Source organism: Megalops cyprinoides, chromosome 5 (assembly GCF_013368585.1).
Source record: "Megalops cyprinoides isolate fMegCyp1 chromosome 5, fMegCyp1.pri, whole genome shotgun sequence".
Lineage (NCBI taxonomy): Eukaryota > Metazoa > Chordata > Actinopteri > Elopiformes > Megalopidae > Megalops > Megalops cyprinoides.
This window is the reverse complement of record NC_050587.1, coordinates 10,622,107-10,694,195: the sequence shown is the minus strand read 5'-3', so window position 1 is coordinate 10,694,195 and position 72,089 is coordinate 10,622,107. Positions and strand designations below refer to the sequence as shown.

Below are 72,089 nucleotides of genomic sequence, written 5' to 3'. Positions count from 1 at the left end.
TCTGCAAATTGAACAATGTATGGTGTATGCATGGTAAGTGAAACTGAAATGTATCTTGGCTGTGTAAGAGTATGTTGTAACACATTTCTTTGTAAGGAAATCTGACAAACAACAGCACAGTGCTTAAGAATTTGTTCCAGTGATCAAGGTATGAATCTTGAGTGCTTAGCAGGAAATGTAACCTACAGTAATATGCAATATTTTCTGTTAATGCATTCAGTGTTTTTTTTTTATTTTATCCAAAAATCCCACTATATGGAATATGTGACCAATAATCACCATTTAAACTCTGACCCGACATTTAGAGACAAACAAAACACAATGATGAGCTTTTGTCAAAAGGAGTAGGCTGTGCAGTTTTTGAAAAAAAAAACAAAAAAACAATGAAATTGTTGTTGGGAATCGCACCAACAGTTAAATGGAGTGTTTCGTTCCACAAGAAAACGTGTCTTAAGTTACAAAGTTCAGAAAGACGGTGCGTGCTTCGGATTTTCGGGCGGCTGGATGGGGTCTTCGGAAACAATCTGCGCCGACGAACGCGGAGCCGTTTTCGCCCTATCGATTCGCGCCCGCGCCCCTGCCCGCTCGGCTACACCGCCACCCTTTTACCTCCCCGAGCCACGTGCGACTCCACCCGAGCACACATCCATCTCTCCCGCGTACAGCCAGGCAATTAAGACCTGGGCCACGAGAACCGCCGCCGCTACAGCACCCGACACGGGGACGTATTGATCCGCGCTCTTTGCCACATTAAGGGGGAAGGTGAATTAGGGCGGATGGCCGAGGGTGTTTAAAGTTGTAATTGTGTGTGTGAGGTTCCTCCCGGAGAGGCCGGGGCCCTGCTTGTAGGGGGGCCCTGCCCCTGACTGCCGGGAGGCCAGAGGCACTGGGGTTTCATCTCAGAGCTGTTGGCTAGCGGTTAAAGTGTAATTCGGGAGAGCTCACAGGCTACATGCAGTTGAAATAGTACTGGAGGGAGCCAGTGTTTTGTAGGGCTGCTAAATTGTTGCGTTTGTTTTGGGCTAAAAATGCAACACACTCTGCAGTTACGGCAGTCACGTCAGCTTCCGTGATCTGCTTCCACGATCAGCCTCTATAATCAGCTTCCCTGATCACCTTTCACAATACAAAGCGAAAGGGAAGTCCATACTATCCAACAGCTCTAACCATGCAAAATGCTGGGACAATTACAACCATGGCTAGGAATCTGTTTTTTTTTTCATTGTGCAACATGTGACATTGTGGCAACATTTTTCCAAGTTTTACTGTGGAATGTTCAGTTTTCTCTTTTTTATAATGTGGATGTGAAGGCGACACACCAGCTGAAAAAGGTGCTCATTCGCGGTACGACCCCCTCCTCTCCACACCCACCCGCCCCTCCCATGCCCATCAGAGTCGACCTCGCCGACAGTCCATTGTGTCGACCTTCGCACAGACAGTTTGTTTTTGAGTCTTTCCTGCCACCGTGCCCTGCACTGAATCAAAGTGGACGTTTTTATGGTGCTTACAACAGCAGGGACACATGAGTGATACCTCCTGGCCTCCTCGTGGCGAAGTAGAAATTACTCTTAAAACTGATCCCGGGATCAATATAGCCTTCCTATGAACCGAGGGGGGGGGGCTGGAAAACCATCCAACAATGTCAACAAAAAGCAGAAATTCTCTGATTACTCTCCACCGGCATGAGGCTTTTTCTGTTGTTATTAATAGTTGAAGCGGAAGAGCAGCTGGATGGATCTTCATGGGAATGGCACTGGCAAAAATGTCAGGCACAGAGCAGCTCACAGCTGCAGGTGATAAATGAACACCTGCATATCTGATTTGCGGTTCGTTATGTTTTAGATGATTAGCACAATTAAGGAAAGCTCTGACCCAAGCGGTACAGGTCCTCACTGGACACTTGACCTTTGGCTGTCATAAATGCTTGTCAGATACCTCTGCAAATGTATTATATTTAGTTTTGATTATAATAACTTTGATAGCAGGGATCTTGGTTGACTAGAATAACCAACTTAGGGCACCTTCAGCCAGGAGAGAGCAGAGGGGCTTATTTGAGTCTATACTGGAGTGCTCCATTCCAACCCAGTGCATTCTGGGCCTGCGAGGATTTGCAATCCATTGTATCTGGAAAATGAGGGCACATGAACAAGCATCACCACGTTGACACCGCAGACATCATTTGTACCCCAGTCAGCCACGAGGCCTACCAAAGTGGCTGGATCTTTCTCACCTCACTGCGTTCAAGGTCATTACCCATCATGCACCAAGTGTTGAGCGGATGTCATCCTTTCAAGGAAGCAAACGGGAAACTTAAGGCTAACCTAGTTTTACCTGTGTGGGGGATTTCATTAAAGAAAGGATAGAAAGGGGAAAATAGCTGAAAGCCTTTTTTCTACCTCATACATTTAATATTAACAGCTGGTTATATAGCAATGCCAAAAACTATGCGCAAAATAAAATTAAGATATATGTAAACATGTAATCTGTACCCTTAAATCTTGAGTAAACTGTACCCTCAACTATTCTAAGAACTGTAGAATCCATGTTATTTTAGAATTATATCATTATATTAATAACTGTAAAATAATTGTAGAAAATAATTAAGCATTTTATTCCCAAATATTTACTTTTGAGGAACCCCCCCATGCATAATGTATAAGTTCCGAATTCGTTTATGATTTATGTCAGACTTCCTTTGATATAGCAGAAAAAAAGACCCAACAATGGCTTGGGGAATGTTGCCAGGGACCATATTTTAGTTGCAGAGATATACAAAAAGACCGCCTTGAAATATCTGTAAAATCTGAACTTTATATATGGGGCCTCATTGGCACCTAATTTTCCTTGTAAGTGCATCCAGGTATTAGTCACCGCGAAGGGTTGCAAAATATGATTTGCTCCGGGGATGAAGCCATATTTCACGCGGGATTGGCCAGCTTCCTGTCACGGCTGAAAACTTAGAGATAGTTTACAGTAATATACGGCCTCCTTAACAACCGGGCCGACGATCGCGCAAACAATGTTCCGGCGAAAAATTGTGGGGAGCGGACAGGAGGTTAATAGAGGCCTGGTCCTTTTTTTAATTGAAAAAGGGAGTCAGGGACTCGCCGATGATGGGGGGGTGGGGGGTTTGCGGGGTAGGAGCCACGTTATTACTGGCCGTAAGTAAAGGCTCCTGGAGATGTACTGTTCACCGGCGAGGAGGTTAACGAAGATTCTGCCTCCACGGCAGGGACGCGGACATGGGGGTTAACTATTTCCCCGCTCCCTTTGGCCTCGTCCCCCCCACCCCCGCCCAGACACGTGATCTGTGGAGGGCGGGATCCATTCATCTCCCATCCTGGGAGAAGGACACTGACGGTCAGCGTCAGCTGGAACCCCCCCCCCTTTTGTGTGGCCAGCCCTCTGTGCTGCTGTAGCTTATGTTGCACGTATGGCAAAGCTAAGAAGCGGTGGCATGTGAGGCCCTGTGTATCACTGCTGAGGTTGCAGGTGGCAAAGCACTTTCAGTGGTTACATCACTCCCTGACACTGGAACCACTGCCTCTGGATCTACAGGCACATTGCCTTTAGCTCAGCTGGTACCACCCTGGTTTTTAAAGTGGGTTGTGTGGCAAGATGAGAACCTCTTTCACGGTCATTACAGAGTGTTGGATGGGCCTGAAAAAAGCCACCCAAGCAATGGCACACGTGTACATGAGCGTGCTGGGACATGCTAAAATGCCCATAGAGCACTGCCAATCACAGGGCACATTTTATCACATATATACATGTTGACCTGGCCATTTGGAAACTACAATCCTATCTAGTATGTCTAATGTAAAGCTTTGGCTAACATTGTTTGTGGCTGACATTCCCTCCCCCTCCACAAGAAGGAGGAAACAACAAAACCGCAGTGCAAGTTTGGAACACCCATACACTCACAGTCTCATAGGAACCCTGTAGCCTCAAAACACAGGAAGGCAGAAGCTACCACAACAACATTTAAACCCAGCACATGAAGGACAATAGGACATAGAGACTCATACTTAGCATAGTTAGCTATAGTAGCATAGTTCTGTGGAGGTGACACTCAAACAGGCAGAGTCCAAAGTCCCATTGCTTTTGCTCACAGGAACAGTGAGGTGAAACTCCCACGTGTGTACCACCAGCACCTCCCATTCTTTATTAATGATATGAAGAACGCTTAAAGCATTAATAATTCCGTTTTCACTCCAGCAAGAGAGCAGAGCGTTCCCCTAATTTCCGTTGAAAGGAAGAAAAAAAACTCTCCAGCGCAATCACTTCCTCACGGTTTATTAGCACCCCCGTTCATTAATCTCCCTCTCGGAACACCACAGACGCAATTATGTATTAATGAAATTCCCATATCCTCTCTGAAAGTTCATAAACGAGTCACAGTAGTGCAAACATTAACATTAGTGGAGGCGCGTTGCCCGCAGCATCTCGGAGAATACCCCCGCGGCATGGGGATCTCCACATGTCAACAGAGACCCATTCAGAGCGAGCGGGTCCAGGCATCCTACACAGATGCACAGAGGACACTTTACATTACATTATGATTCCCTGGGCCGGCACAGAGTCCTGCCAATTAAAACACATTACGAACACCTCAGTGATGAATTCTCGATGCGGTGACAGGGATAAACAAGGCAACAGCCATCAAGCACCTTCCAGCCATCAGCCATCTTTCACCATAAATGAATGTGGGACAAAAGACCATCCGCGTTTCACCATTAAAATACTAGGAAAGTGTTTATGAATTTTTGAAAATACAGAGCACCTACAACATTGTGTTCTCAAATTGAGGAATCCCAGTACAGCAGCATGTCGACAAGTGTAATCAAAGCAGGGTTAATAGCCAATCCTGTTAGTGTTACTTCGGGGCCCCCTAGAATGGAACACTGGATTGGATTCACCTTTCAGTTCTTCATTGAAAGGGCAAATATTTTTCTCCTCAACTGCAAAGAAAGTTTTCAGATGGACTTTGCAGGCATAATCAGAACTGTAAAAGCCATGGTACTACCATGTGCTGTCTGTCCCTGACTCCCAAGAACCAATCAGACTTGCACCATTGATAATTACTCAGGGACTTACCTGTGATGCTCTTAAAAGTTGTGCAACATTTCATTTGCTTAAACTGGAAATAAAATTCTTTGACGAAAACTGCCTGTTGCTTTGGTTGAATCATCTGCATTGTCAAATAATGTTTTCTTAATTGAATATTGACTTTCAGGGATTCTTGACCATGTGCCTAGTTAGGCGGAGGGTTGTTACATGAGAATGACATTTGTAAACTTGTAACCTAGTTAAGAATGTAAAGACACTGCCCAGTATTGCAGCGCCACATACACGGTGAAGCCCAGTAAGGCAATTGGCCTTCAATGACCTTTTAGGGCTTCAGGGCTGGGATTGTTAGAAGGCCTTTGAGCTCACTGACTCACCATAGACGGCTTAGCAAAAAGCAATAATATTTACATAGACAGATAAGCACCTTAAATCTGGAAAAAAACATGAACTCTGTAATACCTTTTCTTTTAGATGCTAAGCTATGTCACAAAGCCAGTGACAGCTGTCATTCCCTCTGTCACTGAACCACAGGAATCAGACATTTTAAGGTAGCTCAGACAGGTCACATTGAATGTCCACTCTCCAATATGGAAGACTCATGCTGAATAGATGTCAAATTTTGACATCACAAATTTGTGTTTCTACAGGAAAAACCAGAAGTTGTCCTACTCCAGTGTCCAGTGTCCTACTCCAGGATTAAATCCCATGACCCTCAGGTCCAGGTAAACACTCAGTAGAAACACTAACGTTTTTCAAGCAGAGAATAAATGTTTGCTACGCTATAGTAGTGAGGTCATACTCACATGCGACCATTGTGGTCACTGTAGTTCCATGTCAGCAGCTTTACAGTGTGAGCCATTGATCTGTTCAGTGGACATTTAGCAAATATGTAACTACATCAAAGATATGCCTATCTAAATCTACAATGGAGGGTTGATATCAAACAGTAGTTACTCATCTGCTAGAATTAAGATTAGGATTTTGAAAAGTCAAAGTTTATGTAACAAAAAGTTCCCCCACGCATTCCTTATCTTGACTCCAGTGTAGGTTTGCCTCTTCAGTGCCACCTGTACAGTGCATCAGATCCGCAAACATGTCCGCTCTTGTAGAAACCCAATAAATGGAGATAAAGGTCACTTATCTGCGTGCGTCTTCATTGACTCACAGTTAAATGTCTACACAAATGAGATAGTAAGGACTACTGTTGTGCTTCGAGTGGTAGTTCTGGTGTAATTGCATTAAGGAATTCTGGAGGTTTTATATTTAATCAATAAGCATTATGTTTAAAGGGCATTTTGGGTTGTCTGCTAACACTACATATGCTGCATGTATATACATTACTATTATAATATTACTATTATAGAACCACAAAGATACCTTTTGCCAGGTATCATCTAGCATACAGCAGGATGTAATTGGGGCTTCAGATTTAAGTGCTCTTAGATAATTCCATAGGCCATAGAAATAAAAAATCCAGCAAAAGTATTTACCTACCAGGGCCACTTGCAGTCTTGCTCTCTAAATTGCCCACTTGTTATCTACTGCCCTCAACAACTCTCATCTGAGGATATTGCTGAAAAGAGTGGGATAGAGGAAGCAGTTCGGAACACAACCAGCTGATACAAAAATGCTTTTCATGTCCAACCAAACACTGTCTTTGGATGTGTATTTTTTTTCAGTCTGGGAAATGTGCTTCGGTTCACCAGTTTTAGATTCATTATGTCTCTCCCAGCAGAGCTCTCCCAGGTTTATGGAAAGCATAGATCATTTAAGGGCGTACATGGCGCTATTTTTTGACGTGCATATTGTCATTCCAATGCGCTGAAAAAGAACATTATCAAACATCAACAGCCCGCTCCGGGGCCCCTGTTTTGACTCCCACATTAACTGCTTATGGATTTCAATTTTGAAAGATCTGAGAGAGCCTTTTCCCATTCTTTGCATTCCGAAAGGAAAATTGATTTCGGAGGCTACGGAGAAAAAATGAGTGGAAGTAGAAAGAGGGGCCCCATCTTTCAAACGAGGGGGGGGGGAGAAAAGGCTGTTCCTCTCGGAGGGGGAATATTTGATCAGATATGAATGAGGCGGTGCTCCGCCGCCGCTCCTCGCGGGTTAATAGGATCGCCAACCTTCATCAGCGGGGCACGCTCGGAATTGGGCCGCTAGGGTTCGCGTATAATTCAGTCGCTAATTACCGCGGCCAAGATTACAATTTCTGCGGGTGACAGGCAGTGTCTACTTGTCAAATATTCCGCGAAGAGAAATCAATATTTTATCATCTCTCCACATTACTCCTCATCAGGTCAGTGCGGGACGTAGGGGCCGGGGGGTAAGGAGGAGTGACTGCATTTCGGGGACTTATTGGCGCGGTGCTCTCGGCAGGTCACGTGCCACACACAAACACACAAGTACATACACATGTATGCACACACACACACACACACACACACACATACACACAGCCACAAACACACTCATGTACACACACGTCCTCATATGCATGTGTGTTAGTCTGTCCTGTCCATATTCCCCTCGATTTCTCCTTTAAAGCATCAACAGCCAAATGTGCGTTATCCAAATATGTGTAATCCTGATCAATAGGTTTTGGTATGCTTAGCCATATGGCGGAACATACACGACATTACCCTTTCCGTTTCATATTTCTGAACCTTGTCAAGGAGATCGCCCATCTGTCGTGTTTTCTGCAGCCTCCTCTGATTATCAAACTCACCAAGCAAAGCAACCCATCGAAGCAATCGAAAGAATTAGTGAGCTTTCTTTTTGCTTTGCCTGCCAGTTAGAGTTTATATTCAGAGCATCTCAGTAACCTCCCGGCTCAATCACCTCAACTCTCATAACCACGTGACTGGCTCGCTCAACAGTGACCAACCACAGGCCCTCCTCCCCTAGAAAACGTACACTCAGTGGGACCCATATAGAGTACCGAGGTCGGTACGTCATCACTGGTTCTTCGCTGGTGTTGGAAGTAAATTCCCTATGGGAAATTACAATGGGCTTCGCACACTATCCATCTTTTCTCAAGTTCGGATTCATTTCAGGAGCTGGGAATTTCCTGAATTAACCTGTTCGGTGTGAGGATATATTTGGACTCATCAGATGTTTCAATATTATCTTAAATGTTAAGATTTAAGACTTGTAGTTTGAGTTGTAGTCCACTTTGCGAACGACATATCCAATAGAGCAATGTGGGGGGAACGTCCTGACAAATCAGATACCATCATCTCATCTGGGCATTCTGGGATGTTCCCTGATACGCCCAAAAAGCATGCTGCAAAGACACATCGCCCAGGAATAACCTGAGATGTCAGACATCTCGCCCTATGTATAACCCTCCCCCAGCACCATTGCAGAACTCTTTTGGCAAACGTCTGCCTCTTTGATCGGTGGACAATCAGTGCTGAGATTGCTTGCTGCAGTGCTGGCACCGCAGAACATGGTCAGGCTTATCTGGTGATTCATACAGGTCACACAGGTGTTGGATAACAGAGAGTCGGTCAGATTGTTGCATGCGCCAACTGACTGAGTCATAGACACTGAGTGGGAGAGATTGTGTCAGTCTTATCAGCTCTGGTGGCGACACAGGTGGCTTTGTTGAGAAAGGATTCTATGCATTTTTGTGCCACACAGAGCTCTTCTCACCTGAGTGGGCCAGTATTCCATCGAATTTTATGGTTTCAAGCATATATTAAGTGAGTTCATGATTCAGGATAACGTTTCCAAGCCCCTCCTGTAATGGACTTATAAGAGGGATACCACTCAAAAGAGATTGTAATCTCTTAGAACCAAAGGTGAAACTTTAATGTAAATTGAACATAAAGTTGCCCTGCCAGACAGTGGCATGGTTTTGATTGGTTTTAGTTTGATGAAACAGGAGCTCCACTGAAAGCAGGGGTGTCGTCTTATCAGCTGGACCATTGTGTGAGAGGGTCTGCTGTCTGAAAAAGTGATCTCATCCCCTTTGTGAAGCGCTTTTGCAGGGGTGGTGTGGGCGGGGCTTCACACAAGGAGCCCTGGTGCAAGTTTCCCGATGACCAGAAGCAGGTGGCACAAAGCGTCCCCTCCCCTTCCAAAGGTGCCGTGTCCTCCCTCCATTTGTCAGAGGGAGGGAGGGGGAGCTCATTTATTTTCTGGGCTTTTTCAGGGCTAAGCCCTCTCGCAAGCTTCCTGCCACAGACTACCTCTTTGCCGTTCAGATAAGAACCCTCCAGCGAGGACTCCCGTCCCTGTTACCTGTTTACTCTGGGACGTGCCGTGAGTCTCAGACTTGCTGGCGAAGAAATAACACCATAATGTTATCAGCGTGCCATTAACTCGGAGACAACTAGTGGGCCTTATCGGGCCAGGAGACCTCCGATGGAATGTGGGTGGCGATAACAGGTCGCCAGAAAGAACTGAAAGGCACACAGAGCCGCCGTCAATAAATCACTGATTGTCCATTGTAAACTAATGACGAAGATGCCAGCGAGGTGATGCAAATGGTCACTGTGTAAATGTATAAACTATAGCGGGCTGGCCAGCTCTTGAGTGCGTGGTTTGCGGACGACCCCTCTGTTTGCACGGCTGGCGATAACCCCTTTGCGGGGTTCTGCTGCTGTGTGTGGGTGCTGATACAAGACCGGTGACCGAGGTAAACAGTGACTCATTCTCCTGGGTGCCTCTCTCTCAGTTCTTCTTCTTCAAATAGGACGTGCGTCTGACAGTCATGTGAAAAACGGTCTCCGTTTCTGTTATGTTAAGCCTCAACTAGGATGTCAGGCCTTTAATAACATGATGATAGAATGTTTAAACTGGGATTAAATATTTCTCGAGTCGTCGCTGGCACGCACTGTAACTAATGGTTTCCTGTTTCAACACCATTAATTGTGTTTAAAAAAATCGCAAAGTCAAACCGAAGTTTGGGGGCCCAGGAAAGGCGTCACTTGCGATCGTGTCAGCGACGATTCCTTGACCTGTTGCCATGGCCCTGAATTCAAAAAAGCAGACCCGGAACACCGTGCCCCGGGGTCCACACGTATTAATAATTACCTCCTGACTGACTGCCCTGTCGCAAAGATGAAATGCAGATTTTAAAACACAATTACCTTTTGACACAGTGATTCATCGAGGGAGGTGAATCATGGGAGCTGTGCTTTAATGAGTTTTCTAATGGGGAGTCCTCGGTTTCCGAGGGGGGGGAAACGAAGTTCTCTTCTAATTGGGAAGCTAACCCGCACTGACAAAGTGTCGGAGGTCTCAGTTCATTTCGGGATGATGAGTGTTTGCAATGTCCTTCTGGATCTAATGTCATGTTCCCAAGATTTTTTTCATTACCACCCAGGTTACACAATTTTAGTATTAAATTAGGGCTACAGCTATGATAAAATAGCTGCTAGAGCTACGACAGTGTCACAAAAGTTAACATTATTTTCATGCTACATAAACAGTTCTATCCTGAAGGCCCACAGTACAGTCCAGTTAGTGCAAATGTACAATGAACTTTTTTTGGAATGAAATGATTCAGTGATTCATCTTTTATATTTCTGCAAAAGCAATCAGTTATGGAAATAGCAGCACATCTGTTCCTTTAGCCCGCTGAAAACGATTTCCAGCAGGAAGCATTCATGTTCTGGTTGGTATCAACGCCATCTGTGATGTCTGTGTAAATAATTATTCAAATGTACCACGATGTGCAAAACAAAGAATGAGAAGGGATGTACACAGAAACTGTTAGCCATCCTTATTAATGACCAAACACATGAATCATTGTACAGAACTGCCAAAATGTTCCTGTTTCTAAAGAAGTTTGATCCTGTCGTATGTCACCATTCTACAGTATACACCCCAACTGCTGCAGAAACGCCTGAGAATCTTTGCCTTAAGTAAGTGTCCGGCTCCTTTTCATGCATGTTTAGTGTATTTCATTTTTATGTTATTCTCATGGTTGTTCATGAAACCCTGTAAACTGTGATAAACTGTGGTAAAACATTCACGCCGCACAATGAAATCCGCTACTCAACACCTTCCTGCTGTTCAGAGCCTTGATTGGTCCAGTTCAGCAGGGGGGGCCAGCCCATCGTCAACACAGACACTACTGTACATCAGGGCCTTTTCTCGCTATCTGAAAAGTCATAAAAAAAAACTAGATTGCGTTTTTGAAATGAAGAGAAAAAGTAGTCAATGCGACGTAATTTCTCATTTCATTTCGGTCCCCTGGTCTGAATTCAGCTCTTATTAATTTTAATTGATGAGCTGGGTCCATTTCTGCGGATGAAAATGTCTGCTCAATACCGATCGGCCTTCGCCGTGATTGGAGGTACACTCCCCAGCCCCGTCTCGCGCTTAATATAAAATGACGCCTATCAGAGTTAAAGCCTGGGAGAATGGAAGTGGGGAGACCTGATTTCGAAATGGAAATTCACATGTTCTGTGTCTCATGTGTGATCATTTGTGTGAAAGTTCATGCATTGCAGTCGTAAGTCAACGTAAATATGTTTTTCGCATGGGCTTGGTTACAGGGGTTGTCTTTTTCCAGCAGTTATCAGTACGTACATGCACTCAACATTACCACTGGATCAAAACAGAATATATAGTGCAACGATTCAAGGCACACATTTCGCAAAGGTGTTGATGGTCTCACCAACACCAAATCTGGTCTCCCAAAAAATTGTACAGCTTTTGCTTGTGTTCACGTGCTTTCTGATACAGTGAACTCACTTTTGGCTTTTTCAGGGCATTCCTTTAACAGATTTGTTTTTCCCTCTAAGTCAGAGTGATTGATACTGGTCAGCTCGACACGTGTGGAAATTGATCTGGACTGGACTCGCCCCCCCCACCCCCACCCCCCACCCCACTCCCTGGTCAGCCCGTTGCCTAGCAACAGCAGACCTCGGTGGCCAGCCAGCACATCCAATGTCCCCTGTCCCCATGCTGGTCTCACAGTCACTGACCCTGGGGCCATATATCAAAACAGAGAGGGGGAGGGTATATGTGTGTGTGTGTGTGCGTGTGTGTGTGTGTGTGTGTGTGTGTGTGTGTGTGTGTGTGCGTGTGTGTGTGTGCATGTGTATGTGTGTGCACATTTGTGGGTGGGTGGGTGGGTGCAGGGATGCACACACCTAATGTCCCCATTCATCTTTTACACCCACCATCAGGACCCAATCTTTAACGGTGGGCTCTGTCCAAGGGCCTTCCTGCCTATGCCCAATGCTGTTTGGCCTGTCTCCCAAGACATCGTCCTCGCCACCTCCTGACACATATCTGTCTTTTTCACTGTTTCACACTTTGTTCTTTTCTTGTGTAATTGGGTGGGGGTGGTAACTAACTGTTGATTGAAGCAGACATTTCTGTAAATGCAATGCGTACTATGTTTGCAAGACATTTGCAAGTTGAGGAAAAAAATAAAAAGGTACGTTATACAGGCAAAACATTCAATCCCAGTTGAAATGATTTCAATTCAGTATACCTGATAAAAAGGAAAGTGATGTTTGGTTGTGATTCAGAGTAGCCATTGTTTAATGTCACTTTGCAGCAGTGCAGCATCCCCATAAGAGAACCCGGGCTTGTAATCAGACAGTTGTAGGTTTGCTTCCAGGGTGGAGCATTTGCTGTTGCACTCTTAAGCAAGGAACTGATGTTCAACAGCTTCAGTAAATATATAGTGGTACAAATGCATTACACATAAAAATCTAAGATACATATTTCCCCCAGATGAGGTTTCTGCTAAGCAAACAAAAATGTAATTTAACCTTTGTTACAGCAAGTAAATGAATACAAAATCTCTACTCTTAATGACCTGCCACTGCTACAACATGACAATATTATAACAATATTATAATTAAAAGAAAATATGTACGTGATTCTGTACAATGAGCTTGCTGTTTGATCTAGCACAAGCCAGCCATTGATTGCATTTATCTGCACTGCCTCAATTGAAAGGCATGTTAGGGAAATACATAAGCATATTGCAATTGCTTACTAGGTGACTTAACTTATCTACTGAAGGCCACAAAAACAGATCTATCAATATAGGCCTTTTTCTTCGGTCTTTAGCTGGTAGTGCTCAGATGACCGAATTCATGCATAAACTATATACTTTTCATAAATAAATTATAGATATCATATAAATAAAGGTGTGCATTTTCACAAATAGACATTAATTTTCGAATATGTTATTTCAGAATCAACTTTAATAACATTGTTTTGATATTATTATTTTTATATATAAGCTACCAGTGTGAAATTCATACACGTTTGTTCTTACAGTGTACCGGTGCAAGGTGGCCACACGATACCTCAGCGTTGCTATATTTGGTGCATACTGAGTATTACGTTACTTCGTGTTAACAAAACTCATGCAAACCTGTGAATTTTCGCTCACACACAATGTCAATTTGCTACGTAGCTATAACTTTGCCGTAGTAAATTGCTACAGTATGTGAAAGACCCGTCGACAGCGTTATTTTACAGCATTGTGACAAGTACTTGACAGTTCCTCAAAACTCCGTATTCAGCGTCAAGCTACTTCACATGGCTCGAATGTCGCTACAGCAGAAAATCTGCGCTACGGCCAGAACGCAACCAATCTGCACGTTTGTGGTTAAGTAGTTTGTTGCGCGGGGTATTCGTTTTTTCCCCCCGTCAAGTAAACAGTTTCCACCGTAAAGCAATTAAAACATGCAAAACAGCCTCTATTTTTGGAAGGCATCTTTCAGTCGGACAGGCAATTCCCCGAGAGTGAACCGGGCTCTTAATTTGCGGAGAGGCGCTGAGTGCGCGGCTGGGTCGCGCACAGCTTACTATGAGAAGTGTAATTTCACGCTCCTTTGATTGAGATCCGGGCTCCGCTTCCTCACTGCACAATTATGAAGTAAACCAGTACACTGCTCATCTCCCGCTGGCCTCCCATCGACAGCCTCTTAATTGCAATTGATTATTAATTGCCTTTTATGAGAAGTGTGCCGATTTAAACCAGGTTTATTTTTTACAGATGCAACTGAATCTAGTGAATCATTACCAAAATATGATGATTAATGTACTTTTGTGCACGTCGGCCTCACGTCACTGGGGTTTAGAAAGAATCTTTTTAGGTGAGCACTCGATGACAGATGATATATTTCAACATTTTTTTTTTCTCAAAAAAAAAAAAAAAAAAACCTAAAAACTAAACATACGAGCAGTTGGACCAGTTCCGATTTGCACTGACTACATTTCATGCTGATAAACACATTAGAGCAATTGTTGCATTTTTGTTTTGTTTTATACTTATTTTTATTTGTTTCAGTGTGTGGCAGGCAAGAAGCGAAAAACATAACGCTAGCTAACTCTACCCAAGATTATTAAAGAATACATTAAAATTTAATGTGATAAAGACCTGAATATATCACATGTGCGCGCACATCGTGTTCTTGTTGATTCAAAACTTTTTAAACCTACAAACTCTATTTGAAATTGCGCTTGTATTGCTGAGAACAGAGGATATTCGAAAATCGCCGCATTCACCTTGGGTCTGACTCCCGCGGCAAGGAGAGGTAGCCTACGCAGAGTGGCGAAAACAAATCGTGATTTCGCGTGTTGCCGATTCGGCTTGAAAGCTGTTTGGCCTGGTCATTAACCCAAATCGGCTAATGGACGATTCATGGCGATTTGATTGCCCCCTGTTCTTCCAGCCCATTGACCACTGAGTCCATCTGACAGACGCGTCAGAGCGTGGGCTGCCCCTTAATGCGGCTTCTGGCCCTCGCAGAGGACTCATCTGTTCAGGACTCAGTGGGAAAAAAACAGACGAGGTCCGAAATGCTGATCCCAGGCGCATAGGTTCAGTCAGTTACCACACATTCGATCAGGTCATTCTGTAGTGCTCTAGGTACAGGTTCCACACGTGCCTTTGAGAGCAGACCTCTTTTAAAACCACTGTTTCCTACGCACCTGATTAGAATGACATTTCTCTAGAGATAAGGCAGCCATATTATATTGATCATTACACCATTTGTACTGGTATACATAATGATTCCGGTTTAAACAATTTCACACACACACACACACACACACACACATGCACGCACACACACACTCACATATATATATATATATATATATATATATATATATATATATATATATATATATATATATATGTGTGTGTGTGTGTGTGTTTAACTGGAATTTCATCCTGCATATGGCGCTAAATTGACTCTCCTTGTCAATTATCTATTCAAGATGTGTTTCCACTGTCTTCTTCTATAATTTTCTATGGTTTCTATGGCTACGTGGATAAAGACATTATAAATTGTGCTAAATTAATGTCTTTCACCGAGGCTTTTTTGAGATTGTGGCTCTGCTTCAGATCATGGGAAGAATATCTCTAAGATGAAGCATATGCTCTCTGATCCTTGGATGTAGGCTATGGTCAGAGTGCTCTAGGGTTTCACTCAAGTTGCCCAGTCTGAAACCCATTTCTTCGGCCTAAGGAAATTGCATATGTTGTCCTTGTGATTGCTCACCTCTGTCCTTGAACCCCATCTCTGCAGTCTTTCAGAAGAAGTCACGTAAAAAATGGATGAGGTTGCTGCTGCGAAGTTACGTGTGAAAGAGGGTTACTTTGGTAGCCTCTGACTGTCTCTTTCAAATATTATGTATTTCGACAGCACAGGTTTCAGCTCTCTTTAACCCGGATCTTTAGCTTCAGTGACAGGTGACTCTATCCACAGGGTGCTGTTCGGACACCATAGCTGGGGATTGGCATGGTACTACCTTATTTAAATGCTGTCTGTCGTTTCTTGTTCAGGCAGACCTACTGAAGATTTGTGAAAAGAAAACAAACTGAGGAGTTTGCCTGGACATGCTAAGTATTTATGAAAGTGTCCACCGATGGTCAATGATTTGGAAGTCGCTGATTTTGATGCATTTTATGGTCATTGCTGACAAGGTAACCAGTGTGTATACCACAGGTAAAGTGCTACAGTGAGGGAACAGAGTTACCTGTAATCCAACACTATTTGCATACTGACAGTTCTGTCTGTTTTATTGCTGTAATTCCGGCCTTTGAACTGTTGTATTTATGTACAGCTTATTTTTGTTCATTCTCAGCTGTTTGTGAAGGTCTTGTTCAAATCCTTTAAGTAATGCATTTGGAAGGAATGGACATGGTGTTTGCCAAGAATAAGACCTGACGTTAGTGAGCCTTTTTGCTTCTCTGACAGAATAATGCTGTATCTGAGTGCAAACTGGCAATGGTCAGTAAAAGACAATGTGATGCCATTTTATGCCAGATAAGAAATGGATCTTTTTTGGCAGCCATTGTTTGCATAGACTACCGGTGAGGACTCAAATTCAACCACCTCTGTATATAAAAATTCTCAATCCTTTTTATAGGTTACTATGAACATGCACCGCAAAGTGGCCAGAATATGGTCATATAAATGCAACGTAAGCTCTTCCACTAGTTCACAATGTTTCAAACTGGGAGAAGCCCTGAGGAACTGAGTCAGCAGTATCTCTGTTCTGGACTCTTTTACCTGGCTTGTTGATATTGCAGTAGCACTACATCATTTTTCAGTTCTAGTTTATATCAGTTTAAGATCCATCCAGACAAACTCTCCTGTTTGTGTCCAGGAAGCATGCCATTTCAATTTAACTCTAAATTTTTGAAGCAGCTTCTGACTGTATTCCACATCTATTAATGCTAAGATGTTGACTACAGTCAAATCTCTGTGTGTCTGTAGCCAGAAAATCTGGCAACTCTTGAAGTGATGATTAAAGCACTACAAGACTACATTAAAAAGACTCTCTCAATAAATTAATGGAGTATTTTTATGCTTCCTTTGCACCTCTGGGAGCTGCTCAAATTTTCCAGAGCCCAGAATGCGGCTCATGCATTTTGGTGGCCTTGAGAGGAACAACCCAACAATCCATGACTGGAAAAGGAGTTGTGAGATCCAGAAGTGGAACTGAATTTCACCAATCACTTCTGTGTGCAAAAATAAGACTGAACTGGACTAGTCTGTGTCAGGTGTAGCAGCAGACCATATATACGACTAGGAATGAAGTGGGACTGAGGAAGAGCCGAAGAACAGGCCTGGGGGACACAGGAGCTGATATCACTTTGAACCTCTTAGCACATGACCTGTGTAGAAGAACAGGGATTGGGAAATATAACTGATGATGCCTGGGCCTTCCTATATGGGGGTGTGTGGGGGGGGGGGCGACATGACCTCTGGGACGGACAGACCAGGAAAGGTCATCTCTGAAATGTCACTGCCCATTACGCCGGGAGATCGGGCGCCACTTTCCCTGTATGCCATTTATCCATGGAAACAGATGCTGGACTGTGCGAGATAATGCCCAGAGGGGCTTTCCCCATCCTCTGTATTCACAACACGCAGGAAGCAGAGAGAGACCTGAATGAGCACCTAACAGACCCCTGTGAAATATTCTCACACCTGACTGAGAGCTGAAAAGAGAAAGATTTTGAAGGGACAGATGGACACACAAATAAAACAGTTACGAATATGGCTCTGGGAGGGGCAAAATGTAGTCAGTGTAGACTTTCCAAATGTATTTCCTGAGACTGGTATGTTTATCGAGGAACCTTGAAGTAAAACAAGCACAAGGCACATTACGTTAAACTACCAATTCAAAGCGCATTACAGAAATGGAATATTAGCGCTCAGCGTCAAATATTTACAAGTAGTCATTCTTCAGTATAAACTTTCTTAATGTTGTGGGAAAAGTCTGATATCAACTAAACCTGTTATGACGGCCATAACCTTTGACTGTGTGCCTTTATCACCTCTCAGACACAACCTATTTCATACCCCTAGTCTGTCCATATTTCACTGTTTTTTTTTCATGAATTGATCTGAATTGTATAACTATTTGAAAAAGTTTTGGACAGAAACTATTCTTGCAAAATGCCAAGGGGTGACACCCCTACAAGCACTGTATGCAATTACTCTACCTTTGTTACTGGATAATTCATCTAATTAGTTCACTGACATTCTGATGTTTAATTGTGTTTTTTTTTCGGTTGTCAATCCCTGTTTTCTATCACCCTAATAGAGTCATTGTTGTGTCCTGTCAGGATTGCCATGACTTTCACCTTGTGTTGGTTTTATTAGGCTTTTCTCAGGATTCCTGGACTAGTATGGTACTGGGTAGGAATAAGACAACAGCCCTTCAAAAGAAAGTCATTATTATGTCTCAAGGTAGCGTCTGTGGAACGTGCAACAGTGAAAACTATAGGAGCAGCAATAATCAGTGCTTTGATTCAATGACTGGACTCAAGAAAAAAAATAACGCAATGAAGATGAGCATACACTTATTCCACAAATTAGATCCCAAACACATCCAACAGACAAAACTGTAAATGTTGACTATATTAGAAAATGTATCCAATAATACATGTGAGAAGGAAAGAGCAAGAGAGAGAAATCAGTACTTTATTAGTTAGTATCATAATCATTTTGCAAAATATGCCAGCTGATTGTTGTTCACAAAAACATAAGTTACGCTGATTTGTTTGCCAAATGCAGACTTCAGGATGTGCCCACTGTGTGGGTGCTTGCATATGGCAGCATCATTTGGTTTGTGTTTATTCAAAGACACCCAGCGCTTCAAGTTTCTTAAGTAGGAATCCACATGAAAGAGCTCATATTTTCATAAAGCAATTTACAATGTCATTTAGCAGATATTTATCAAAAGTGGCTTCCAAAAGTGCATACAATAAGATTATGCAAAGAGCAGAGGTGATACCAAATCACTAGTGTCACGGCCGATACTAGGAGCCATTACAGAGCATACACAATTCTGCCAAGGTGGAAAGGAACATTCGAGGTTATATTGCTTTTACAGTACTTTTACATTGTTTATGATGCTTTTATTTTGATCAAATTTCAAGGTTAGTTAAACAAAGATGCAAGCAAACTGGTAAGTGAATTTTTAGTGTTTCAGCAACCATCTCCACAGCTGTTGAAGTCTCACACAAACTCCAAAACGCACTATACACATTTCTTTCTCACTATAGATTTAGCAGCCTAACTATGCCTACAGGGGACTGAAATGATGTTGTGGTGATCTCACAGTATAATAACATCCCCATATAAAATACAAATGACTTCCTGGTCGACCTGGATGTAATCTGAAGGCTCATATTGAAGTCATGAAAATACTCACCTGTTGCATGCAGTCTGAAATCAAGTGTCAATTAACTTCGATGTTGGTGGAGAGAAGGCAGTTATAATGTTGAGGCACCAGAACATCGTAACAGTGTGATGAATAAAAGAACTGCTTTTCTGTGTAACGAGGGAGGTTTCGTGCACTTAATTTGGATCCCAATTAAACTGTACGGCAAGGAACAAGGGTTTAGTTTAGTTGCTCAAAGTTTCTTTTATAGTTTTAACAAGATGATGTTATGGGTCAAATCAGATTGTTGGACATCTTCAAATATTATCAACTTCTACGCACATAGCTACTAATGAGCAACATGGTGGTATAAAATAAATCTAAATCCAATTATGCAAACAAAAAATAAAGATTTTAATTGGGAGTTTGAGTTGGAGTGTTCAAAGACATAGCGGTAATTTTGCCTTAATGAATCAACACCCATGGATGCAAAAATGGATGTGGTTTCTTTTAAGGACTTTATAGGATAGTGTGGGCTTCACTTAAAAGCTCTATTGCAATCGCAGTGGTGCTACTGTTGTCGATTACCTGATGTGTCAATGTTTTGATTTCATCTGACCCTTAATGGGTTACTCTGAGGCTAGAGAGATATTCTTAGAAAATGTGGACGGGTCAAGACCATTCTCTTCTCAGGTGATGAGATTTTTGGCAGGATGAGGACTGACTTTGCCCCTCTGATGGGCTGTAGCACTCTGTGCTGGAATGTGAAGGTTTTCCAGAGAGCCCTTATGGCTGGATAATCATATATGTGGCCGGATTCTCTGCAGAACCCGGAGGAAGTGAGTAAACAGAGAACAGGGTCATGTGTTCGATCTTCATATGTTCCTTGAATTGGATCAAAAGGTATCACAGGGCACACTGGTTAAATAGTTTGAAACACTATCATGGATTGCTTTTAGGCCAGAATTGCTATAAGGAATATTTGGAGCCATTGGTTATTCACAATGACGGGGGTTGGTGCTAAGTTAGTATCCACAAATAAAATCTGCAGCATAATAAACAAAATCAACACTAATGTCTGTAATTATAATATTTCTTGCTTTACCCCAATATTTGGGTCTCTTCTCTGTGATGACAGTAAGGTGGACAGCAATCATTGGCTGAAAAGAATGTCATTGAAAGCCGTGAGGACGCCACGACAGCAGACCTTTTCAATCTATTCGACTCAATTAAATTACACATGCATGCAAGCATTACACGAACGGGTTTCCAGCGGTGTTACGGGGGCAACTGAAATGTTGATATAATGTATACAGAACGCGAAATAATCCACGTAGGCTTGCAAAACGTGTAACCCCTTCGAGCACCGCAACGCTCCACCTCGCCGCCTCGCTGCTTATTTATTTGATTTTCGCCGGAGGCTCGGTCTCCTTTAAATAGCCGACGGAGTTAATTAATTAAATTCAAAAGCTTGCATCTAACCGAAGCATTATTCCAGCCGCATCTATCTTGTACGCTGGGAACGAGGATGGCAGCTCCGTCCAAAGCCGAGCGCGAGAATGAGGGCTCTTCTAGGCAAAGACGCATCACCAACGCAACCAACTGCCATTTCAGCCGCCGCAGCTCATAGCAGCCTTCCATTTTTAAACTCCACAAATCCTTGTTTCACATTCATGTTTTTAAGGACCGCCTGTATGTCTTCTTGATTTTAATTATCGAATGCGCAACTTGTCCGCCCCTAATCGTAGCTGTGCTGGGAATGATATCACGCCAAGATGGTCCGCATAGTTAGCGCGCTGGGTTTGGTCATGTTCAGCGTCGCTTTGCTGATTTTATCGTTGATAAGCTACGTGTCAATAAAAAAAGATTACATCTTCACTACGCCCAAATATGCAAATTCGGGGGGACCGCGAATGTATATGTTTCATGCTGGATTTCGGTAAGTAATGGCAGTTGGAATCTGTGGTGTATTAATGATGATGTACTGTTTTGTGTCTAGTTGTTTATGATTGCTTTTTCATTGATAGCCTATGCTAACGCGTTGAGATGCTATACCTACTCAGATACCGCTGCATGCTAGATTAATGATGCGGTAACTTTCATCTTGCATCTGACCACAATCGTTTCATTCGGAAAGATGGATTTCTCATTCAAAAGTCTGGAGAGGGAAAGAGAGTGGGGTGGGGTGGGGTGAGGTGGGGGTGTCGGGGGCTGTAGATAATCTTACAGTGTAATAATTCAAAATATCCAAGTCCTGCAGCACATAATCCAAAAGGCCTTCGATATACAATTGGGATCTGGTGGCGCAGGCGTCTTGCTCAAATCACGGAGTTTGATAGAATAGGATGATATAGCTTACTGGATTTGCATATTACGCTCTATATTGATTTTGACAGAAATGCAAAGCGGCGCAGCAGCGAATGAACTTCCGCTTACATCACAAGGGGTTGTTTTCGGTTTTGACCGAATTCAAAAGAAACAGACTTCTGTGTGGAGTGAGAAACAGAGAGGTCGAATGTCCAGGCGGGTTCGCCCTCAGTATGCAGGGACAGCTTGCGTCAGCATTGCCGCCATGGAGCTTGCTACGGGGAGCTCTCCTCGGTGCTGATTCGGCTTTGTGGCAGATTCGTTTTCACTTAGTAATCATTTTCCTAAGTCATAGCCAGGGTTATGTGGACGGAGCCATTTTTCCAAGCTCTGCAGCTCACTTTAATTTTTCTCATGTTCGTCGCTTCTTGTTTCATAATGTTTGGAGAATGCAGGTTATTAGCATGTTTTCCAAACCTGAGCCCAGGGGAAGCATATACATTAAGAACCCAGAACTTCAGATCCTGACATCATGTACTGCAGTTGGTTTAACCCAGTTTCTCACCTTTTGCTTACAGTCATCCTTTTCCACTTCAATGTCAGCACTGCGACTTTATATGTAAAGAGTTCAAGGCATTCCTCAGCATCTAATTCTCTAAGAAAATGCATGAATTCTCACTAACATGAATCTTGAATAACACAAAAACTGACTACTGAAAGGACAAGCTGTACAGCATTACAGTGTAGCCTGATGTGGCTTCACCACAGCTCCACATGAAAACGCATGCAGTTATCCTGTGAGCTTGAAAGCCACCTCAGTCAAACTAAACCTGACAGTCAGTTCACCTGCATCCCTTTCTGTTGTGTCTGGCCATATGCAGATAACACTGCAAAGAAAGAGAGGGGATCGTAACAGATGGGAGTCTAACGAGGCCCAAGCCTAAAAACAGCACATTAATTAGCTCGGAAATTGACTGCTGTGAGCCGGGCTGCATTGATTAGGCTCGCTTTTAGCTGCCGCCTCCTCGTGATACTGCCGCTCGGCTGCTCTCAATGGAAAATGCTATTTTTCCACAGCTCCCAGCTGGCCATGAAGGTACTGGACCCATCCTTTATCCCGCTCACCAATGCCCTCAATGAGGAACTGCATGAGAAGTCGTCCAAATGGAAGTTCAACAGGACAGCTTTCATACAGCAAAGGTGGGATAGGTCAAGCTGGACCGTGAGATTCCATACAGGAATAAACAATACATTAAAAAGGAATGGCTAATGGGCTCACCTGATACAAGTTCACTCCTCTTTGACCATATGTCCATAAATGTTACAGCTCGCCATCACCAACCTAAAATTTCCGTTATGTTGTGTGTTGTGACAACCTCTGTGGGGTAGACTACTGGACTGGACTACTCCTTGATGTTTCTTGCTTTGTGTGGTTTTGCAAAAGCCCTTATTGCCAGAGTTACAGAGGGTGAAGGGTTGCAGTGCATGACAGTGGTTTCAACCTGGCGAGCGCTCCTGCCTTTAATACTGTGGTCATTTTATTGAGTATGGCCATCCAGCCACTTCACTCAGTAAATCACCGGCAGAAGATTAAACTCGATCAGAGGAATACTCATTCCAATTCTAATCTTTTGTTGATCCATGAGATAAGGGGTGACGCTTACAGTGGAGATAAAAATAGCTTGTAGGACAAAAAAAAACATTCTTTCACTCCCCTGGATTTACAGATGTCCTGGATATTGTACAATAAAATAATTTGTTTCAGAGATTTTTGGAAGCTACCAAACAATATTTTTAATAAATATTCAACTCTATTCAACTCTATATTCATCTTGAGATCAAGATTTTGATAAATATTCAACTCAATGTTGCTGTAGAATGGCCTTTCAAATTAGTTGTCTTGTGAGACACGATATGATGGAAAGACTCAGATCTGTTTTCCTTTACCTCCAGGAAAGAGATCTCCAACTACATCGACGTGCCCAGCAACTTCACCCTGATCAAGAGCAGCGTCCGCGTGGGCCAGCTGATGCACTACGACTACTCCAGCCACAAGTACGTCTTCTCCATCGGGCAGAACTTCATGTCGCTGCTGCCCGACTCCTCGCCCATCCCCGACAGGCGCTTCAATGTGTGCGCTCTGGTGGGCAACAGCGGCATCCTGACGGGCAGCCGCTGCGGGCCCGAGATCGACCGCTCCGACTTCGTCTTCCGCTGCAACTTCGCCCCCACCGAGGTCTTCCACAAGGACGTGGGCCGGCGCACCAACCTCACCACCTTCAACCCCAGCATCCTGGAGAAGTACTACAACAACCTGCTGACCATCCAGGACCGCAACAACTTCTTCCTCAGCCTGAAGAAGCTGGACAACGCGCTGCTCTGGATCCCCGCCTTCTTCTTCCACACTTCCGCCACCGTCACACGGACGCTGGTCGACTTCTTTGTGGAGCACAAGGGCCAGCTGAAGGTGCAGCTGGCCTGGCCGGGCAATATCATGCAGTACGTCAATAGGTGAGACGTCAGGTTCCTCCTTCCAACAGCTCAGGGCTAGATTTGCCTTAGTTTTGAGTCATTGTCTACCTCATGGTTCCATTTTTGTGGCCACTAACCAGACCTCCAGTCTCTCTACAGCAGGGACTGTACAACTCCACTGTTGTGGATATAGCTATACATAAAGGATAGTTAAAACATATCAGTGATCTGGTGGCAGTGTGAATCCCAGGTTTGGGACTACCTTTGCATCCTTGAGGAAGGCACTTAACTTGAACTATTTCATAAAAATTCATTGTAGGTATAAATTAGAGCTAAGGAATTTGGATAAGGCTGTGTGCACATCAGATAAATGGGAATAATAACAATCAGATTTAAATTCAGTCAGACAGGATGGTCAACAGCTGTACTATATTCTTTTTCTAGAAAAAAAATTATTTTCATTTTCAAATGTATCTGTTTTTGGAAAAAAATAATAAATTACATTCTGGGTAGGAATTTGGGGAAATTATGAGATATCTACCTAGTTGATACTGTATTTAAATTGAATAATCTGGCAAAGTTACCACTGATTTTTTTAAGCGTTACTGGGATATTAATAGCTACCTGTCATTTGATACCTGTGGTCATTATAAAGTCCTTTTTTCTGGCCCATTTTAATTCTATGCATCATTTGAATTAATAATTTTGGCAGCAAATGACAGTGCACAAGAGTTTACTCATTGACAAAGACCACATCAGTCAATAACCTGCTTGTCAATTTAGCTATCTAGCTAGAATGAGTTAATATATTACCTCGCTATAATTTCAGGTCTTTTAATAATGTATAAATTGTATGAACAATACATACATTATTGAATGTTTATAGTGCTCTTTAACATTCTTAATGATCTAAAGGTGGCATTCCATAGAATTTATTTTATTTGTGTAGTTGAATTTGCAAGTACATACTGTATAATTTAGTGAATATGCCAGTATGATGATCACTATTCTATATGAAGAAATTAATGATGTTTGGTTACGCTTTAAGGCATGACAAGCAGTAGTTGTGCAGTTCAGTAAATCAACATTTTTAATGATAATGTGTAGTTACACACCACCCACAATAGAAACAGATGGATTGATAGCTATGCGTGATGCTATGTTAGCAGTGATGTAGCTTTTATGTTTGTGTCATTTATATATTCTATTAAAGTCTGTATGCTTCCTGAGCAGATATGTGACAGAAATGTGCAAGCACAGTTTTCTTAAATGTGTACTGAGAGATTAAGTGTACAGAGCAGAACTTCAGTGTACACTATGGTAAGAGGGATTTAGTGGAAAGCACAAAACTCATAGAGGGATATAACATGCAAGTAATGACAACAACTTATAGAGAGAGGCTTAAGGTGCAGCTTGCTGCAGCTTCCTGAGGTGACTGGATGTACGGTAATCTCACTCAATCCCATTAAAGCAACCTGCTTGGAGAGAATTACCTTTTGAGGGGCTCAGGCCTCCTCGCAACACCTCAAGTGCTCGTTGCCGTGGGCAATTTTCCATTCTTAAAGCAGAAACAAGACACTGAGTAGATCAGTTGGTTCTGACGAAGAGTCGTGGGGCTGTAAAGCGCTGGCTATACAATCGCCCCCGGGAGGCAGGAAAAGTGCGAAATAAAGTTTTCTTACAAAACCTTAAATTAAAAACACACCCTGCTGTTTGGTGGCTGCAGGCAATTGAATCTTGCCCACGGGCGTATAGCCACTGGATTGCTGCATAGACAGGCATTTTCCTCTTGTGTTCCCATCATGCCTATACCACTACACACACATACACAAACACACACACACACACACACACATACACATATACATACAACCATATACATATACATATCTACATACATATATACACATACACATACAGTACATACGTACACACATAGGTACAGTTCATACATTCATTCATCTTTTCCCGAGGGTGCAATGATAGTACACCTAGACTCCTCCAGTACATAATTGAATGAAACATGTTTTAGCAAGCTTGGGCTACATATTTGTTTGTTATGTAGGTGTTAGCTGTGCCCCCTCTGGCCTTCCGGTCAGTCTGACACTGGTCCCTGTCCCGTCCGCCCCGACAGGTACTGGAAGACCAAGCAGCTGTCCCCGAAGCGGCTGAGCACGGGCATCCTCATGTACACGCTGGCCTCGGCCATGTGCGAGGAGATCCACCTCTACGGCTTCTGGCCCTTCGGCTGGGACCCCAACACGGGCAAGGAGCTGCCCTATCACTACTACGACAAGAAGGGCACCAAGTTCACCACCAAGTGGCAGGAGTCCCACCAGCTGCCGTCCGAGTTCAAGCTGCTCTACAGGATGCACGCGGAGGGCCTCCTCAAGCTCAGCCTGTCGCACTGTGCGTGACGTCGGGGTGGGGGAGGTGTGTGTGGGGGGGGCAGGCACCGGGCCGGGGGGCGGGGGGGCGGTGACGCCGGCGGGGACCCAAGCCCAGACGGCCCGCCGTGCCCGCCACCTGCCCCACAAAGCAAAAAGAGGCAGCGTACACACAGTACCCATCCAAGCAGAGATTTAGTTTTGCTAGCAGTGATTGCTTTTTGCAATTAAACGCTGCCGCAGGTATAATTGTAAGCTGCGGGATGGGTGGGTGGGGCGGGGGTGGGGGATTAAAACAAAGTGCCGAATGTCCTATTTTACAGCACAGGCACAGATAGATAAGCGGAATGAGTGCAGCATTTGTATTTAACAGCTGAGATGTAACTAATTATGCATGTCTGGGAGAGGGTACAAATATTTCAGCAGGTATTTTGCTAGTTTTATGACATTTTTAGAGGAGGCTCATGCCTAGTTAGTAATAAAAAAGGAGCAGGGCTTACTCTATATGATTTCTACTTGCCTTTGCTACAAAATGGCACTGGAGGCTTTGAATATTGATTGATAGGTACAACAAATAAGTGCTTCAAAGCAAAGATTCCTACCATACAATTGGGACCAATTGTCTTCGCTTGGAATCTATAAAAAGACCAATACCTATTCTCGCACATAACTATTTATTTATCTTCTCAGCAAGACATATCTATCTGTATATAACTTCCAATTAAGCCTGCAATAGGGGAATATAACCAGACGATACAAAGTTCGAGAGAGAGTAAAATGTTAATGGTGGACGGGGCATGAGATTACTAGCAGTATATATCATTTGCATGCTCAGACGGTGAAACCATTGTCTGTAGACTAAATCTCTAGTAATGTGATTATATATAGATAGATAAAGTTTCAGCTCTTTATACACGGCTTCAGAGAACATGATTTGAATTGCACTCGCTGCTCTGTAGAAGACGGTCAGTATCCCCAAGCATCCCAGACAAAAGAGGAGCTGCCAGATTGTCCGCAGCTGGACAGAGCAGGGCACCATGCTGCCCCGTCTCATGGCCGTATTCTTCCGTTGCACTATGTGTTTAGACCCCATGGGTAGTTCTGCTTTGTAGGGCAACTCCCATGTCATGTCCCATGTCATAGGGCATGTCATTCGGAGAGCATGTCGGGTTCAAGGCGGTTCTGCTCGTTTTTTATTTAATTTTTCCCATGATGCTGCATTTATTTCAGCTGCCTCAAATTCAAGTTCGAAACTGAAGCCCAGTCCGCTCCGCGCTTTGACTGAACTGCCCACCTGTGAGGCAGAGCAGGAGCGCGGCGGCGTTGCATTGTGGGAGACGTGTCAGCGCACAGCTGTGGATTCATTAGCGCAGTGAGTCCCTTAGTGGCGGAGGGGTCAGAGGTGAGAAGGATAGCAGGGCAGATCCCCTCTCGGTTAGGTATTTGGAGCGCTGGAGCTTGAGTTGCCGTGGAACCAGATGCGGCAGGGTTAACTTTGTGGGTGGGGGCCAAGCCAGAAGTGGAGCCCTGAGCACTTTCCCAAAGAGTCAGCCAGAACATCAAATGTTTATATCCGAACATAAAAGACAAGAAAATAAAGATGACAAGAAAATGTAAATTTAAAGGGAGACAGGAGCTGAAGATTGTAAACCCCGTCCTTTCTTTTGTCTTTGTTTTGAGCAGATGCTCAGCCTGTCCATTCTAAAGTCTCCTCATGTGTCAGATGTCCTTAGAAAGTGATGTTACTTTTGACCCCTGTTTACATCATAGATCACTTTTATTCCTCTTTATTTGACAGACTTTCAGAGGCATCAGATGTATAGCAGGACAGTCCTTTTTATAGTCTACTTAAAGAGAGAATATTCTATCAGTGAAATAGACTTCATTTCAGAGGATGCTGTTGCTAAATCATACATTATATCAATAATTTACACATACTGTGTCTCATGCATCCTATCAGTCTCATTCAGTTATTTATCTCTTTGTCTTGTAGTATTTTCTCATCGTTCTTGTTTTGTAACCTCTTTAAGTATGCCTCCATAAATTTAAATGAGCTAGTTTCACCAATGTGTTGTAGAGACAAAACAACATCACGTCATGTGTTTGATCAGCGGTAACTGTGAATGTTTATGCTATTTTGTCATATCTGTTTTATTCGTTTTAAAGTGATGTGCTTAAAGATGTATCACTGAGACAATATTCTCAGCTTCATTGCAAAAAGACTGACACTGGTCTTGCTTTGTCTCAGGGAGCAGGGGGTTGGTGAGTTGAACACGTAGTTATATCTAGTCAGTCAAACAGCACTTTCATGGCATCCTAAAACACTTAAACCAAAATCATTTATGAGGAATCATACCAATGGAAGATTGTATTATTAATGTAAATGTAACAAGTGACAGTAATGATCATTAGTGCACTGTAGTGATTTAAGTGCTGGGCTTGTATGGATTGGAATACAGGATTTTCTCAAAAGAGCTGCATTGAATGAGGAGCAAAAATGACCTTTGACCCATCTCTCACAGGAGACCAGTGCACAGAAACACAGTCGGTGCCATTTTGAAAATATAATATGGTAAAGTAAACAATTCTTTGTGCTGCATAATTGTCAGTACTGTAAACTGTTGTGTGTTAAATCTTATCAATTTTTTGTACATTTTAGATGGTGTTTAAACCTTGTTTAAAATCGTAATGTGCTAAATGCCAATGAATCTGGACTGGGAGAATGTCTGTATCGCTCATCCACAGCAGTGATCAGTAGTGAATATGGACAGCTATCTGGAAACCTTGTACATTAACACTCAGTAGAGTAGGCAGCAAGAAAGCTCACAAGCCAAAACAGCATGACCCTTGTCTCCTAGATACATCAACCGTTCTTTATTTCCTCTAACAGCTAACTAGCTGCCTAATTCTGAATTTTGTGTTCTCTTTTAAGAAGAATTTTGGTCATGCTGTTACCAACCTATGCAGAAAACCCAGAAGAGTGATTAAGTAATGTAAGGTCATTTGAAAACTATGCTAGAATAATTACAAAATCCAGAGAAAACCTGCAACTGAGCATAACCTTAATAACTGGGTATAGATTTACATGACGCATTTTCTCAGTCATTTATTGCTGGTAGAATTGAACACACTCAACTCTGTATGCCTACGAGGTAAAATTTCAATCCTCAGTGATGAGGATGTTCTTGTAGCACTCAAATACACTCCGTAACCATGGCCACCACAGTGGCATACTGTATAAAATATGTTTAGAGTGCATCATAACAATATAAATTCTGAAACACTAAGGGCAAACCGAAATAAAAAGAAATACATATGTCTGATGGTACGGACGCACATTTGCTCAAAATTAACAAATTTCTCAATCCTCCCAATCCATTTACTTATGTTTACAAAATGTTGGGGGGATGTAAAGTACCGTGTAGATCTTGGGGAAGTGTAGGGAGATCACTTACACTATGTTGTATGTGCTCTTCGGTATCAGTTAAAGTATATTATTTGATTTGCTTAGAAGAGTCAGGATAATAAATATTTTAATTGATTTAAGTGATGCTTGTGATCCCCAAAATATCCTGTAAAGTAATGGGCTGTGTTTAAAATGTTGCATGTCGAGGGCCTGGGTATGAGCTGGAGGTTAAAATGTTCCAGAGGCCTGTAACAGCTTTTACTTAAATGTATTTGCTTTCAATTCTTATATTTACCCCCATTATGGAGCGTTGCATAATATGTGGAGGAATTGTTTTGTGTTGATCAAACATGCCACATGCATTGTACTCTAATTTGGTAATTGTGGAATATATTTGTGCCATTGGATTTAAAAGTCCCCTCCCATCACATTTTGAGAATGTTACATTCCATGTAATTTCCATATCAGCTCAGTGTCCCCTGAGCTAATACATATGTCTTCATGAAGTACAGTCATTATCATAGAGCATGTCTTAACTAAATTTGGCTGGTTTGAATGTTCTTTTATGGCTTCAAAAGAGCGTTGGAATCTGAATCCATGTATATTCCTCCATATGTGTAAGTGCGAGTCTAAAGCAGAAGTATTTGTTCCAGTCATTTGGATTTTTTTTAACCAGCTCTTCAGCTAGAAGGGGGGCTAATTAGTGAAATCAGCTGCTTCAGTGAATGGGTTGAACAAATAAATGTGATTACTTCTAATTTTGAAGAGAGGAGGGAATTTTTCACCTCTGTGTAAAGTGTGGATCCTGGTTGATTCAGTAATCCAGTGAAGAATGAATCACTCAAAGTCCTCCATACATAAAGTGTAGATCTTTGTTAATTCAGTAATCGAGTAAATAATGAGTCATTCAAAGAGGGTGTAGCTCCACCATCTTCATTTGATCTGCCATTACATTACATGTATATTATTTTCACAGGTAATGTTTGTGCTTTTTAGCTGTTGCATCTTTTGACACTAGCTTTTTTGTCTCACCCTACTTTCAGTTCAAAGATAAGGGTGTGAATTACAGTTGTGAAATTTGTAACACTTGACAGTACGCAAAAAATGCCAATGAATTAAGAAGATGGAAACCCCTTGAGTTTTGAAGAGGGGCAGTCAGAATAGCATGTGTAAAGAGCACCTTCCACAAACACTTGTGTCCTACGGTAGGAGGGAAACGTTCAACTCATTCTTTTGAGCAAAAATAATGCTTTCTCTATACTTCAAAAGAAATGGGGGGGGGGGCCTCATTACCCCTAAATCTATATTTGTACTTGTTTTCTATGTGTATGATTCTTACGTCCTCTGGCTGTCAATCAAGCACAAGACTCAGTCAACGCATCCCATTGGCCAAGAAGAACCCAGGCCTTGTCCAATGATTGATCCTGTTGAAAGAGACTATGCTTCATTTAAATGATTTTCTTTTTCCGTTGTGGAAAAACAGTGAAGTGTATAGAAGTTGTTGGATTGCTGAAAAACTGTCAAATGAAATGTGCCTGCATTCTTGTTATGTGTGTGCCAGCAGTGCTCTGGTGAAGGGTGAAGGGTGTTGTGTTAAATAAATTTCTGATTTATCGACCAAGTCTATTGTTCAGAGGTTTGCTTTTGAAGGGCCTCAAGAGGACAGAGAGGTTCTGGAATGTTGCCATATGAACGTAAGTTTTTACTACCACTGGCAAAACTTCTACTATTTCATAGAGTTTTGCTTTTCATAAAGCACACTAAAATAGGACATTTGCTCAGATCTTTGAGTAATCCATAAAGAGTTGTGTCCAAGTAAAAGAAACGCTCACTTTTTATCATTTTAATTCATGGCTGTTAATGAACACATGATGAAAAAGCACCACAAAAAAAATCTTAATGGTACTACAACTACTATTATTACTACAACTAATAATACTACACTTTTAATTACTCCCTCTTATATTAATAATAAAAGTAATGTTTCAGTGTGCAGTACAACAAGTAGTGTCATAGTACACATTTCGTATAAAACTTCAATATAAAAATTCGATTGGTATTACAGCCATAACTAGGAAACATCAGGTGTAATTTATTACAAATCACTTTTTTTTCATAAGAAGCCCTTAATCAGGGTACCGTGGCTTACAGTGGAAGCAATTCAACTCTGCAACATTCTGGGCACAGATACCTCTACTGTATAACTGCTCCAGTGGGCCAATTACTATAGATGAAATACACTAGAGTTTACAGATTCAGCTCAGAGAGTTGTCATGTGGATCCCAGTTTTGTACTGAGAGAGGTTTCAGAAAGCCAGTGATCCTTACCAATAGGGCAACATATTCCTTTCCCCTTTCAACTGTATTTATAACTGATTAATGACAAAGCCGTTGTTACTCTGTCATTTTCCACAAATTATGAATGAATTGTTGTAGACATACATGAAAAATATTGTATAAATACCACCTTTCTTAAATTTGTTGCTCAAAGGGAATCACAAGGCAGGAGGCTTGAGTAGGCCACTATTTTAAAAGCTCATCAACAGCGGGAGTTCCTCTCACTCCCAGACCACACTCATATAAAATGTGTGATTAATGACTAGTGTTGCCTCTGACCGAAACAGATAGCAAGTCTGTAGCATGCTAAAGGCATGTCTGTCACAAACAAACTTTTACTTTTTCCAATATCCACTTTTTCCTTTCCAAGAACAGTGTTACAGGAATGTTCCACAACATATCCTCACAAAACTATCCTATATGACACATTAAGTACAGGCACAGTACAGTAAATTTGCCAAATTAAGAAGTAAATTGGGCTTTTAAAGAACATAATGATAAAGTATTTAAAGAAATATGTGACACTGTATGAAGTCATTTTATCTTGATTTATCTCGATTTTTTATATAAGTTTACTTATATAAAAGTAAGTAAACTTTAAAAAAAATTTATATATACTTTTACTTACATTACTTTCACCTTTCGCATTCTGGAACATTCTTTAACATTCGGAAACATAGACTATTACCCATCTGTCAGAGTTTAGAAATCATCCACTCAGCTATTTTGGTGTATTAGAGAGGTCTAAAGAAAATGTGGCTGTAACTTCTCATGTCAACATTTCTGTTTCTGGCTCCATTCATCATAAATAAAACTTAGATTTCACTCAGAGGTACTTAAGGCAAGTCAATACACACCCATTAACTGGCTCACATAGAAGATTCAAGTTTTAGACCTCTTTTGGGATTTCTTTTAGGGGTATTCTCAAACATAATTCAAAACAAAAAATGTCTTTTAAAACAAGAACAGCGTATTGTTATTGGTAATCTATGTTTGAAACCCTGAAGTGGATATTGACTGACCTGAGGAGGAAAACAGTGAGCTTTGAAGAGTATACCCCTTCTTTTGAGTTCAAGGGACAAACAAGAAAACATTTTATTACTGTCAATCTTCAATATACGATAAAATACAGTATCAAACACGAGAATTAGAGACTGTTACAAAAACTATAGATTGGTAAATAAGAAAAACAATGGCACTACAAAATATGGTTCAACCCAACAAACTCTGCAAAACAAAAGTAAAAGTGAACATATCTGATGTAGAAATGATGAAGCTGATCGTTTTCAGAAAGGGAAGTGATGCGATGCCAAACAGGGATCCAAGATAGAATACGCTCGCTGGACACAGGCCCACCATTGTGTTGTGACCTTTGACCCCTCTCTCCTGGGGGGAGGGGCACAGGGACAATGCGTGTTACATAACACGCCCTAACCCATCTTTTCAGCAAAAACAGACGTGACACGTGCCCAATGACTTAGAGGCTGAAGCTCGTTCTGTTCTTTTCACATATTTCATTTTAATGTGTTTTCTTTTTTCTTTCAAAATAGAAAAAAATATATAAATTTCACATTGCCAGAAATTATTTCCTTTGTTTCTGAATGAAGTGGATTTGTGTTGTCAAGTGTAAGGTGACTTTCAAACTCTTGTTCCCACTGAATATGACTTCACCTAAAATCTTATGACACCTGTCTATGAGCCAATTCTATTTTTTAGATGACCATATAATAGACACACGATGCTAAATTTAAATTATTGTTTTTTTATTTTATGGAAGTTATTAGTTTTTATTTTATGTTCAGTAGTGATTTTTTTTATTGGACTATGCATGATTTAGTTTGAGATTTCCTGACACTTAGTCTGAATGCAGGTAATACCCATTGTGTCTTTTCTGTCATTGGTCACAATAAGTACACACTTAGCTGCACAACTAAACAAAATGTTAAAAACCACTGTTTTGCTAAACCAGGGTTGCTGTCCCCTCTGATTTAGTCTTTATGAATACTTCTATGAAATCCCTGAAATGATAATTGCATTTAGTGCCAAAGAAATTGTGGCTGCTTTCTACAAATAGATAACTCATGTCACGCAGGAGTTACAACAAGCCAAAAGCACCTTGAATCTCTGAAAACCCTTCACCATGCTAAATGAGTCTAGGCTCATCCATCTGGATATAAAAAAAGACAGTAAAATTATTTGAGTTTTCATAAATGTGGCTACTTTTTGGTCATTGATGTACGTATAAACAGAGTTTAGCAGAGCAATTGAGTATACAGGAATAAAGACACATTGTCATTGTTTTACCACAACTTTAAAACATGCTCTTAAATTAATCTTAAACTGCAAAATGACAGGTTACAAACAGATATCGTTGGTTGCAGATTAGCCCAGCACATCATTTAAATTTGATTTAATGGTGTGCTGGGCTAATTTGTCTCTCTTTGGGTTGACTTTGGGTTTATTCTGCTTTCAAAAGGTGTCTTAGACTTAAGAGTATTAACCCCCCACAAACTCTGCATACGCCACTCAGAAGTCACATGACCATTGCCTAATAAAGGAGCCAAAGACAGTCAACATACTGGCAGTTCTATTTTATTCACTTCTGACATTTTGTGGACATACACTTAAACAGCATCCCTCCAGCACAAACATGTGAAGTTATTGTAACAATGTGTCTGCCCCATCGGTTTGTTCATTTTAAAATAAGCGAATGCATTTCACCCATAAATGTCAGCATTAAACACACAGAGTAAATGCACCTCAGCCGTAAAAACACAGCAAGCCTGTGTGATGTCAGCGGAAATTATGCAAATCATTTCCAAAAAAAAAAAAATCAATATGGGTGGGCTTGCAGTTGCGTGGGGTTAGATGGCGTAAAGAAAGATCAAAAAGTTTTAAACATGTAAAATGCATTCACCACTGAGTCACAGACGTCCACCAGAACTGCATGCTATAGTCAGCTGCTTTAAAATGATACAACAATGAAAAAAAACCCCTGTTAAACAGCATTAAAAATGCATTGCAACATAATAATATCAGAGATACACTGTTGACTCAAGCTATCAGTTTGCTGGAAGATGAGAGGAATCATTGTTGATCACTGGCCGTCTAAGGTTCACACCTCACGCTGATACAATCATAGTGGGAATTCAGGAGATGTCAGTGGAAAGGCGATTATGAAAGAGCTTTGCCTTCATTTGTTTTTTTTCTCCACCTACTGTTGGTCTGAAAAGCAGAGAGATGATACAGAGAAAAAATGCATTTAAACATGAATATCCAAGCAAATTGTATGTTTAAAATTACATTAAAGTTGTATGTAATGTAAGTTGCTCTGAATATGACCATTTGTTAAATGACAATCAGGCAATGTAATGTAGAGCACAATGTTTTTTAATATAGATTTATATAGTTCAATTGGTGTTATATAGTTCAATTGCTTTTGTATATCATATGTGATTCACTTATTCTGTTACGTAGGAGACAAAAGTACTTTCATGCACACATATAACACAGACAAATTGACTGATTGTAAAATATTGACAATTCATCTGCCAATATTATGATTCCTAAAATGATCAAATATAGAGATGAATATTCATTATACTGGAAAATATTCCAACTGAAAATTAATTTGTTACAAACTATAACATGAATGGTTTTGTAGGTTTATGTTTTGAGTTATTGTTACGTCTGGATAAATGTGCATTGTGTCTTTTTATCTTTTGCATTTTGGTCATTATGCTTTTGACAGATGAATGACGGCCTTGAAATATACAGTTTAATGTTTAACATAACATTATGGCATCAAACAATTATTAAATCTTTTATGAAAATGACTATAATTTGTTACATGAGTGATTTTAACAGATGAATTATGCATGCTTTGTTATAAGTGTAAAATATGTTACAGCTCGCAATACAGCTCCCCCTATTCTATGCAGTACAATAGCTCAGCACTATCAAGTTTGGTGGTCTGCTGTTCTTTTAGCGATACAGGAGGTGAAAGTTGAAAGGTCAAAGGTCAAGAGTCAGGAGGAAAGTGTCACACAATTCCTGCTGCATTTAGTGCGAGAAAGGATAAGTGGAAAATGGTACTATGTGTAACAAGTACTTTGCTACCAATGACCTAATAAAGTAAAGCAAGATAAAGGTGAATGCTTTTTTAATGTGTGTGCAAGGCAAACAGTTATTGTACCATGGCAAACGTGTCAAGAAAAATGCAAGATAAAATTCAAATGAAATCAGGGGCTGACTACTGAGTGGTATACATACAATGTGGTAATATCTAATAGTAGTGACAAATTAATATGGGTCTGAAGAGGAGCTCCTTACTGTTAGAAAAACAGGAATGTAGAATCACATTAACAGCCACTGCTGTGTAGAAAGATACATTACTACCGGTGACTATTATAGTCCAGCAATGTGAAATACCATGATCAACATAACTAATCTAAATCAAAACAGTTTTGGCAGTCATTCCACCATGATTTAACCTAAACTTGTCTTGGAATTATGAATCATAATCAAAAATAATTACAGGTGCGAATCAGACCACTAAACATTCTACTACTGTTACTATTTTTATCTACTACTATTAGGCCTATTATTATCTACTGCTATTTAAATATAATAAGAATAAAATAAAAATGAGAACAATTACTGCATTCTTCTTCTTATGATTATTATTATTATTAGACGTCAATCAGTTTAAAAAGAGAAGTAGTCGATTATTAATGACAGTTTTAAAATAGTCATAAAGCCAAGTATTAAGCTCCGTGTTTGTGATGCAGCAAACACATGACGTTTCACCTTCTGACATTTGTATGGTTGAATTATTGGATATTGATATTGGATATTTTTGCTTGAGAAATTCTTGAGAATGTTTTATATTATTTTTAGCGTAGTATAGGCCAAATAAATATGAAATAAATTCATTATTTTCCTTTAATGTGTAACCATAATCATAGCACCGCAATTCACAGGCGAAGTCATCCTCACAATATATGCTAATTCTTGAGGTCAGGTGGCGGGAGATGACCTTCGACCTCAGATCACCTTTTTCTTCTTTCCCTATGTTATATTAATAGTGTACTCTTGTAAAAGTGAGCGTGGAGGCGTCCATAGACGCACACTTACGTGTGTGCAGAAAGTTTTGCAGAACTGTAACCATTTTGTCGTAAATGTCAGTTCATGTCAGTTTAGTGTTAATTACTATAAATTTAAATAACCATATTACCGCAGGGCGATATGCCATGTGTATTCCACATAACAACAGCACATGTTAAAAGAACATTAGACTGGTAAGGTTTAGCCGCTTTGAAATTACCATTCGTTCTTCCATTCGCACCCGCGTTCGTACAGACCCAGAGATTTGATTGAATTGCAATTAATCAGAAGGACGAAACTGTTGCAGTTTTTTAGGAAATAAACATTATGCTTCTCTGAATAGATCAGATATTATGGAAGATTTTCAGGCCCAGGATGGACAACAGGACACTATATAGCAAAAAAAAAAAAAAAAAAGATGTTATATACACCACCACCACTACAACTACTACAAGTACTAATTATTATTATGATAATAAGAAGAATGTTCGCTGTCATTATAATACTCGTAACGATATAATTATTATAATAGTTATAACGGCCTTTTAATTCCCTGCTTTATATCATATCATGAAAATTAGGAATGTTTGTCGTCAAAAGCAAATCTACATTGTACTTGAAAAATGACTGGAGTCCCATCCACAATGTTTTATTAAACCGTTTCTCGTTCCGCAGGTTCATGTGGATGTAAGTCCACTTCAGAGTCTTGTTTGATCCATTTTTAAAACTTTTCTGAGATTTGAGTCCAACAAATAAGATGGCTAGTCGTGATTTCTCTCTGATAAGGACGCCGGGGCAAAGCAAAAGTTCGCGTTCAAACGTTTATTTTACTAATGCGTGGAATAAAATACACACAAGCACCGGCGCGCGCGCGCGCACGCACACACACGCATGCACTAATGAGCGGCACATACATGAAGAGTGCATTATGAAAGATGTGGCATGATAAATTCCAACATCCAAAATTTTTCCTCTGAAAGATTCAGATACTGAGATGTTTAACTGTGCCTGTCTTAGGCATCAATCAATAATTAAATCAAATGTTATGATTAAAAGGCCGCAAGTTGGAGGGCATTAATTAATCATGGTGTATTGATACGACTCCATCTTTACTCTGCTGGAGAGATTTCTTAACCACTCATCTTACAAAATCCTGTCTATCATGAAATCCACATTCGGCCATATGTAGCTTTAGCAATTATGTTTCAAAATTCTTTGATTTCTGTGATGGCTAATAAACAGATGAGGATTCTGGCTTCTCTTGAACTCGCGCGGCGTTAGTTTACTTAATTTAAAAATTAAACATGTCTTCATTAAACTGTTGTATACTGATATACAATATACAACGAAAGTTATATATTGAATATCAGCTGTTTTCCTCTTTAGTCTGGACAGCTTTTATACCAGACACCAGTTGCTAGTGTTTCTTAAAATCAACAATAAACTTATTGAGCGGTAAAATAAGTAATTTCTTAAAGAACGTTACTTTTTAAAAGCAGCTTTCTTAGTTGGGCTTCGTGTTTTCAATTTAAATAATCTAGTACCAGGTTTGTTTAAAATTCTGATTCCATTCATTGTAAAACTGTGAACATTTGACTTTATGTTCCTCATTTTACCACTGTCCTGTTTTCAAATAGGCCTACTTTAAGACTGCTAAAATCACCACTTAATGAATGTGAATGAAACTCAGCTCAACGGAAAGCGTTCATAAGCGTAATAATGATTAGCTTTCATCTTAAAATAAAACCCATGGGTTGTGAACAAATTAAAAATAGGTAGCCTATACATGTTTGGAGCTACCGTCGTTGTCAATGTTATTGTTTTAAAGTATGACGTAAGGTGTGCATTTCTAAAAATAAATATACTTGAACTGCATATATGCAGTTATGGAATTTAAAGGAATTTGGTACATTTTTCTGACAGGCTCAATAATATAATCCACGTTATTAATAATCAAATTAAAAACTGGGCGATATAAAGTCTCGCTTTAAAAAGTCTACAGTCCAGGATTATATATTGCCACCCAAACAGCAGCACGTCCTCGAGGTGAATTCGTTCCCTTTTACTATGAAGCAAAATTTCTCCTTTTGTGTGCATAATAAAACGGATTTCACGCATAACTCAACTTCAACAATAGGGCCTCACGCCAAAGTTTGAACAAGAGCAAAAAAGACCTTATCTTCCCTCTTTCAATTCGGGAATAAAGTGCGAGATGACGCGCATAACATTAATCGTTTAGTAGCAGACAATATCACAGAGGACCTCTATCCTCGTTTACCTCACAAGTTATCTTAACTGTACTTACAAAGAATAACGAAACGCGGAGAAGCCAGCAGTTCTCTCTTTCTTAATAGTTTAACGGTGAATGAAAACCCCCTGTTGATTGTGCCGAGCTCATTTGTATTTGAAAAAGAACCACAAGTAGAGGCAGCCGCGTATGCCAAAGAGACTTTGCTTTAAAGCTCAACATGACTTCCAAGCGTTTCCAGGAATAACGTGGACAGGTTTGCTAAAACTATTAATTAAAAGCGCCGACCGTTATGTTTCGGGTAGGAACCTCACGTTTTCCCCGAATTTTTCGTTCTTGAGTCGCGGTGAATCTAGATACAAGTAAACTGAAAAAGAAGTGAACGATTTAAAACTACGACAAGAACATTAATAACAACAATAGTGAAAATTCACGGTGTTAGTGTGGAATAAAGGTAGATCAGATTTAGCACGTAATTAACTAAACCCCCAAACAGTTGTTTGTCACATTTGAGTGCGAGAGGTAGGCTTTTTGATAGCCGGTTAGAATTTGGGGCTCATGTTCACTTCAAACTGGCTAAAGAGTGCTCCTCGCCTCAAAAGCCGATCTGTAGGGATTACACCGGTTCAAGTAATGGGATAAGTGTCCGTCGCCAATGCTCCTCTGATTACCTGCTTTTCAGCATTTTAGGGTTTTCGAAACGGATTCCGTACTTCTGAAAACTAATTTAACTTGAATGCACTGGCTGTGCCTTTAAAATTGTCTGAATCAGACATTAGTAGTTGTCTAAATCAAATATCGCTTTGTTTTTAATACCTCAGAGACAGAAATATTCAACAACGCTCATAACTTGATTTAAACGGCGTATTGACATGAGTATTGGTTTGAATTTGAATCAGTTACACAAATCTGACATATCTGGTGTATTAGTGTGTTTTTTTTAAACAAGCATTAGTAATTCAACATCGCACGATAATCTCCTCAAAATAATTCAAAAGAAATTTAAATTGTTGCTCTGTCAGTTTATTTTTTAGCAATTACCACTGGCATTTTTGCCGGAGTGCGTGTGAGTACATCATTTCACTGCCGTCTCAACGCTGTTTAACACGCGAGCGGAAACACTGGCCTAAAGCGCCCATGCTTCGTTATGCAAACGTTATCACTCCAGAATCCCCCGAAAAACAGCTGAACTGCGCTTTTCCCCCTCTCTCGGAGTCAACGACTATGATGTAAAATGACAAAGGAATGTCGTGCACTTACCACCGACCATCCAGACACTGTATATGGCAAAAAGATTTGGAAGATCGTGGCGAGAAGACAGATGCAACCTAAAGCTCAACCTGATTGCCAGTAACGCTATAGATTAGCATGGGGTCCGCAGCACAATGATTCTGATCAATACCTCTGCACTTACATAGCAGATGGCTTGGGAGAGGACAAAAATGAAAGAAGAAAAAGGGAAAAACCTGTCCCGATCGACCCACTGTTAGTCAGGCCTCCCTCGGTCTTTGCTTTTTAATCACAACTGCAGCGGATAAACTTACAAATTATTGCATCTTCAGTGAGTGTTATTACATCTTCCCGTTTCCCCGAGACATCTGCACAGTATAGATAGTGTATTTTATTATTGTCACTATATGCATCGGAAGTATTTGCTGTTGTGATATAGGTTTATAGGTGCATCTGTTTTTTTTTTCCAAATTATACTTGTCCTACACATACATCAGTTGAGTAATTGCAGGAAACTCCTGTCATACAGAGAGTGACAGCAGACATGCGAATGTAATTATTTACAGTCTTTAAACACAGCCAACAATAAAAGATCTCGTACATAAATCAAGAAAGTTTTGTCTCAAACTGACTTCAGTTCTTCTAAAAAGGTGTAAGCAGTCCGTATTATTTTCTGTGAAAATAATGAGAAAATGACATTTCGTACGTCGTATTAGTAGCTACATAATGTTAATGTTATAGCCAACTTTTGTACTGCCGTTTCTTTACAGTTATCATTAATTTGTGACTGAACTCACAGATTAGTCTAACAGAATCACTGAAGAGCCTAGTTGAGGTTTGAGAATGCCGCCTCTCGTCCTTCCAAGAGCAACTTAACATATCTCTCCATTCATAAGTGTGATTATTGACTAGAAGAACTGTGTGTTTGAGGTATCTGAAAATTTTCATTTTCATTTAAGGCAATAGCTAGTTGGAAAATATTGGTATTCTTGTTAGTGAATTAACCTTTGTGGCAGTCTAAATTTATCTTTATGAAAAACACTCGGATTTAGGGTAACATTCTGTACATTTTTAACAATGAGTCGAAATATCTGAGTTAATGATAAGAAGGTGATTTAAAAAAAAAAAAAGCCTGAGAAGTGATTAAGGGAAGTAGAGGATCAAAACGTTTCATACTAAAAGTATGACAAAATGTGTCATACTTTTAGGCACAACTGTGGCGTGTTTTGTCAGCGTGCTAACACAAATGAGGAAGTATTCAGGGCCCGAGACCAATTTCCAATTGGCGAGGTCTTCTCCTGACAGCTGAAAGTGTTGGGAGGAAGCCTTTTCTACAAGAGACCCCCTGCTCCTCCTTTGACAGCTGATCAAAAGGAAAATAGGTCACGCTTCTTAGACTTCTGTCCTTCTGTCCTTAATTACAGTCTCTTTAAACAAAGGCAACATCTGCGCAGTCTCAAAACAAAATAACCACCCAAAACCAAGATAGTAGCAACCTGCCGTGGAAAAACCTATTCGTTTAAAAGCCCCACGTTTCCAAATGTAATCAGTTCCGTTTTTTGTGCTAATATTAGTGTCTTTTTAAATGCAAGAATTTTTGCCAATACAATGTGAAACGAATAACGAAACTTGGTGGGTGTGTTTTTTGGAGGTGTACATCAATAAGAAGAAACATAACCCGAAAGGTTATTTACTTTATCTTCTGCTGACATCATTTAGGAGACGTTTGACACAGGTCTGTGATTGTTTTAATGAGGAAGGCCTATGGCGTGGCCATAGGGCCATCGTCCCGTAGAAAAGAGGAACTTCGAGTCAAACAAACAGACTTTTAAAAATTCCGATTGAGTTTTAAAGTTTGTAGAAAAAATAAACTGCCTAAGTTTGGTAGCCTATGTAAGCTTTAATTTAACCCATTTGGCGCAATGCACGATGAATGTATTTTATGCGTGTGCATGTGAGTGACAGAGAGAAAAAGAGCACATATGTCTGTTAGAATGTATATACCAAATACACGCAATACTTGGACTACCTGTTTTTTTTTTTTAATTTATTTTGATTATCACGTCTCCAAATATTCTAACGTTACACATTTCCTATACATTTCATGTGATCAGTTTATGTGTGCAAATGAATAACGCTCCAATAAACATGTCGAGTTGGGTTAAACACCTGCTAAAAGGTTATGAGCTTCAAAATAAATCAGTAGGCTATGTAACTACACATTACAAGAATATCTCATTACAGCATGGCCTATGTATTTGTTATCCATCCTGTTTAGGGATCCACGTGTATGTTTAACAAATTGTAGATGTATTTCATAAATTCGGTCTGATATGTATTTTCTTGTACCTATAAATGAAAGTTGCAAAGTCATTAACAGATATAATAAAATAAAAAAGGCAATACATTTGTGTTTAAGATGTCCTTAATAATGAATATTGGGGTATTTAATCTCAAAACAGAAATAGTAGCCTATATCATTATAGCCTAAATCTGCTAAAAATGAAGACATCTAAGCTTCACTCTCAGCGAATGATACAGTGTAAAACAATTCGTAAAACAGTTTTGACGATTGATGACAGGCAATGAAAGGGTTACCATTAGTTGAGGAGAAATCCGGACTTTCTGACGTTAGATTCCAGATGCGGGAGCTGCATACAAATCTCAACCGAGCATGAACTCCCATTGCCATACCCAGTAAACACGGATTGGATACACAACCTCCGGGAAGCGTTTTGATAAGCGCAAGAGGGATTGTGACTGAGCAAAAAAGACGTCAATCAAAAGCGAATCCCCGCCCACTTCGCTGGGGTAGGGTGATCGGGGAGCAAACCCATCCCGGACAGCGCTAGTTGCCTAAACAGAATACGTAGGAGGAGGAGAGGGCTAGGACATGGGGAATCAGCACTGGCCCGTCTGATAGAGATCGGTAATTTTTTATTTAAAAAAAAACCCGAGAGGCCTTAGAAAAACGCAAACGACAAAAACCCATCCCTGGCATATAAACATTAAACAAATCAATGGACTGAATGAAGACTGCATACAACGCCTATCGATGCCTGGCCAAGGATTTGGATGCTTACGCCATGAATCCAGAGATGACAATGGACAGCATTGGCAATCTGCATGGTGGAGTAAGCCATGACCAGGATCTGATGAGTGGTCACAGTCCCCACCACAGTCGGAACACGGGGGCTGCTTCCTTGCGGATACATCAGGATTTGGCCGCGGCATCTTCGCGGTCGGCTATGGTGTCCAGCATGGCTACAATTCTGGACGGGGCTGGAGAGTACCGTCCGGAATTGTCTCTCCCGCTCCACCACGCAATGAGCATGCCGTGCGACACATCCCCACCTGGGATGGGCATGAGCGGTACCTACACCACCTTAACGCCACTCCAACCCTTACCCCCCATATCCACCGTTTCGGACAAATTCCACCCTCATCACCATCACCACCAGCGTCTCTCTGGGAACGTAAGCGGGAGTTTTACGCTGATGCGGGACGAAAGGGGTTTACCAGCAATGAACAACCTCTACAGCCCCTACCATAAGGACATGACCGGGATGGGTCAGAGTTTATCCCCCTTGGCCAGCAGCCCCCTCGGAAACGGCTTGGGCTCCATCCACAACACGCAGCAAAGCCTCCACAACTATAGCACGCACGGGCACGACAAGATGCTCAGCTCCAACTTTGATGCCCACACTGCCATGCTGGCCAGGGGGGATCAGCACCTCTCTCGAGGCCTCGGTGGCCCCGCGGCAGGTATGATGCCGCATTTGAACGGGATGCACCACAACGGGCACCCGGGCCACCCTCAATCCCACGGGCCTGTGTTGGCTTCCAGTCGGGACAGACCGCCCTCCTCCTCGGGAACGCAAGGTACCAACTCGGGGCACCTCGAAGAGATCAACACCAAAGAGGTGGCACAAAGAATCACGGCAGAACTGAAGCGCTACAGCATCCCGCAGGCAATCTTCGCCCAGCGGGTGCTGTGTCGCTCGCAGGGCACCCTTTCCGACCTCCTAAGGAACCCAAAACCTTGGAGTAAACTTAAATCGGGAAGGGAGACGTTCAGGAGAATGTGGAAGTGGCTGCAAGAACCCGAGTTCCAGAGGATGTCGGCCCTACGGCTTGCAGGTAAGACAAGGTATCTTGATGAAACGATTTATTTATGGAATTGCTTGCCTTCTTTTGTTATAAATCCTTCCACTAAAACAGAGTTCACGATTTTCATGGAGTAACATTGATGATTGAAACTTATTCCGAATGACATTATTATTATTGATCGATAATAACGATCAATAATAATTGCAAGATCGTTTTTTTACCTTCTTGGAAAATATTTCAGATTTAAAGTAAATACGCTGATGTCTTTTACAGATGTCATTTAGATGTAGTTGTTTTTACTCATTGGTTCAAAGGTATTGTTTGAAATCAAACTGAAAAAGAACACTCTTTTAGTGACAAGGTGTATTTTATTCATATTTAATGTGTGTCTGTTACCCCTCTGAACCAAGACTGTTTAGGCGAGCGCTGTTTCAGAATTCTGTCTTGAACTAACTTATGTCTTTAGATGTTTGTGACATTCCATGCCGATCATTTGAAAATCTGCTTTTTTGTCAGGAAAAAAAATCACGGCACACTGATGAAAAGCTGACGATTTCGTCTTTTCATTGCGTTTTCTCCGCAATGAATCCGTTTGTTTGTACAGTATTTTTGTTGCTAGTGACATGATTCGTTTTGACTCCAAAGTGTAAAAAACGCATTTGGTCTATGTCTACGAATATAATTTGTACTTGCATTAAAGGTAGGCTATATGTTTTCGGTGCGTGTGTTTACGTGAAAAAGGAGATGGAGAGAGAGAACGAGGGAGAGAAAGAGGGAGATTTGTCTCCGTTCACTAGATTGTGTATGGTACCCAATGCAAAGTCTATGGGAAAAACGGGGCAAAATGCACAGAAGTGAGAGTACTGATAGTAAGGTTGTTGCCCCCTCTAGCGATAAAAAATATAACTTCCAGAGCCCAATTTCTTTTGTTCTCTTCAAGAAAACAGGGGTCAAGTTAATAATATACCACTTTTGAAACGGAATATTCCTCTATTTTTGCAGTTGTGTATACAGCATTTTCGTGTTAATATTTTGAATGGTGATCACGGTAGAGTAACAACAATAACATCATTGGTGCAAATCAGTGAAAAAAAAAATTAAATACCTAGCCACACAAATTTACAAAGACAAATAACGGAATTCTGCTTCAAGATATGTCTTTGTTCTAGTATTTTCGGTTCTAACATTTGCAAATTCAAATTGTACACTGCTTTGTCGTGATTCGTTTTTGGAATAATTATGTCTAGTGTATAATGTGTGAGCTACAGCTAGTTGTGTAACTAACTGTGTTTGTGCTGTAATACACCAGAGTCAAAGTAAAATTTGAAGTGATTTCTATGGAAATTACTCGCCAGTCGTGCCTCACATAAACGCGAGCTTTCTGACTAGGCAGTATGGTGCACATTTCCAGTAGGGAACAAGCATATTAGCAACCGGAGTGACAATTGTTGTGTGTGGTAGGCCCTGGTTCTATGTAAATTGTGGTGAAATCCCTGTATGGTTTCGGGTTTTTCACATTCATAATACATTGTAAATCATTACCTTGTTTGTGAGCGTTCTAATTATACGTGGTTCCGTTTGTAACATTGATCTAAATCATATAATTGATATAGCTATAAATTATGTGAATTCCTGGCTATATTTAGGCCTAATGTTTAGCTTTAATATAGCAAACCCTTTAATTGCAGGTGCTACTGACAATAATCCCCAACATTATGAATGTGCAGTAATTCGTTATTTGAAGACATTGCAGTTCTGCTCGCAGGTTTGTTACCGTACAGATGGTGGAATACTCTTTGGTCGGGTTTTTTTTTTTTTTTTGGAGGGGGGGGGGGGGGCGGCTGTATTATGTGATCGGCGCGGCTGGGGAATTGAAACGAAGAACAGGAGCTGCAGCGGCTCAATGAATTATTGATAGAAATCTCTGCATGACCCAGAGCCGGAGCACCAAACGTCACCTTGTCTCGGGTTAACCAGGCAAAATCTGAAGCTAAGCGCGAGGCCTCTGTCCGGACTTGTAGAGAAAGAATAATTTATAAGCTGAAATGGGTATATATCTGTGCACTCTGAATAAACGGTTAATGCATTTTTTCCATAGAGCAACCAGCCACATGTATTCGTTGGCTAATGTAATTTCAATGTCTGTAGCAACTCCGAAAACAGCAATGACAACCAATAGTGTAGGCTTACGTACGTGCAATATGTGACAAAGCCTAGTTAATTTTATTCTTACGAAGAAAGCACACATTCAAGAAAATTAATTTTCGCGATGGGAAAAAGGGTGATTTCGCAGGGAGTGAATGACCCTGCCCTTGCAGTACTTATTCAGTCAAATCAAAGGTGACACTCGGCTCAAGCTTATTCCACGCACACTACAAGCAATCAAGCTGGTCTAACATCTCGAGGCAGCCACAAATCCGATAACGTTTTGTATTACACCAAATAATTCATATTCGGCTCACGGTTTGCAGAGAAAGCACGGTGAATAATGGGCAAAATAAGACAACAAGCATAAAGGCACAGGACATGACTATTGAAAGAAAAAAAATCTCCACACACATTGCTGAAGTGTTGAGAACAACAGTTTAGTCTAGGCATTCACAAGCTTCGGTCAAAATACAAAAAAACCTATATTTATTTATTAAATTGTGAAATTACAGGGGGTAATACGAACAGGGCGCGAGGCGGTCAATCCGTAGCTTTAACGAGAATTTAAGGTAATGTAGCCTATATGTAGTCTTACAATATTTCTGTCAAATCTCAAGACAGAAAAAAGTCAAGTAAATTGCGGGAAGAATAAACTCCGAATTAAGTGCTTGTCTAAATTCCATGTTGTAGCCAAATCGCCTTGCACATTGATAGAAACGTCCCGTCTGCCACTGAATCCCGTTGAATCGATTCACAGACTGTGCACTGCAGTGAATTTTCAACACAGGAATAACTAGGCATCTTTTACCCAGTCCTATAACCCAATACTAACACTCCTTGTGTTGTAACAGTTATTTATCGGTCACTAAAAAAACTGAGGCTTGACTACAGGGCCGTTGGAAACGATTAATTGAGGTTCGTAGCTAATTACAAGTGTAATAACGTGTAAATCCTCGCCGAGATACGCGTCTGCAAACTGTTTTAAAACGATTGTTTTATTTAACACATCTGGGATTTAGTTACATGGAATGAAATTCTCGCATTTCAACGAAAGTTTGAAACGGGGTTTGTTAAAAATATAATTTTAATGGAATATTTCACGCCCATTTTAAAATCAAAGTGAAAATGAGTTGCAACATAAAATTAATCATTAAGAAGCAAGTGTTTGGGAGACCTTGACGTTTCCCGGAGGAGTAACACAGAATTAACATAGAATTCCATCGGGCATTGAAGGCAGAGGGGAAATCTTGACACGAGAAAACACTGGAATAAGATCCAAAGAAGACTCCCCCCGCACCACCCCCACCTCCTTCTCGTTTATTTTTATTCCCGTCTTTCACTCCTGTGGTTATGTCACTTTCTAAAACAAATATGTGTAGCTCCATGGGTGTAGATCGATGCGGATAATCTCTTGAAGATTAAAAGGGCATTAATGCTGGCAACAATAACATAAACGTGTGGACCCAGTTCGCATTGATCTGGAACCTGATCCCGGCATCTTCCAGGAAAGCTGATGATGGAAATATGTTCCCAGCAGCGGAATGTGCTACAGACCTCGTACAGACCTCCTTTTAGGCGCTTTCTAAGAGACTTGCTTATGGCGTGGGGGGGAAAGACTGGAACACGCTGATGTATGTTATTTTTGCAATAAGTAGTCTAGCGATCTGAAATCTAATCATTCGTACGTGTAGGTCGCAGTCATATATTAAAGGAACAGTAACACATAAACAAACAGCGCGCACATGTAAGAAGATGCTATTTATGACCCTTAGAGGTCATCTGGGCTGCGGCTGTAATGCTGTTTCTTCTAAGTGCTGTTAGGTAGCCTATCTCAGCGTGATGCTGTTGCACACTGTGGAGCTGTCTGGGCAATGCAAAGTGAAATATTGCACACGTCTCAAACAGTCATCAGAAAGAGAACAGGTTACGTCCACAGATTTGTCAACTGTAGTGTTGGAAATGTGCCAGATATTCATCAACAGCAGTCCCTAATTTGCAAAACTGTTCAGCTCTGTCCGTGCATGGTAAAGCACCTCATGCTGGCAATTATCGGGTTGTAGCTCTTGGGGGGAAGACTGTCACATAATTAAAATGGTGTAGATAGCTACTGTGTCTGTAAGGTTCAGATATATAGCTTATTGTTGTGTTTTAACACTGTGGAAGGACTTAAAAATATATTATATAAGTATCCTTTGCTACAAGAAAAAAGGGGTTAAAACCATGTTTTTCAAAAGCTATATGTAGAAATGACATGTGTCCTCACATTCAACACATGGTAAAATGATGACGTGAAGTTTAACAGAAATATCTCTGAAGAAAAGCCAACCTAATTTTCTATATGTAAATCAACAAGTTCTGGAAGGCGCACTTACGATTGAAATAGTCATTTCCAATGTTGATCCTTATCAATGCCCCATGCTGTATGAGGAAGCCACTTTGAATACTGTTGGTTTGGATGGTCAAAAAAAAAGAATTTATCACAAAATGTGTCTGTGATTGTCTGATGGAGTCAGAAGAGGAGTTCTAGGTTATGCAAGCAAGAAATTGGATTTGGTTTTGCATTTTTCAAACTTAAAACTGGCTGTAGGCTCATTTGATGATGCTGTGTGATGGTGGAGCAAAAGTCGTCATAAGCCTTCACATTTCTTCTCTGCTTCTTGTTGACGATGCGAGTTACAGAGTTACAGCCTTCAGATAATCTGCGGTCATTAGACAATCTGGTTTGCTTGGCCAAACATGGCCAGACTTTGCAATGTCTTACAATAAGAGTTTCTGTCAACACCAGCTGAGTAAAGGGCAAAGTTTGCTTCTTTTAACCCCAGACTCAATCCCCTGTTTGCATGTTAGCTCCAGTCAGTGAGTTGGACTGAAACTCTGACCCAAATACATGCAGATGTTACAAGGTTCCTACTTTAAGAGCTGAAGAGAGAGTGAAGACCATCATCAGGAAGCAGACAAGACTCTGAAAACTCACTCCTGCACTTGTATTATTGCTGCACTCAGTCCCCTGGAAACCATGAAGACAAGCGTGGCTTAATCAATACAGAAGGAATGCTTTAAGCAGAGGCTACCTATCCAGACCAGTTTATTTAAAATAATATAATATCGGAAAACAAAAAACTCCTCAGACTGTTAGAATTTCATTTTTTTGTTGACACATTATTGCCGCTGCATTCATCAGGACACTCACACAGCTCTTTAAGGAAGGGATTGCACATCAGCTTTCATATTGTTCATGATACTGGAATTCAATAGAAAAAAAACTCTCCAGTAAGCACTGAAGATAGCTATCGATGTCACGAAAGGAATTCAGCCTTGTAACACAAACATGTTTAAGTCATATTCTAAATCATTCAATTCTATCATCTCTCAACAGGACTACTGGCATTGAAAATAGGCCCATATTCCAGAATAGCCACAATGTAGTGTACCCTTAAAATTTAACATGCTGGTGGTTTGTTGGGTCTTATACCCACCCAATTTCTGTTATTTCAGTTAATGCCAGTCGTGATATTATAAGGATAAATGTCACTTAAATTCACTGCTCAAAATTAAGTGCAAAGTGCACTGCAGGTAGACTGACTCTGCCAGTTTATCAATATCATCAGATTCATTCTTGTATTACACTGAAACACACAAGGACATCGGGGAAGCAAACAGCGGCATCTTGCATTGCTCCTTTCTCTCTCTCTCAGACCTCTGAGCAGTCAAGAAATATCAGGGTCCATTATACTGTACCTTAGTGACTAAAAAGGGGATTTCAGGGTGTGTCATTTATTGGTGACTGTACGGAAAGGGGAATTCAGGATGTGTTATTTATCGGTGACTGTAAGGAAGTGGATTTCCATATGTGCCATTTATCAGTTACTGTAAGAGAAGGGGATTTCAGGGTGTGATCATGTCGAAACCGTTTTCATATTCAGACATGCAGGGAATGGGAGATCTGTCAGAAGGCGAACTCTTGTACTTTCAGATCAGCTGTCATCATTGGCATGATGATACTCTTTAAAATGCCCTGATAAACCGGCCATTTACAAACTCTAAAACAGTTTGTTTCTATGAATAAGGCATTTCTGTCTGTGGTAGGCTCACTGGACAGCTGTCTGTCTGATATTGGGAAAAGGATCTACTAATGCTTAATGTGAAACTAATTATTGTGCATACTGAAAGACATAGCATGTTATTTTATTGAATCAGTGGATACATTTTGAATAACAGAAATGCAAAATACTGAGAGAGACAATCATTGGTTCATTGTCCTCAGTCATCTTTCCTACTGGACTTTTGAATCAATTAAATTAGCAATTTCTCAACAGTCTCATCACCATAATTTAAACCAGAAGTTTATTTTAGATTGAAATTCAAAACTGTAATAGTTAATAGCCCCATACAGGACACATCACAAATTCAACTTTGCTATTATTTCTTACAGGCCATCATTATTGCATTATTGACATCGTTGGTAGGTCATTGTGAAATGAAGACACATGGATCCTTTTTTTTCAATAATCCCTTCAGAGAAAATATGGCCATTGTAACATAAATATTTAAATACAGTCGTCTTCAATGATTACAAAAGATTAAATTGTTTACGTGAGGATTGGTGTTATTACTCATTCAGTAGGTAATTTGTATGTGGGAAACATGTGACATTGTTCCCAAAAAACAAAAAAATGACTTTATCTTTATACAGATTCTATTTAAAACCATGACTTATGCACTGTATGTGAAGCAAATCAGTGAAACCAAAGAGCGAATAGCTATTCTATGACTTATCTTTTATTCTAAAGTCTCTAATTGATCAAGACCTTCTCTAGAACAGCTATTCTATGATTTACCTTTTATTCTAAAGTCTCTAATTGATCAAGACCTTCTCTGAGGCTGTTTCCTCATCAGCAAAGTGACATCACAGAGTCAATGAGTACTCCAATTGGCCTTGTCTCGACGGTGATAAGTAAGTCTGGCAACATACCTTTGAACCGCTGATGTCATCACCACTGGGGTAGATGTGGAACTTTGCCATTCCCAATAGACACTCATTCAGCACTGCTATCTGTTTGATTAGAGAGGACACAGCTTTTTAGCCACACAAATGCACTCTTGTCTCAGTTCTGTCCTTGATAGAGAACAACTGATAAAACTATTACTGCACTGAAAGCTGGCTGAGCTTAACATAATGCAAAAGTGCTAGAGAATGGATTACTTCTGATGAAGTCCACATATGTAATCATAGATAAATGAGTCATTGATTGTCATTACATGAAAAAATGCATTCTAAGGCTCACTGAGGACAATAAACCATGATTGCTGACCTTAACCCCAGCCCCATGTTCACAAAAAAACATGATTATAGTCAGATGTGTTTGTTTAATGTTCTTTGTAATGTAATGCTGACCCTTTCACAATGAAAGAAGTGGTTCTTCAGTCTAGGAGGAAATGAAAAATAGGAGTTAAAATCAAAGCTTTGAGTATCTGTAATTCACTTGGTGTGATAAAGGATTGGTGAAATTATGCCCTGATTGCTCTGCTAATTTTGTAATTGGCAAGTTTGGCTGATTTACAGAGGAGGGTTCTGTGCTCTTTTTGAAACATACAGTACATATTAAACTTTATATAAGCTATTTAAGAGAAATAACTTTGTTTAATGGCAGGACGTGGTAGCTGTAGTAAAATGCGATGTGAATAACACAAGTCAATTATAGTTACATTATGACAGTGCCTCTGTAGCTTATGCTGTGTTTGTGTGTTATGAATAGTTGTGGTAACATTTTAACATATCATTTATGCATACATTTCACAACAGTACTGCACATATGATGTTATTGTCTGAGTGACAGACTAATGTACCCATGCTCAAAGTTTAGAGTTCAGCTGGATGTAGAGCAGACCCTCAAAAAGGACATTATTTAACCTGTAAATATTTGGTTCACTTGGAGTTCAGCCAGAAGATGAAAGGTTAAAAAACAAGCAGAACTGAAACTCTGTTGTATGACAGCGAGTCCTGTTTTCCACCAGTTGTGAATTTCGGTGGTAGTTTGGCCAGAAGCACTGTGGTATAATAGTTGAACTTCAAGGAACCCAGCAGTGCACAGTTCCTGCCTAAACATTGGCTTGAGTAATTCAGCGAAAGCGATTCAAAAGATGTATGCTCCCATCCTTTTCTCCATTGAGCTTAGAACCTGTAGTGCATACAGTGTCCAGTGTCTTCACTTTGTTTTTTTTTTTGTTTTTTTTTTTTTTGCTGCAATAAAGCTTAGGAAGCAAACCATAAAGAGCTGTAAGACAGAGTCCCGGAGTCTGTTTATACATTTAACAGGAGCAAGGCCTGCATCAAGCAGGCGTCCTCTGCCCTGCCTCCATTTAGGCCGGACTTTTTAATTTTTAATTGAAAAGCTCAGACCTCAGGAGGAGGCCCTGAAGTTTTTCATTACCTCATTTTCTTCATAGGGCCAGCAGTGATATGGCCCTGGAGGGAAGGAGGAGAGGAGGTGGCACTCGGGATCGAACCCCGCCTCTGGTTACTCCTGCATCTGCTTTCTCCTGGCATCTCTAACATGAGAACCCCATTCAGACTAATGTTCACAGAATGGGGGGCTCCATGGAGGCAGTGTTCAAAATGTCATGATTACACCTTTGCCGTATTTCTCTATTTATGAACACCCACTTTGGTACTAGAGGACAACATTTCTTACTAGTTTATGGCTCACTTGGCATGACTTGGGTGTAGTTGTTGTAGGGAGGGTACAGGTTCAGTTTAACTCTAATGGTCTGTGGTTTTGACTTTGAGTAATGTATTTAAGAGCTATGCTTTTTTGTCATTCTTAAACTACATGTTTGCATTTCAGCAACTCCTGAGTTGTGATGTTATCAAAAAGGAATTCTTGCTAAAAATCGATAATCGAAGTTATTGCTGTTGAACTGATCATAGCCTTCAGTCTTTACTGTTTTTTGGGTCTCATGTTTGGTGATAACCTGAATTTGTTCTGTACCACTCAGCTACCCACTTAGGTGTTTGTCGTGTATTATGAGATGCGTCTATTGAATGGTTGTCATGTTTACTGTGGATCCCGATTTCCCTGATATTTTTATTGTGCCAACATGCAGCAGGATATTAGGCTGAAGCACTTTACAATATGCACTGCATGTTACTTGAAAACAAATTTGTATCCCTTTTCTGCATTTTAATTAATGTTTGTATGACTAATGATGAAAGCATGATTGTTTGCTATGTCCATATGCTGTATTGTTGCTGTAAAAGAAACATTTGACATTTGATCATGCTTGTAGCTCACTGCGTCTATAGCTCACACTGTATAGCTCATTTCATCCGTTTCACTTTGGTCATTCGTTTTGAAACAACAAACACGGTTCCTTCTACTCAAACTACTGCACGAACAGTTGAGATTTAGGGCATTAACATTCAAACGGCGCTTTGGATTTTCCTTGACATTTATTCAGCAAATTTGAGTATAAGTTGAGTTTTTCAGAACCCCAAGGTCTTCTTTAATTACACTAAACAACGAAGTCCTTGTAAGTGAAAATATTACTTGCGCATACGTGTATACGTTACCGACGAAAATTTAGATTCAATCTTGGGCTAGGTAGGCTATCATTCGTTAGGGAAGATGGTTATACGGCACATGGGTCTCTTTTTAGCGCCAGAATGGACCGAATGTGCGTGGAGCTGTCTAAGGTACTGAAAAAACGGCGAGGTCTCTATTCAATCAAAACGCGGATTTTGAATAACGCGTACAAGCACGTTTTAAGATTCTGTTCAGATTCTTAAATATTGAAAATAATTCATACGCGACGTACAACACCGACCGCATGGTGTGCAAGTATCGATTACACACCTGCTTAATTGCATAAGCCTGCTTTATGCACATACTGTATTGCAGTGAGATTGAATCTGAGCCATACTCGCCATTAATTTGCAAGAAGAATGCTCCAACCTTTGAAGGATTTGATTTTTGGTTCCATGACATGATAGCCACTTTTGTGAAACCCTAATACATGAAATATTCGGAAAATATACAAGGAAGACAACAGAATGGACATTTGAGTCACGTTCGCGCATACATCGTTCGTATTTTTGATAGTTTACCGGTTATTTCAAACAAATCTTTCGGGGTTATGTAGCATTTTGCTTGATGGTATTCTGCCTTTTATTTGAGCTGTGTGTCAAATGAAAACTAACTGAATGTCAGAATATAGAAACATAATCATTTAAACCTTTCGTTACAGGTTTGAGTTTAGAGTAGGCTAGTTAAAATCGAACAGCATAATTCACTCAGGTTTGCACTACGTTAAACGCTGGAACTGTGACTAAGCTGGGTGCAGTGCAGTAAGGAGTGCTCATTCGACTGTACCGCGCCGACTTTCTCACCACTGAACTGTTAGGGAGGCAGAAGACATTGATTTACATTTGTCAGAGAAAAAAGATAAACCATGGGCAAAAGGAGCTGTTACCCGTTTGATATAAATCCAGGGAAACCTACAGTATTGATCCAATTGATTTAACCTTACCCTTTAAAAATCTAGTTAACTCTTTCTAACCCTGAAAACAATAGACCAATTTGAATATTATAATTGTGTTTTTGATCACTCTGTGAGGATCGTGATGGGGGGACATCGACAGTGATTAAGTCACAGCGTTTTGACTTGCATTGATTCAGAGGACAGCCCCTCCCGTGCACAGCGCATCTCATATACACTTAGCTGCTGTATGCCTGCAGCTCCCAGACTGGGGAGAGTGCGGTGGCACCTTTTCAGCCGCAAAATGGCCGCAGTAAGCACAATGCAACACGACGAAAGCAAAATTCATAGCACTGCAATGACTCGAGTTCTGAACTAATGTGGATGCTTTGTTCGGAAGGCCATAGGGACATCGGTATTTATTTCGTAACATATATTTTGTAGGCGTAAACGTGGTGTAGGCTATATTAACAAACGACTATTCATTGACGAAAAGGGAGATGATAGTTGTGTTGTATGAGCATAGAATGTGTGAATAACAACGAATACTAGGTAATGCTCACTGCAAGATGGTATCAACTTTTGCTAAAGCAGCATTTATGCTACTTCTAAGATGTTAAAAGGTTAGGCTAATACATTATGTTTCATTTGTCGGATTTGTTTCCGAAACAAATAATGGTGACTCAGTGTTGCAACAGAGTGTTAGAGTGATAAATGAAACGGCCCGGGTCGTTTTCAGACTTAAAATTAAGACTGGTTAGTTATTGAACATCTCCCCCAAGCATCTAAAAGGCAACTCACTTTCAAAGCACATTTTTGCTCGTACTTATTCAGAACCACCAAAGCTATACGTTCATTGGGCGTGCAGTTTATTTTGAACCAGTATATTTTTTTCACGTTTATTGACCACTGACACGAATGCGAGCCACCAGAAGACAGATCCGATACATTTAGCCTCGCACTATGATATGAATTCCTCAAGGTAAAGACACTGCAAGTTAAGCATTGAGACGACGGAGAGGAATCTTTTCCGCAGGAAATTAAAGACACTGAAAATAAAGTTTATTCCCGACTGGATCGATAAAACGCCTGTGTCAGGAGTGTCATTCAGTGCATTTGATTTAGCGTGTCATTGAAAAATATATATATAATAAATCGGAGTCCTTGACATGTTTTCGCGAACCGACATTTTTCCAGGGGGGTGTAGCTCACGGCTTTATCGTAAGATCACTTCATGGCGTCCTTTTCACAGATACTTTAAAACAGAGTCAGAATAACGTTTTAAGAGACTTTTAAAATAAATAATAAAGTTACTGGCAGGAGATAACGCCGCATGCGTTTCCCGTGAATAGTTCGTTTATTCATAGTGCTTCGACACTTCCATTCTGTACCTGGATAGAACAGCAAAGTTGTACTGAGGTCGTCACGGTCTCCACTTTTCATAAATGGATTTAGTAGCTAATGCTTTTTGTGACTGCTGGAAATATAACGCCAAGGCTTTAGATGTATTTCAACCGTTACTCGGAACAGTCGCCTGTACATATTTAAATAGTTTTTCTTTTTGATGGTATTTTTGGTTTTTGTTTCCTTTAAGAGAACCGGTCGCGCTGCAAACTATTATCAATGCATCATAAATAAGGTCACCACGGTAAGTGCTTCAGAATGCATTTCTTATTCAAATGGCCGTGGCGGGGTTGCGTCGTGTTAAAATGTATTATGGACGCGAAAGCTTATATATATATATATATATATATATATATATGATTGACTTCCTGGTCTTCCAGAAGCCGTGGAAGCTGAGTAGTTGCTGTTATCTGATTATATCTCCACAGTAATCAATAAGCGCCGTTTACACACTCTAAGCAAATCACTTCCACTTCCCATATTCCTGTTCAGACTAGGTCGACTTAATTTTTTCAACGGTTATATTAATTTCTACATTCGTATGCACAGCAAAGTTCAACATGGAGATCGATTTTTACTATAAAATAAGAACTGTCGATTTTAAAGAAGTAAAACCAGTCAAACATGCGCCATTTCGGGCTGTTTTCTATTGTCAGGTTAGATCAAACGTAAATATGTTTATTGTTTTACTGCACGAAATGCTTACTTCAGATTATTTTGTTGGTGATGGAAATGTTGTCAGGATTGCTATTTTTAATTGATCAACAACAATAATCGAAGACAGTTATAAACGTAGCCTATCCCTCTTCACATACTAAGAAGTGCTCGCTTTTACACAAAACAAGGACACGAAAAAGGACAGATAACGACTGAAGATCCCTTACTCTGAAAAATAATAACAATAAAGAATTTGTAATATTAATTTTACACCGTGCACGCTTGTTAACACGTTTAAGAAACACTAACAAATGGCGTGAATTTTGTGTTTTTAGGATGAATTGGCAATGTCCCACCAGGGATCTGAACCCACGACCTTTTTCGCTCTAATGACAACACCACATGCTGCCCGTTAGCGTCATGTGGCAGCCTCCTTCCTCATGTAAAGCCAGAGAAATACTAGGTAGTGCATATTAGTGGAACACTGCCACCCTCTGGACTAACCAAGACCTCCTTTCACCTGGTAATTTCACTCGTGGGTACAGCGCCATAGTTCACGTGATGAACAGTTGTCGGTTTATTACTGGTGTTTAGTCGTTTGCAAAAGGAAAAACGCCGATGTATGCGCAAATGCAATAAATACGCAGTTGTTCTGTGGACGCAGGTTTGATTGCAGATTGTCAAACGGCTTTGTTGAGGCATATTTTCAGAACCACGGACAGCAACCCGTGCACGCGCTGTGTGTCGCATATTAAGAGGAAGGGTCTTTACTGTGACTGCTTTCAGAAAACGTAAAAAATAAACGAAAAGAAAGTGGTACTTTGGATATAAGAAGTCCTTGCTTTAAATGAAATACGGAGAGATATATTAGGCAGAGGCGGTATATACTGCATTCCATATACTATAAGGTATTCCCCTGGTCTAAGCAGGAGGAGATAAATGTCATGCGGAGGTTGAACTCTCCCACTCACAGCACTAGGCGCAAGATAAAGGCGAAGAAGGCGCCGACATGCAGGAACCGAAACGCTTCACGTACAGACGATGTGTTTATTTACATGTCCTTTCAGATAGTTTCCCCTTACATAATAGTTTTGTACACAATTGAGTACTTAACCTGATTTGTATTGATCTCAATTGGTCTCAGTTGTGCATACTTAATTCAGAGAGGTAATCAAATCAAATCTCTTTTGCTGTGTCAGGAGCGCCAGGGGACTCGCGGCGCTAGAAGCAACGCAGACTATTTTATCTTATAGTGTTCAGATCTTTAGTTTCGTGAGACTTTATTTTTTTAGGTGGAGTTACTTGTTGTGAATCTCGTTTTAAATTTGCCCAAGCTGCTATGGTGTGGTAAAGGATGTTCTTCCGATTATCCTGACTTTTGTTCATTACAAGACTGACAACCAGCGGGTCGTTCACGACCTGAAGTCTGAAAAGTATAAAGATCATTGCTATTATGGCACCAGTTCAACCAGTTCTACGTGGTTGTGTTTGTAAAGCGTATGTATGAATTCAAATTTAGGTGTTTTGTATTTGTCTGTGTATGATATTAATCTGTTTTTGAAACAGAGTGATATCATACACAAAACTGAAATCAGATTTGGCATAGGTTTGTAAGATCTTACAGAAGGCACCTATAAGTAATTGCATTTATGCCATCGTATCAAAACTAAACATAAAAATAAAATTGTTCGGAAGGTGAGAGATGTAAGGTATATATTAAGGTTCGATGTGCAGCATTCAGCATAGAGAAACCCTTAAAATAATGTTAGTCAGCACTCTGTGTTGCAAAATCATATCAACAATAACACTATGGGATTTATTGTTATAATAATAATGCTGTCTATGTGGTCAGTTTGGCACCCCAACCACAGTCAATCAAAGGGCATTGGCCATTTTCATAATAATGTACCAAAGGGCTCTAGAAAGTGCACAGTGTTAAATGGCCAGATAGACGCTCCTCAGGAAGTCAGCTGCCATTGTTATTTAGTGCTGCCTTTGATTTGGCCTTTTGCAATCCCAGCCCCTTCCGCATGAACCCACAGAAGCAGAATGCTCCTGGAGACGGGCGCGGGCCAGACCGCCAGTAGCCACATGCAGCCATCATCCTGCCCCGGTGTCTCGGGCTGTCTGGGCGTCGCTGCAATTCAATCCACTAATGCCGGCGGCTGCGTATGCTAGATTCTCGGTCTCAGTACCTCCAGGACATTAAGAGGCTATCAAATATGCATCGGTAGTGATTGATGGCTCTTGAGAGCAACCACCAGAGTGATAGGAGGAAGTGGTTGCAGCAGGACGACGGAGTTTAGAACTCCGAGGCAACGAAGTTCCGTTTCAGCACTTCTGAGATAGCACAGCGCAAGCCCGATTTTATGCCTCGGCTCAATCTAACCACATGGCGCACTATCCTTAAATTTGAGGGATGAAATTTAAAGCACATGATACCTTTTTTTGATTCGTACAAAACGTCACGTGTTACTGGGAATAAAGAAGGATGGGCTAAATTTAGCCTCAGTTGTGGAGAAAGTGCAGGGTAGTGAGGATGGGTCTGGACTTAAGTGCATGTGGATAAATACCCTGTCAATAACTTTGGAATGATTTGACATTCAGTACATTCATATTGTCTTTCTGATTTAAAAAAAAGTACGTTCACATTGTCTGTGGAGTATCTGTGCTGAAAACAAGATATGTCAAGTGGAATTGTGTTAGTAGCCTAACCATTATTGTAAATACACAGCACATTGCTTTTTGAGTTACAGTTTCCTAAAAATTTAATGCAGCATTTTATTTTCAACCAGATTTTAATATTTTTTCATTTGATGACCAGAAAACAAGCATTTTATATGAAACTGTTCCAAGTATCCAGGCTCAATGGCTAGTCCTGGGTAATTCATGGAATTCACCTCTGTTGATAGAAGGTGTTGAGAGACACTTTTATACAGATTTTTAAATAAACAGCTGAAGTGTCAGCAACACCACAAACATATAAGGGTTGCTTTCTGGTTGAATTCATGTAAAATGAATACATTTTCTTTAATAAAATTAGGCCTGAATGCTCAGGTACTAATTTTCAAACAAGGTTAATATACTCTTAAAGTTTCTCTCTCTGAATATGCTGGATAGGTGTCTTTTTGGTCTACATATTGATCGAGTGATCCACAAAAAAACTTTCAGGTGAAAACTGTCAAAATGGCACTCTAGTCAAAGGGCCAAGTGCAGTGTGGGAAAATAAACTCTTTAGAGATCTTAACAAGGACCCATGGAATAAAGAGAAGAAAGTCAAATGATTATACAAAGTATGTCTGCCAAAATCCTCTCCTCATTGAATTCCGTTGCTATATATAGTCCAAATACATATATTAGTAATTATTAAAATGTAATTATTATATGTGGCATTTTGCAAAATGGTTTTACTTGAAAGGAGCCAAACTATCTTGTCACTTTCATTCCAAAAAACAGTTGGCAATTTTCCATGATAACTGCCATAGCAACATTCAAATACTGGTACTGTAATCATTATTATAATGTAATGCAGCATGCATGCATTTCCATAAATGGTTGCCTGATCGCTGCTGGAGTATTGCTCTACGCAGAATGACAGATACATGGAAGCACAGTTTTTCTCATGTAGTAGGATTATTGCACAGGAGAAATCATTTGAAATTACAATGTGTGAAAATTCACCTACCCCCGTGTGTAAACAGCAAGATGCATCGCAGAAAATATTCTCCCGTTGGGCCAGCAGCGGCAGAGCTTCCCTGAAGGCATTTGTCTTCCAGCGCTCAAATTGGAGGCAAATGAACTCTTAGTCAGAAGGAATGTTCTGGCCCATGTTTGACTTGAAGAGGAAGACTTAATGAAAGGTCTTCAGTGCATTTACTCAGGGTGCTCTCATAAGGAGGGGAGGCCAAGGGTGCGCTGGTGCTTACTGAAAAGCGGGACTCATTCAACACAGGCGGGATGCATTTGGCTGTGAACTGCATGCGACGACATCCCCTGAACCTATCCCAGAATTCCACAGGATCCACTCAGAGAGGCTTACTTCTACGGAGTTGTTGTCTTCATGTTATCACTGACAATCCTAGTTTATATCCAATATATGTTACTACTGAACAGTTCCTATCACATACTCTGTTGTGATTATTGCTGTTGTTAGTTTTATTCTTAATTCAGTCAGTGTACGTTCATTATTATTGTTCTCATGAATAATATTGGATAATAATGCAGGACAAGGCATTGTTCTCTGTTATGCTGAAATGTGTTTGTAGTGTAGGCCATCTTACAAGTAGCTCTGGGTAAAAATATTGACAGTTAATGACTTGATGATAATAGGCTGTGGGCCATGGCCATATAGCAGGGGGTAGGTTTCATTGAATTCCATTTTTTGTTTTGTCTAGCATTTTATTTAACCTTGAATTAGATTTTTTGTAAATTCATCATTCACCAAATGCATAAGACATTTGTGAAACAAACACAAAAGATAATATTTGTTTTGGTTCTTAAGGACAAAGCATGTTGTGGTCTGAATGAATCTGGGCCATTAGTTTGCATCTAGAGACCTTGAGCTCAGAAATTTTGGGAATATCCATACTGATCGATATCGTTTCTCTCTTTTCTTTCTCCCTCCTTCCCCTTTTTCTCCACACCCCTTTGTCACCCCCAAAAGCGTGCAAAAGGAAAGAGCAAGACCCAAGCAAAGAAAGGAGCAATACACCAAAGAAATCCCGCCTGGTTTTTACTGACCTCCAGCGGCGCACCCTGCTGGCCATCTTCAAGGAGAACAAGCGCCCATCCAAGGAGATGCAGCTGACCATCTCGCAGCAGCTGGGCTTGGAACTGACCACCGTTAGCAACTTCTTCATGAACGCCCGGAGGCGGAGCCTAGACAAATGGGTGGACGAGGGGAGCCCGGGAGCCGCTTCCTCTGCCTCCAGCACTTGTACCAAAGCGTGATTGGGGGGGATAGGGTGGGGGCGGGGTCGGGTGGGGAGGGGAGGGGTTTCTGGAAAAGTGGGAGTGGTCAGTTCGCCAGGGAGGGGCACATCATTCAAAACCTTTTTAAAATTTGCTTTTTTTTGGGGGTGAAGAAAGGGAGAGGGGCTGTTTGCAGGCAAAACTAGCCAAACACAATCAAATGCCTCAGAACACGCACAGGGTTCAAGCGCTAGAGTGAAGCCACTTGCACACTGACTGAGTAGCCCAAAGCTATTTGATGTTCACTATAAAGGGGTTGCAAAATTAGGAGAGTGAAATTACACTCCTTAAGTCTATTGTGTTTATTGTGCTTACGACCAAAAACAAAAATGCAAAAAGTGCTACATTACTTAAATTATTAGAATTTTGCATAATAGTAATATACAGAAATAGTTTAAATCAAACATTTTTCCTTTTTGTATTCTACTGTGAATGCTAAAGGGAAAATGTAGAAAAAATGTAGAATGTAGAAAATGTTTGCATTCCATTGGTTATACAGTCTCTTTTTTTAATTTATTAATTTTTACAATTTAATTCAGTGTCTGCTTTCTCTGGAATTATGCTAGTCACATGCAAGTTGTCTGAAAAAGCTTATGAAAACTATTACAGAAAGTAACATAAACGATTACAACTACGTTAACTCAGCTGAACTGACATCTCAATATACGTACTTATTTCTCTCCCTTGGCTTTCTTTTTTCCCCCAGACTTACTAGGCCCATATTATTTCCATTCATTCATATGGAAAAGCGAAATCAGCTGTGCAAGTGGGTTTCATTAATCCTTATCTCCACTACTCTCAAACATCCATGGTGACCTAACAAGTTTATCTGTTTAAGTCGGGGAGGGTCCTCATTAGTCTATTTACAATCATACCAAACTGATAGAGAACAACATGAACACACAACAGAAAGAATGGAATCAGTATAATAGCATCAGAGAAGCAAGTGTCTCTCATTGTTAGGAAAGGGACTCCGGCCACCAGGGCTGTACAAGACGTAATTCCCAGCGTCAGGCGCTGGCAGGTATGCAAGCACAAATCTCACCGATTGACGTTTTGCCTGTATTCAGGAACACACCTGCACACGTATGTCGGCCCTTAGCGGCATACAGCGGCCGCCGCAAGCGCCCCTCTGTATCTCGAATGGCGGTGCTCGAAGTACGTTAGCACAATCTCGAAGCACATTTTCCTTTGCAATAGAACTGGGACTGCCCACTGCAGGGTGTTCTTCACGTATTAGAAAACTCAGGATGCCATTTCTATGAAGCGGTTGAAGAACAGCCATCACCCCACCCCTCCCTACACACACACGTGCACACACACGCGCACACACAGACACACACACACACACACACATGCACACACAAACATTTGTGGTTGACCACAACAGCGGTTAACCACTTCCCTATCCAAAAATGTACATATTACACACGTAAATTATTTATTATGTTTCTTTTATTTAATCAAGAAAAAAATTTAGATTTATCCTAGCTTTATTCATCATCTTATTTATTAACTTTGCGAAACGAATCATTGGCCTGTTTGGACCTGCTGGCCTCTGATGGGAATGGGGAGAGCATGTAGCTGATGTAATTAAACCACTCTTAAACGACCTGCCATGCCCTTTTAGGGCCTTTGGAAATAGGGAAAAAAGGACAATCTAAAAGACCATGCCTGTCAGTTTAATCTTTTTAAAAGCCTCCAAGCAAAATGGAGAGGATGCTCAGTGTTCTTGTACAGCAGGCCGGCCTCACTGTGGCAAATGAACAGAGGAGGCTGCATTGTACTAAGACCCTGAGCATCTGTTCTCTGTCTTACATAAACTGAAGGCAGGTAGTACATATTTGACTTGAACCACAAGATAGGATTTTTAGTCCCGGCAGTGCAGTGCCCTTTTGAATTGATATTGTTTTCAGAGCGCAATCAGCTATAACTCACACCAAAACCAAAGCGAACAGAAGACAGACCCTTTGCCTGTAAACAGCCCCTCTTAGAAACACGGCTTTTCGTGATATTAGACGCAAGCCAAAGGCTTTAAGGACTCTTTATGGACACTTGAGACTTTTTCTATTTATTGACGAAATCGAAACCAAAGAAACTTTTTTCTGCACCTAACTGTTCTGCAAGAAACTGTTATATAGAGAAAGAATATTATAACAGTGACGACTACGACGACGAGGAGGGAGGGTGGAGGAGGACGTCGCGGGGGACAGAGGGGTAGCTTTGTCCCCTCCCGGCGTGTCAGACTTTTTACGGGGAAGCAGACAATGACTCAAAAAGGGTACAACACGAGCGGAAGCTTTCGCTAGGACGGCGGCCGCTTCCTAAGACAGAATAACGTGTCTCTCAAGTTGAAGATTGTCTTTAACGTGTGCCTATGCAGTTTTTTCACGAAAAATGGAAAAGAACAACGAAAACCTCATCAGCTACAAAACCAAAGATCCATGGATAATTCCAACAGCCGTTTTTTCCCTTTTTCTTTTTTTTTCTTTTTTTTTTTGGGTTGCCCACACATTTTTGACCTTTTAACAGGTAAATTAATTTGAAATGTCCTTTCTTTTGAAAAGGATCAAAAACAGCATTCTGTTGCATATATAACACTATATATATGCACGTACACACTCAAACTCACATACACTGGTACATAAAGTATGCATTATGTATACATTAAATATAATGTATGTATAATGTGTATAGGTATACATTTTTTAAAACAGGGTTCCTTTTCTTTACAAGCATGGTACTATGGGATTCAGCGCACCTGTCTCTGTATGGTTTATAGAAATGATGTTGTTCACTGCTGTAGTTGAAGTTTTAACCAATGGGAGTGGTCTGCCAAGATTGCAGTTGTGGAACAGTTAGATGGCCTCCATAGTTACAGCAGTTCATTTTGTCTGCTCTGCTCACCAAACACTGACTACCTTGGTATTACTCGCTCTCCAATTACAACATACCAAGGTTTTAAAAGAGGAAATACCTAGATGATCATTTCACAAGGTACTGAGGGTAATTCATCCAGAGTGTTATCCCCTCCATTGCAAAAACCTAAGGTTTAGAGCATTATATGGAACTCCAAACCTATCGCCACAGGCAAATAATCTCTTTGAATTTTTTTAGTTTCCCAATCTAAGTTCACATATTAAGCATTATTACATGATTTGAATATGTGTCTTTAAATGGGCTGTACTTGTACTTTTAATCGTCCCCGTTTTGTGATTCCACCTATGCACATGTCATTATGAAACGAACACATTTCAATGATAGGCCTTAGCTGGATTCAGAAGCAATTACACAGGTCCTATTCCTCTCAGCCAGTAGCTATTAGTTTTATGATTTTTAAAGTAACGCATAATTCAGGAAATTATAATATATTAATCACTCTCCCTTAAGTGTTGTATATTTAGTCTATGGCAAACACTATAAAAGCTTTTGCAGACCAAAAGATAATACAGTGCATTAATTAGTAATGACAAACTACTAATGAGATACAACAAAATAATAAAAGTCCTTACCCTCAAATAATTTTCACAAAGGAGATGTTCCTCCTATGACTTACATGAGGATGAAGATTAAGTTTCTGTACTAGGAAACAGGAATGTATAAAGAGTAGATATGCATCATAATACCATACATGTTCTGATGACAAATCTAAAAGCTATCTAGTGCCTGAAAAGGACTGATTTATTCACCCACTGGGCAAAACCATATTAAACATGGAATTATAATGAATTGTGAAGTTCAGTTCAGTTCAATGATTGAATGAGAGGCATATTTCCATTTTTCCTCTCAGTCATGTGGAAATAAAGCACATTTTCATATTATCACAATAATCAATGAATTAATGATTAATGACAGTATATTCTGCAATTCATTAGATATAAAAAATATTATACAGTGACCAAAAATTAGGTATGGAAGGTATTGTGACAGTTTGTGGTGTGCTAATGACAATAATAGAATAATGTTTATTTTATATTGTATAAATACAGAAGTCTATTGTAATGTGTAGTGTACCTATTGTGTGTGTGCGTTATATGTGTGTGTGGATCTCAGTTCAATGTGTAGGCCTTATCATTTATATAGAGCTGTAACAACCTCCAGTAGGAGCTAATGAGAACAGTACAGTGTTTTGATGTCAGTGTGTCATAAGGAAGCTAAAATCATATGTAGAGTTGTCCAGTAAGCGCTCTTCCTCTCTCTCTCCTTCTCTCATTCTATCTTCTTTCACCTGTTCACATCTTCTGTTGCCAGATCGGTGTGCTGAATCCTTACACCCATGCTTGCAAAGGGGTAGGGCAGGGAAAGAATGGGGGGGGGGGGGGTGTCTTAGGCACATCAGAGATGAGTTCAACTTTTCACACAACCAAACACAACAGCACCAATAACCAAAAAAAAACAAACCAAAAAAACCAAAGTTCATCCGTCGAGAGGAATCTGCTCGAGTATCGGTCGAATAGCTTTATCCTTTAGTTTTCTCTCTTTGAAGCTTCTAATCCAAAGATCGTCCACTGACCATTCTGCCGGCGGCCGAAAGTGGCCTCGTGTGAACTGGGCGGAGCCCTGTTCAAGTGAATTGTCTCACCGCGGTCTGGTCTAGAGGAAAACGTGCCAACCAAGGACGTGAAATCAAATCAAAAGAGGTTTTCATTGCTTGTCTCGGTACTAAAATGGTTGTCAATACTTCTGTATGATTATGTCGTCTCCACCAGGGTTTGCAATATGTGTAATTTTATTTATGTAATTTCTATTTTTTTAATTGAACTTTATTTTAAATTGCCAAAAAATCCTTTGAAACTCAGTACCCTGATCAGCTTGCCAAGGTTTACATTGTCTTTTTTTATTATTATGTTTTAATTGTCCACACTGTCAAGCTTATTTATTTATGACCAAGGTGTGTTAGGACACAAATAGATTTTTTACTTAATTATTTAATGCTATTTAATTAGATGTAATTGTTTGGATAAATATTTATGGGTATTTAAGAATGTTAGTGCATCAAAGATGCAGTGCTCTTGTCTCCCCTTAATTTATTAATTTATTAGTTAGCTTTACTTTAAAAAGCAACTGAACTTGGATTTAATTATTTAGGAGTGTAACTTAAGTCTTTACAGAAAAACAATAATCAAAATGTAGCTTCAGGTTAGTTGTATTTATGGTGTTGCCAAAAATATAATTTAAATGTAGTTCCTTTTCCTTATTTGAATTTGTTTAATGTTCTTGCAAATGAACGTAATCTACTGACGGAACACAAAATCGAAATGAGCACTATATCTGCTTTTCTGTGATTTGCTTATTAAACGAACTGTATTGAGAAACCTTCGCATCGTATTGAGAGTCCTGCTCAGCACGACGGACAAGCAATGAATTTCAGACCCGCGTTTGCGACAACGTTTTCGGATGGGGGGGGGGGACACACGTTGACTGGGATCGCTGCCGACTCACCAAAGAAAAGCAAGAACGCAGAGGGGAGAGGCTGTGGCTCACGGCTTCAACTCGTCGAAGGCAAAAAGAGGATTCCCTTGAAAAAACTAGCTGCTTCCAAGACTGACTTGTGCGTGTAAAAAAATCTTTCTATTTCTATAGTGAGAACCAAAGAGGCTACCTCACTGATTTTTCCATTTGTAATTTTAATCGTGTTGATGAAACCAAAGATACCAAAGATTTTTTTTCTCTCTCTCTCTCTCTCTCTCTGTCTCTTGTACGGTCTGCGCTCGGCCCATGCTTTGATTTTGATACTGTAGCTCCCTTCCTTTATCTCTCCCTCTCTCTATCTCTCTCTCTCTCTCTGTTTCTCTGACTCTCTCTCCAACATGAGCTCTCCCTTCTCCTGAAAGAATAAGTGTGAGGGGGAAGGGACGGGCTTGTGTATGTGTACGCTCAGCCCTGTGTGCGCCAGTCTCCTCCTTGCCAGTGGAATTTCAGCAGGTGTGTTTGAGCTCAGAGCACCAAAGACAAAAGGCACAGACCAGAACAGCCTTTACGGTGGGGCAACCCACCGCCAGACATGTGTTCGCTGGGAAAACAAATCACCAAAAATAAAGCCTCTTTTCATGTTTCACAGCTCTCTGTATATTACAATGCTTTTGGATTACTTCAACCGTACATATGGTCACCACATCACCAACCTTCATTTCTTAAACTGAATGGGAGCATAAGGCTAAGATGGTAGACAGTGGACAGTAAATTGATCATTTTCCACACTGAAGTTTAGAAACGTTATTGATAATCAATATTGGTTGCAAAGGCCTTACAGAATCCATTCTGTCTACATTTACATCTTCTGTAAGAGAAATGCATTATTCCAAAATATATATCCCATGGAGAATCTAAATCAGCCACCCAGGAGCCCCAAGACAGAGTATTCGGAATAGATCCCTTTGACCCTAAGAATGAGTGTCCTGTGCCCCCATTTTGAATGGCACCAAAAGAGACAAGCCAAACGAGATGGGGGAAGAGGATATCTCATGTATACAATTCCACAGCTGTGAAAATGAAAATCAAAGAGATCTCAACACAAACCAAACCGCTGGTGAGGGGTAAGGCCTGGAGAACATAGGGGGGTGACAATGGTGACACTAGGGGACAAAAATGCTGATTATTATTATTATAGTTGTTGTTTCATTAATAACAATCAATAATAGTAATACTCCTAGTACTACTAATAATGACCATTCCCCCTTACAAAAGAGGATGTATGTTAAAATATTACATAAAAATATTGGGAAAGTATATTTTCTACTAAATGTCAAAAAGATAGTGTTATGTATTGCAATATGTAGAGTAAAAATATTGCCACTTTCCTATATGTAACTTCAGTGGCAAAGCGTGGCATATACTGCACAGCTAAAGTTGTTTCTGCAAAGTACACATCAGTCGCATGAATGAAACTGGCATTAATTAATGGATTTGCAATACATGACACGTGCATCAGTACGTGAAAAAACGCTCCCAGTATTTCTTCTGTTCATTTTTGACATACGTGGCTTTTTTGAAAGGGCCGCTGCAGAACGATGTAGAGAACGCTTTTGTTGCAAAGTATGAGATAACCATGGGATGAGTGCCTTGCTTGAACCAAAGCGAAGTCTAGACCTCTCTGTACTTTTTATTCCTGTAAATACCTCAGCGTCGAAAACGGGGGCCCGCCGCGTGCCGCGCAAAAACCCGTTGGATCTGGTACTGTGGTGCTTTGCAATGCAATCATGCAAAGAACAAAGACGATACCAAAACGATACCAAAGGCTTTAAACAAAGAAAAAAAAAAAACATTTCCTTTCCTTCTGTCTCTTTCTCAGAATGGTGGCAAAGCTTTAAATAAAAAAAAAAAAAGAAAAATGTGGCATGATAGCGCAGGCCGTACATTCTTTACCAAATTTTCTCAGATATACCTCATAGATAATAGTGTTTAGGGTAATGTTACTATAGCGTATGTAATAAATTATTCACTTGTTTTTTTTTTTCTTTTTTTTTTGGTAACTGTGACTTTATGAAACAAACAAAAAGGCTTTATATATTTTAAGTTGTGTTTTTTTTTTTATTTTTTATTTTTGTAATAGTTGAAGAGGTGCGCTTACAAAAATGATGTATTTTTCTTTCTAGTTTAAGTGTCGATATACCTTTCATCTTCCGTGTTTTTTTTTTCTTTTTTCATTTGGGTGTGGGGTTGGGGGGGGGGGGGGGGTGGGGTGGGGTCAGTTTTTGTGGGGGGGCGGGGGCTGCATTTGTTTTTGGTCATCTGTCCATTTTCTTTGGATTGGGAACGGTTGCAGATTGAGCCCAAAGTTTACAGTTTTCATGGTTAGAGGAAAAAGATCTGTTGTTTTGTTGTGTTTTTTTTGGCCATGTTCATTTCCACGCGTCTTACTCGTTCTGTGTTAAGGAGTAGCATTATAATTAGCAACTGCAAACAGTGCTATAGCCCTGATTTTATGCATGAGGATATTTACAATTAGCTAGCAGTGTAATGCATTGTGATTATTCACACTTTCATTTCCAAATAGATTTTGTTTATTATTTATAAACTTTTATTTCTGCATGTCAGCCTGATATTATTTTGAAGAGCGTGGCTCAGTTGTGTATATATTCCACAGTTGAAACAGACACACTTGCAAACATATTTCAAAAGTGGATGGAGGTAAAAAGGCAATATCTACTCGTCTCAAAGCTAAACTAGCTGAATGCAGTGAACTTTAAACTACAGTCAAAACAGCTGAATGTGTCAACAGAACGGATCTGTTGAAACACCTGACTGAGCTTGATTTTTTTTTATTCCTGAAGGTCAAACTGGCAGATCACTTCTATGAGCTTAGCCAAAAAATATGTCTCTCACATACAACAATTAGCTGATCATTTTTTCACCTTTTCTAAAGTTTTCTCTAGCTTTGATTTCGCTTGATGCATCTACACCACAAAAGGTAAATCTTTTTCCAAAATAGACAAGTGGGTTTTTAGGAAGGTTTAGAGATTTAGAAAAAGAAAACAAAGAAAAGAAAAATCTCTAATTCATTGTCAGTCTATTCTTCCAGTCTCCCCCTTTGTTGACTTGGATGAGCGGTGAGTGAGGATGAGCGGTAAATGGATATGCCCTGGCCAGTGAATGCAAGATGACAGATGTACAGCAACACATAGAGAACGCAGCATAACACTTCTCATTTCAGTGGCCACTGCCTTTAAGAAATACAGATAAACCAGGTGTGTGGTTCTGCTACCTGCTATGAAATCCAATAAAGCCCCAAACATAGACGAAACTATAGAACAGACCTATTGTCACAGTTACATGATGCATATTGCCTAAAAAAGGAGAAAAATTGTGAAAGTACAGCTTTCATCTTCATCTTAGTTCATAATATAATCCAGTAATCAGACATAAAGAACTAAAATCTTTTTCTCTGATGCAATAAAGAGTGGTAGTGACCTGGTCTGAGCAAGCTATATACCAAAAATAAGATTTATGCCCTAAAACTCATATATTGTGCAGTTTTTAAAAAGCTAAGTAGGTTTTGCTTTTTTGGTGTTCTACTTTTATGACAGTGCCACATTATTTGGCTGTGAAAAGGTGAAAAGGACAGGTGGACATGGATAGAGTCATTTTGACTGATTTGATGATAAAAACAAATATGACATGCAAAAGACTATAAAAATTTATCAACTGTTTCATCCTTCAGTTTTTTTCTTAGAAGAAACAAAAGCAAAAAGCAAACTCAGGATGTGAAATATGACCTAATATGTCGGGTTAAAAAAACATCTAATTGTCTCAAGTATCAGGTATCTCAGAAAAGGGACAAGTTCAGATTTAATCCCAAGCCTTTTGAACTTAACACTGAGTCAAAAATAAAAACATTTTCTGTTTCTTACACAATGGCTTAAAAAGACAGACAAATAACATTTCCTGTTTTTCTCATAAACTCAGGACAAAGGGTGTTGTAGTTTCATTGAACATGGCCAAGGTCTCTCATAGTGAATCTGTGGCTCCTGCTGTTACTCTTGGTGCCTGTATAGAAAGAAATGAACAGTAGTTGTTTTGTCCAGGGGTTCCTGTGAGGTCTACAATGACAGAAAGCATGTGAAAGGAATTCCAGACAAGGGCAGTCTCACTCACCTTTGAAAGTATTGTCCATTCCAGTGTCATTCAGGCTAAGGCTTGTATGC

The 72,089-nt window shown here is 40.4% G+C and overlaps 2 protein-coding genes across 3 annotated transcripts; both read left to right on the top strand.

Moving 5' to 3' along the window:
* Nucleotides 1-20,382: 20,382 nt before the first annotated feature.
* st8sia3 (ST8 alpha-N-acetyl-neuraminide alpha-2,8-sialyltransferase 3) lies at nucleotides 20,383-26,422 on the top strand. Its single transcript, XM_036529729.1, has 4 exons — nucleotides 20,383-21,127; nucleotides 22,573-22,695; nucleotides 23,449-24,006; nucleotides 26,102-26,422. The coding sequence occupies exons 1-4, from the start codon at nucleotides 20,964-20,966 to the stop codon at nucleotides 26,382-26,384; spliced, it is 1,128 nt and encodes a 375-aa protein (XP_036385622.1). The 5' UTR covers nucleotides 20,383-20,963; the 3' UTR covers nucleotides 26,385-26,422.
* A 17,126-nt stretch (nucleotides 26,423-43,548) lies between these two features.
* onecut2 (one cut homeobox 2) lies at nucleotides 43,549-62,424 on the top strand. 2 transcript variants are annotated; one of them, XM_036529439.1, is made up of 2 exons: nucleotides 43,549-44,820; nucleotides 62,138-62,424. In XM_036529439.1, the coding sequence occupies exons 1-2, from the start codon at nucleotides 43,710-43,712 to the stop codon at nucleotides 62,422-62,424; spliced, it is 1,398 nt and encodes a 465-aa protein (XP_036385332.1). In that variant the 5' UTR covers nucleotides 43,549-43,709. The 2 variants fall into 2 exon arrangements, with proteins under 2 accessions (XP_036385332.1, XP_036385333.1); XM_036529440.1 differs by having other exon boundaries at nucleotides 43,549-44,830; nucleotides 62,138-62,294.
* The last annotated feature ends 9,665 nt before the right edge of the window (nucleotides 62,425-72,089 follow it).

What these genes read in the sequence shown, in the direction of transcription:
- st8sia3 (XM_036529729.1), top strand. Translation starts at nt 20,964, where the DNA reads ATGGTCCGCATAGTTAGCGCGCTGGGTTTGGTCATGTTCAGCGTCGCT. An exon ending in ACAGCTTTCATACAGCAAAG is followed by an intron (nt 22,696 to 23,448) that starts GTGGGATAGGTC and finishes CTTTACCTCCAG; the next exon opens with GAAAGAGATCTCCAACTACA. An exon ending in ATCATGCAGTACGTCAATAG is followed by an intron (nt 24,007 to 26,101) that starts GTGAGACGTCAG and finishes CCGCCCCGACAG; the next exon opens with GTACTGGAAGACCAAGCAGC.
- onecut2 (XM_036529439.1), top strand. Translation starts at nt 43,710, where the DNA reads ATGAAGACTGCATACAACGCCTATCGATGCCTGGCCAAGGATTTGGAT. An exon ending in GTCGGCCCTACGGCTTGCAG is followed by an intron (nt 44,821 to 62,137) that starts GTAAGACAAGGT and finishes CACCCCCAAAAG; the next exon opens with CGTGCAAAAGGAAAGAGCAA.